General features: G+C 38.7%; 1 protein-coding gene and 1 pseudogene across 1 annotated transcript in view; one reads left to right on the top strand and one right to left on the bottom strand.

The window, feature by feature from the left end:
• The first annotated feature begins 11,436 nt into the window (after window positions 1-11,436).
• Window positions 11,437-35,225, top strand: LOC135216443 (sulfide:quinone oxidoreductase, mitochondrial-like; annotated as a pseudogene).
• A 6,456-nt stretch (window positions 35,226-41,681) lies between these two features.
• LOC135216442 (dnaJ homolog subfamily C member 16-like) overlaps window positions 41,682-71,449 on the bottom strand; it is a 301,782-nt gene continuing 272,014 nt past the window's right edge. The window contains 1 exon segment of the mRNA XM_064251813.1: window positions 41,682-53,550. Within this exon segment, the coding sequence (XP_064107883.1) occupies window positions 53,410-53,550 (141 nt within the window). The 3' untranslated portion in view covers window positions 41,682-53,409.

Below are 71,449 nucleotides of genomic sequence, written 5' to 3'. Positions count from 1 at the left end.
AAGATTGATTCCCACAACAGGCGTCATTTTTTTATTCATTTTATAAATTATGTGTATATATATAGTACATACGTCTATAACAGATTCTCATACTGAAACAAAAGAACCCTATTAAAAAGAAAGAGAGAGCATACATCAGGGATTCAGTGGCGGTCACCCTTCCAGGAACTGGAACCCTAAGAAGCTTAACTTCGCTGGTCGGAAAACAGCAGTTCTTCTTCTCTTCTTGAAAACATCCAATGGACACAAAGATGGCTTTTGGTCGCTGCTGTAAGTCGTCCTCTGATTTTCATTTAAATATGTTTACTCTATGTTTCTGTGTGTGTGCGTGTATATATATATATATATATATATATATATATATGTGTGTGTGTGTGTGTGTGTGTGTGTGTGTATATATATACACACACACACACACACACACACACACACATATATATATATATATATATATATATATATATATATATATATATATATATATATATATATATATATATATGAGATTAAGTTTGGATAAAATATTTGATTACAGAGGTTAATCATAATTGTAAGTATTTTTAATAACAATTATTATTTCTTTTAGAATTACAAGTAATATTATCAGCATAATAATATAATTATAAATGTACAGCACTCATTCCCACCCAAAACAATAACTTCACGGAACACCAGCAGAGGCCAGAATGGCTGGACGAGACAATTCACCCGGTGAATCAAGCCATGACTTTCATCTCTTTTGTCTTCGATCTCTTGGTTATGCAACACTTTTACATTCGGGATATTTACGGAACTGCGACGTCAGGGAACATGACAGCGCGCAAATGGTGCCTCAACCATGATTTTCGGCTGCCAGTGCTGGGACGAATCATTCTATTTACCCGACGATGATGACGCCGAGGAGTAAAAAAAGTTACGCAGATGCCGGGGTAGTCGTCCATCAGTCAAATAGATGGCGCTGGTTAACGACCGTTTCCTGATATCGGTTTTAAACCATATTTCTTTATCCTTGTAACTTCTCTTCAGTCTCCAGCTATTCAGCTTCATGACGATTGACGTGAACCCAGGGCCAGGGGAGTGAGAAAGGAAGTGAGGGAAATATCTTTGGCCGTTTAGCACGGTAAAAAAAATGCGGGCGATGCTATGTTGGCCATTTTTCTAAAGGAATAAAGCAAGATATGCACCGTCCTTCGAAGTTATAGGTTTAGATCCAGGTTTTTTTTTTCTTCTTCTTTTAATTGTTACTGATGTGGTGGATCAAGTAGTTTGAATGAATGTGCTTGTACCTATTTCTAACGAAATATTGAATATCAATAATTCAGGGTCTTGTGCAGATTGAGGTAATGGAGACAAGATTCCAGCCATTGAGTTTCAATTAGCCGCAGTTCCTGTGAATACCAATCTGTGGATAATTATAATTTTGTTGGCAGCATTTTGCAGAGTACTGCTTTTCCGTTTCGAGATTCAGGTGGCCTTATGGCAGCACAGACTACTGAATACTTTAGCCCAGTGGTTCCCAAGCTTGACCATACCAAGGAACCCGATATGACGAGTCTCGGTAATTCTATACAATAGCTCCGCCAGAAAATCATAAAATTTAAGTACTTTCACTTTAAAAAGGGAAGTCCAAGATTTCGTTTAATGTATAAATCTAAGCGGCGCTAGGTCTAGAAGTGGTTTAAAAATCAAAATTAAATTTGACCCACCTGAAAAAAACTTAAGTCCCTCGACTTCATAACTCTCAAATTCCTCTTCAGACTGAGCTCTCGTTTCCGTTTGCTGTTCGTTTGTACGTTAAAAGCATAGATTGTGTCATTATTACATCATCGACTGTATTCTACGTAGCAAGACGTCACCCAAACGTCATAGTTTTTAACCAATGATGATTATCCACATTTTACTTGGGACTAGCATTTTAACAAAACTAGAATCACGTAACTTGAATACCCAATCAGGTGACAGTTTTACTAGGAAACTAACACTTTTCGAAACTTTTCTCACACAATTTCCACCGCTAATTTTTCAGTCTTTAGAGAGCCACGGAAGCGTGCGAACCTTCGACATCTGGTGCGGTTTCTCATTTACCATCTCCTTTGACATCAATTTATGTGGATTGTCTCCCAAGTTCTTGTCTCAATTGTTATTTAAATCCGCACACTGGAGCTCATACTAATACTATTGAGAATCTGTTGCCTAAATACGGTCGTCGAAAGGATCAGTTTGTTGGATACCTGGCTCTTGGCCTATTTTAAAGTGTTGGATCATAGGTTCCATGCATTCTTAAAGATGGCAGCTCACCTTTACCCTCCAACCTAAGTAAGTACACAAAGGGTTTAAGGTTGTGTTATATTTAATATGGCCGTGTAAGGGGGGATCGCAGGGGGCTCCCCCCCCCCCCCCCCCGCTAGGCAAGGATACGGCTACTAGGTTAGGTTAGGTGGTTTGTTTAGGTTAGCTGGTGGCCTTGTTTATTGCTAATTCTACATGTGCCATTATTCGTATGTTAAAACGGATTATTGAATTCATTCCCCACCCAAAAACCCCGGTTTCCCACTGGGGGTCCCCCAAGATTGGAAAGGTTAACAAATAGAGTAAAAATACTGTTCCTCCTCAAAAAAAGTTCAGCTTCAGATAAAGCACTAAATAATTCGTCAGAAAAAAAAAAATCAAATTATTAGTGGCTGAGCTATTGTATAGAATTACCGTAAAATTGGTGAAAACTGCAACAATTTGGCTCTGGAATTGAAACTACCTTTAAATTTGTGTCGCAGATCCCCTGGGGCCTTCTGGGTCCCCAAGTATCCACGGACCCTACTATGAGATTTAGGGCCTCTGTAACACGGTTTTTTGGACTTTGCTCCTTGTCAAAGCATCGGATATAGCTGAAAGTTGACATATGTATATTTTACAACAACACACAAATTTTGTCAGCATTATCAATAACCTAAACCCAATAGTTTAAATTTTTATAGAGTAAAAATTATCTAGCCAACGCCATGGCCAATGATTACGAACCAAGAGTCGAAAAACATTCATTACGTAAGCAAAGTAAACACCTTTTGACGAAATGTTGCTCCGCCCATCCACTAGACAGAACTCATTCTCCTTGTTCCATCGGCTCTGAAACCATAAGACTTTATGAATGGCGGAACGATACATAGATGTGGATGGGGTATCTGTGCTAACGTAGTAATACTACTGTAGCAGTAATGCCGCAACAGTATTGCGTAATATACATGAATTAAACGTTTAGGCCAACTGCTGGGATCCTTGAGGATCATTTAGCACTTCTTACAACTACTCGAGAAATGAGTTTTTATAGCCAGAAGTTAAATTTTCTAATCCAACAATGCCCATGATAGCCTTCAGTGTTATCCTGAATTATAACGAGGCCAAAGTGGGTGGAGCCTCATGAAGTTATCATTCTGACGATAATTACTGGTGAAGGTTTAAAGCCAAAATACGGTACCAGCTATTTTTTTTTTTTTTTAAGTAAATAGGTAGATAGCCAATAAATAAAAATTGCTTGACATTGGATATAGCAGTTATCAAATCAAGCTTGTCTATTGTGTTTTTGAAAATTACCAACTATTCCCTACATCTTGTCAATCTGATTGTGACCTATAAAGTAGACTGTAATTTCTTAGGAAACTTATTTTGGGAGTTTGACAAATAATCGAAGTGTTTTTGTATTTATTAACACATTTTGTTGGTTTGTTCATTATGACAATTATCAGTGAAGAGGTTTCAGAGTTCATAAAGGTGTACTGCTTTGCTTGTAGTTAAATTTGTTTGTCATTGTTGCCAGAGGTATAGCCTTCGTTACGTATAGCCAATCATCCATCGAGAAAGAGGGAAGAAATGCTGTCATAAGTTACGTAACGAGTGCGTTCGAAACCTTTTCTCTGAGTAAGTTGGCCCGTCTTCAAAAAGCCACTTTTACATTATAAGTACCAAATTTATTCAACCTACGTAATGCAGAATGCAGTCAAAATTTATGTGTACATATAATGTGTATTCTGAATAAGCGTTATATTTATGAAATGCATAGATAAAAAGTTATTGCGAAAAAACCGTGTTACAGAGGCCCTGAATCTCATAGTAGTTTGGGAACCACTGCTTTAGCCCATTATTATACGCTTCCCCCATAAAGGGATTAGTGCCGTCAGTGCACCTCAAGGGGTGCACTGTAGGCACTACAAGTTTTTTCTTCTTCTTCATCGTCCCTTCGGCCCCTAGCTGCACCCCCCTTATCATTCTTTTACTTTACCCCCATTCATATCTGAATGCCATCTTGCTATCCACCCTCTCCTAACAATTATTTCATGGTGCAACTGCGAGGTTTTCCTCCGTTACACTTTTCACACCTACCTACATTCGATTTCCTTTCCTGAGCTGAATGACCTCGTAGATCCCCGTGCTTGGCCTTTGGCCTAAACTTTATATTCTATTCCATTCCAGTATAAGCTTCAGCCAGGGAGGTTAAGCGCAAAAGATCCGTAATAATTACCAGAAGCAGAGTAATATTGTGAAAGGATAAGAAATCGAGAACCCAGTCTTTCAAAATCACCTAACAGGAAACATTCATAGGCGTAACTGCAGGGGGGGGGGGGGGCACGTGCCCTCCCCCGCTGTTTTGAGTTTATGAAACTTGTAGTAAAAGCCCAAGCTCAATATCTTTCCATATGACTTTAAAAAAGAATGAGTATTACAATATTTTGTGCATGCCCAGTGCCTCCCCATGTTCAGCTGTGGCCCCAGGTGCCCCCCCCCCCCCCCCCCCCCCCCACACACACATTTATTGACTCCTAATTACGCCTATGGTCTGAGGACAATAATACTAAAACATCTTTCTCGCGTGGTTTAATTTCCTTCCAGTAGATGGCAGTGACAGTTACACCCGTAGTCTTTTTTTTTTCATTGCTATAGTAGCGCATCTTTCCCGGCATGTTCAGCTTGCCATACAGCCCATATCCCGATGCGATGATCATTCCTCGCCTACCAGCCGTGGAGGAAAGAGGTGTTGAGGTGTCTGCCTAAAGTACTGTAGATTACCTCACATTATTTCACGGTCACCTTCAGTCTCGTGTTTAGACAGTCTATCGTCACGTCTCCTTTACGTAAGTCAGGGAGGGTGAGAGGTGTAGTGTTTTATTTTCTTGTTTTGCCTGATGATTTGTAGTTTTATCTTCCATAACTGAGTGAAATTAGAGTTAAGGTAACATGGAGATGCTGTAGTCGGCAGTTTGACTCGTACTGACGTACGTTATTTCATAAGTTATTTCATTTTGAAGGGCTATTAATAAGCCAATGATATTCTTTAATTTTGTATTTTACAACAGTGAAAATGACAAATGCTCAAACTCATGGCAGGTTTACGTCACATGTTCTGGTTACGTGACATTTGGTGACGTAAGTGAACTTGTATTTCTTAGGTAACTGGGTTACATTACTCGGAACAATTCTTGGGGAAGCAAAGTCAGCATATTTTGTAAAATTGCGATGACTTTTTGCTGTATAATTCTCATGAAAGCAATGACTGGCATTTTAGTAAAATTTATTAGTGCATTTTGTGACACTTTTTAGTGTTTTATGGTTTTTTTTTATATAGTATAAGTTTCTTTATTTATATGAAAATAGTTCATTCTCCTTCTAAAACTGGCGTGACATTTTCCATTTAGCATTTTTACTCCTGCTTTATTTGCCTTTTTTCATATACGGAAGCCTTTACCCCAAACATTTTCTACAGTCCAAAAATAAACTCTACATCGAGGCTATAAGAAATTAGTGGCATTATATTGTAAAGCCCATACATTCGAAATACATCTCTGTTCGCCGAATAGTTCATTCATACTAAAATTTTCTTGTGTAAGAACAGAAATCGTTTCACCGTATTTGTCAATGATGTGCTTTTTCTAATCTCCATAGATTGTGTGAGCCTTGACTAGCTGTTATTTACAATGTTACACTGAATCTTGGTCATGACAGCGTTGAATCATTCCATCTCATTAGTGTTATATTTTAAGCAAGAGGAAGGTCTTGCAAGCTACTTGGGTTCCCATTGAAAGCTTATTTGGCCTGGTTTTGTACAAAATTTAATTTATCCCCGGTTTTGGTAATAATATAATTAAGGTGCCCTCAAGAATTTGAAATATAAAAATCATAAACTAATGTTGATATGCATAGTCTCCTTGAAGGATGAAATATTTCTCTGTAATACATACTTTAGTGAAAAAAAATTATTACTATCACCATCCTTTAGCAACCATTTGATGAACCGTGTTTTCCCAAAATTGTTCAGTAGTATTTGCGTAGACACAGAGTAGAATACTCAATGAGCCAAGTGCATTTGTATGGCTGTTCCAATGTTTTAACTTAACCCGTTTTCCTTCCGTTTTCCTTTCGTTTTCTGTTAATCAAGAACAAGTTCCGAGTCTTTTCAGCAATTTGTTACGGAATTTAAAAGGACTCAGACTAGTTATACGTACTGGGAAAGTATGGAGTCCAGGAAGAAAGAATGGCAATATCGGGTTTTCACAGAAGCAGGAAGTCACGTAGGTAGCTATATGTAACGGCTACTTATCTCGGAGTGTTGATAAAAATTATTACTGAGTGACCTTCCCGTATGTACAGCTACAGTACTTTGTCAAGGGGTTAGTAATAGTAATGTACTTAAAGTAAGGAGTTGCAGATTGCAACACAAGACTTTCTGGTGTTGATTTTGTAGGGAATCGTCCTGAAGAAATTGTTCATGGTTATTTTGTTTTCTCGAATAGTAAACATTCATTTTAGTGTGTGTGTGTGTGTGTGTGTGTGTGTGTCTGTGTGTGTGTCCATAGCTCAAGGGACCTCCTTATGTTTAAATACAAGTTGTATGGAGAAATAAACGAGAGGATATGACCGCTTGTGTCAGTTAACATATTTTCCAGGGAAGATGGTTACGATATGTCAGTGGGATGAAAGTACGTACATACGAACAAACTCTTTAAAAGGGGGAAGAAGGTGAATGAAGCTTCAGGACCGTTGACTCTTGAAAGGACGCTCAGTTTTTTTATTCGGTGAGAGAAAGTACTACTATTCATGATTCTTGATTTCGCGAAACCCCTACAGACTTCTAAATTAAGAATTTGCATGTTTCCCTTGAAATAAAATGGTTTAAGTTTATACTTTTAAGTTCATATTTGCTCTTTTATGAAGACATTTATCATAAAACCGAGCTGGATTATATTTCCAACAATTTACTATCATAGACTAACATCAGTGTTATAAAGGGAGTTTTATATTAGTATATTTTTTATTGTAGCATTCTTCTTAAATATCTTTGGAGTTACTACATCATCAGTCCAAGAAAGCTTTTGTGTTATGTGTTTCCAAAGTCATTTCTTGCCCCACTCAGTGCATCGCTAATACAATTATCAAGATATTTTAATTTCCCGTTTTTATTCCTCATAAATATTTCATGTGAGATACATACACTTAACATTAATGTGAACCCTTTATTGCTTTAATCCAAATAAAGCTTAACATACGATTATATAATTTGTGTGTATTTGTATAAATTCAAAAAGAAAACATAAAAAATGAAAGGCTAAATTCGTTTCACATCTTCACAACAAACTTGATCGATGGTACCAGTCTATTAAAGAATACGTGTACATTTTCGTTTCCCCGATAAATACTTATTGCGTTTTGAGGGTCATTATCTTTATGCTATTTACAGTCTTTTGTTTATGATTTAGCGGTCATGCCCAACGGGCTTGTACTGTCAAACAAACAAGCAAAGGTGGATGCATACCCGGTTAAAATCCTTGGGAGTCACTGCCTACGAAAGACCCAATTGAAGTATAAATCATCGGCACAACGTTTATTCAGTTCTAATTATGAATTCCTAGTGAATGGCGTATCCAAATGTCTTCTGTTTAGAGTATTAGATACAAAATCCAACAAATTATCGGTGGGCTCTCTTGAGAAGACTGATACTCTGTAGAAACTGACAAGACTGGAATTACTCTTTATTAAACTGTACGTTATTTATATACTATTGAGTCTTTATTCAGTATGTTAGAATGTGAAATTGACACCCACCAGTAAACTGAGAGTATCGAGAAGGTAAATTAAAGTTTCATGAAGCTGAACTAACAGAACTAGCTATTGGTATAGCAGCAAAATAAGATATATCTTAGTGTTTTTTTTATGCCCCAACATATACGGGAAAACTTATGAAGTGACAAGCAAGTTTTTAATGAGTTCATTTCCCTTAAGGTATGATTTTATTTACTTTATTATTATCGTTGTGTCAATGAGAATTTTGTATTGGACTCCGTATGTATTATCACACAAAGGAAAGAGATACATATATTACTATGTAACCTAACAGCTTACATATTGAACAAGTACTGTGACCCCCTTATCAGTTACTATCTTAGCATCTCCAGTTAAGTTGTGAAATTGATTATTGAAGTTTACGTAAACAAGAGCGCCGACAATGTAACCAGTGAAGTGGGTGTTGTTGTTCATCATGAAGAAACAGGACGAGATTTCGGTTGTTAGAGGTGGACAGAAGGGGTTGTTTTATTTACGTAATCTAGCGTCGCAGAGACTATGGCAATTGAAGCAGGTTCTCTCTCTCTCTCTCTCTCTCTCTCTCTCTCTCTCTCTCTCTCTCTCTCTCTCTCTCTCTCTCTCTCTCTTTGGCGAGGACAAAACAGTACTCAGCCGTTATGGGCATAATCTACTGACATGCTTTCCTCTTCTTGCTCATCATCTGAATTAACGAAAACTAACCAGTAGAATAAGCGATAACAAAACGATTTAGACTAAAATCAGTTGACGGTTTTCTTGTTGATAAAGATTCATTTCATTCCCGGAGTCACCGTGTATATTCATTTTTGTTTGACCATCATGGCCAACCTGATAAAGTGATTTGAGCACCATTGTAGTAAATATGTATACCCTGGATTTCGTGGTGTGTGTGTGTGTGTGTGTGTGTGTATGTTTTGTTTTTTATTAATATCCACCTTGTCGCGCTTTCTTCATGAGGATTGTTGAATGGCAAACGAAATCGTGACTTATTTTGACACTTAAATAAAACGCCATACGACCTTTTGTAGCAACCAAATAAGCGTGCTCCAATACTAATTGTGATCGAATATCTTGGCTGGTAAGACTAGTGTATGAAATTACTCTGCTCCCGATTACTGGTACTAAAGTTTTTCACAAGCATCTTACACCTCAGCCAAGTCCAACAAATAGTTGTCAGCTTGTCAAAATAAAAGCGTCAATTCATAAAGTTCATTTATAGTGAAGGAAAAACGCGCGTAAACAAAGCTACACAGTGGTTATTTAAGGGTTTAATATTAGCATAGCGAGCGAGGTCGTGGTTTCTGCCTAGTCATTCGTCTGCACTTCAAGATTCGCTTGTTCACTGAACAAATATCTGTTGCTGAAGCAGTGAGTGAGATCTAAGGCTAAGATTGTTTTGCTTTAGACAGATGCAGTTTGTAATGAAAAAATCATTTTTAATCCATGTGAAATGGAGGCATGTCATTTAGTTGCAAACTTTCAAAAGTTCTAATATGGATGTAGACAGAGACAGCACATACGTATGACTCATTTTGCTTCTATCATTTCAAGACAAAATTTTTCAGTCCCGTATGGGGGTGTTAGTGTTGTCAGTGTACCTCACACGGTGTACTGCAGGCATTACGTGTAAGGTCTTTGCAGCGTCCCTTCTGCCCCTAGCTGCAGCATCTTTCATTCTTTTTACTGTACATATATCCTTTCATGTTCTCTCTCGTCCATCTTACTTTCCACCGTCTCCTAACCATTATTTCAACATTATTTCCAGTACTGAATAACCTCAAAGGTCCCAGCGCTTTCCCTTTTGCCTAAACTTGATAATCTAATTCCAAACTTTGTTTCCTCTGCGCGTCATAGGAAAAGTAAGCTTTGATACACAACGCACGAGCTTTTATACTCATTAAAATCCGTTCTTTCACTTGGAAAACACCCCTTGTGTAGCGTTGAGAAAGTATTCCATTCAATACGAAATTGAAGCCCATTGCGCAAAACTCTTTTCTGATATCTTGAAGGCCGTTGGCAGAGGGTAGTGACATGGCCATGGTAGTGATCGCTGAGTGCGGGGAAGGAGGGTTGCTCAGTGACGTCAGTGTCAACAAGAGGTTCCTTGTTTACCTGAGCTATCTCTCACTCTCTCTCTCTCTCTCTCTCTCTCTCTCTCTCTCTCTCTCTCTCTCTGGCAGTCCTACCTATCACAGTTTAGCTTAAGTTAATCTTTGCATGATGTTTTTCAAAATTTTTTAATCATTTATAGAAGAGGGAAGAATTTGATATTCTTCAAGGCCCACATAAAGGTACACTTATCTAAGCAAAAAAAAGTTTTTTTCACAAATTACTCAGAATGCCTTGTTTGACTTACCTTTGGTTCAGGGTAATGCCTTGTAAGTTATGACTTTATTAGAATATTGCTTAAACCTCATTAGTAGTAGAGCCATTAGTGCACCTCACATGGTCCACTGTAGGTATTAATATAGGGTGTCTGCTGCGACCTTTCGGCCACTACCATTATCCACTTTTTAGCCTTTTCCTCGGTTCTTCCTTTCTTCAATCTTGCTATTTAACATCTGTAACTGCTACTTCTTAGAGCAGCTTTGCTTTTTCTCCCAAGTTCCATTTTTAAATCCATGCCCTTCAGTCCCTTTATTTTCTGGGGGGTGGGGTCTGTATTCACAAATCAGCTTAAATCTAATGAATATTACATATCATATTTTGCCATATCTGATGAAAGTACGAATGAGCAAGTTTTTTTAAGCTGGTCGATGTTTGTGGGGTGGGGAGAGGGATTTGGGGATCAGACTCATATTGGTTTTATTCACTATGATCTATTAGGTCAGTTAGCATATTGCAGGTGGTGATATATTTCATTTCAAGTTGCAGTCAGCTTACTTTTGAGCAACTGGTTATGTTGAAAAAGTTGTCATTAACTCAAAGGATGCCTGAATGTAAAAAAGAATTATGATTCTCGGCAAGTAACCAAACCTCCAATTACGCATTGCCCTCTATATAATTGCATAACATTCTTGTTATTTTCACCAGAGAGCCTTCATAGGAAGATAGACCCATCAGTGTACCTTATGTGGTGCACTGTAGGCATTACTTAAGGTCTTCGCAGCGTCCTTTCATCCCCTAGCTACAACCTCTTTCATTCCTTTTACTCTACCTCCATTCATATTAACTTTCTAGGTTTTCCTCTGTTGCGCCTTTCTAACTTACTGCTGTCTGTTTCCTTTTAAGTGCTGAATGACCTCATAGGCCCCAGCGCTTGGCCTTCGTCAGAAATTCTATTCTGTTCACCAGAGAACCAGGTGAGGATATAGTAACTTTGCTTTCCACTCTTATTACTTTCACCAGAGAACAAGATGATGATGATGTCTGGAGGAGGAGTTCGCCTTTTAACTGCTCATGGCCTGACTCTGAGACGATCGTTACGGAAGGCTTCCTTGTCCACGACGCGTCCCAAGCATAAGAGGTTAGAGAAATGTCACCTGTGGCACTCTTGATTTTTCCTGTTATTATAAGTTTTTGATAGCTTTCTACAGTTTTTCAAATTGAATGGTAGAAAGCTATTTTTGTCAATGAATCTCCCCATTTCATAGGTTAGCTCCGCAGCAGTGCATTTGAAATTGAAGTTTTGACTGTGAAGACATAAAAACACCTAGTTACTTAATTCCTTTCTTTGCTGATATTCAGTTAAATAATGAGTAAATTATGTTTTACTGTCACACAAAAATTTAAAAATGGTCTTTATCTCTGCATGTCTTGTCTCACGAAAATCTCTAAAAATAGTTATTTATTTCAAAGAAGTAAGAGATAACCCCTTTTCATTATCCTTCCTGTCAGTTTTCACGACAAGTGAGGTATAGTACTACGTTGTTTCATGACAGTTTCTCAGTTTCTATTAATAGTCAGTTAGATGAAATGAAGACCAAAATTTTTTCCCATAAATTAATAAAATGGGTTCATTTGGTAACTAGGCTTTTTTTTTAAAGTTACAAATTGGTAGTGGTGGGTGGCGGAGCAGGAGGATGCGCAACAGCTGCAAAGTTTTCTTCGAAACTCGGCAAAGGAAAAGTTGCAGTTATTGAGCCAGCGAACGTAAGTAATAACTATGAATCTGAGGTTAATCCTTAAGGTGCGTTCACACGGTCGAACAATGTCCGACGGACAAACATTGTTACTAATTAACAATTGTCTACCGGTCTTTGCCTTGTGAGCAGAGTAAAAACAATGGTATACAACCTCATCTGGTACCACTGTTTGTTCCCAGATCTACTTCCATCGTTTCAACGCTTATGACGTCATCCTGCTTCGCCTATGATATGGTAACAATGTTTGTCCGTCGGACATTGTTCGACCGTGTGAACGCACCTTTAACCATTCCATCGAGCAGAAATCCAATAAACTTTTCATATTCTTCATGTTTGGCGAACGACATAGAATCTTTGTTGTTCCTTCTCACGGAACTGAAAGATGATTGCATGTTATCAATAGTTAATGGTCTTTATAAATCAACTTTTTTAGAAGGTTCCTGTATTTATTTCTTGAATTTGTTGTTTATTCTGACCTTTTCCATCAAATTAAATAGAAATATCACACACTATACAAATACGTATACCTTTAGTAATATGCTACTGTCAAGATGTTAAAGAACAAAAGTTAGTTAACCAATACAATTTCTGAAACCCAAGAAATTGGTGAATTGTCAAAATTTATTCATCAGAGGAGTAAAATGTAGGCCAGCACATGAAAATCCGCTCCTGTCGAATGTATTTTACGAAGTTAGTAACAGCAGCCTTCTGTTCCACAGATGCATTATTATCAACCAATGTGGACGCTTGTCGGGGGAGGTATGAAGACACTGGAGGACTCTGGCAAGCCAATGAGTGAGGTAAAAGTCCTCTACTTTATCTTGTTTTCAGGGCAGTTGTCCGTAGCGTCAATATATGCTCAAAGGCTGGGACTCTTAACCTTTTGATGACTCCAGACCCCCAATGAATTGTCCAATATAGTTCCATACCCCCTTTGCTTAAGTCCAAAGTCCTATTTGTTGACTATATAACTTAACATACTTAGTTTAATATATATTTTAGGTATGAATAGCTAGGAACAGAACATACGAGAAAATCAAACGCATTTATAGTTTTATATAGTTATTTACCAAATGTACCCAGGTATACATTGACACTTTAAAATCAAATATAGTATACAAATATCCAGAGATCAAGCCCCGGGGCATGGCTACCCCCTGGTCTAGACCCTGGTCTTCATTTTACACCAATATTCGACGTTTAAGGCACTCGCTCGCCCAATTAGCAGAGATTGGACTCTGGTGTTCTTAGTCTCCTGTAAAAACTTTTTGTTTATCTGGCTTTTTCATAAAGCACTGGAAGGACATTTTCCTTTTGCAGTGCGAAGAAATACCTTGACATTATTTTTGCTGGAATATAGGAGGAATGCCAATATGACTCTACCCTATAGCCCATTCCTAACTCTTGCCATTCAAAAATGCCCCCTCAGACTTAGAAAATGCTTGGTCGTACATTATTTGAATAAATTAAGTAGCCTTAATAATGTTATCTGTTGTTAACCAGTTTATATATATATAATAATAATATATTATATATATATATATTATATATAATTATTATATATCTATATATATAACATATAGATATATATAATATATTATATATATATATATTATATATATATATATATATCATTACATATATTATATAATATATATATAACATATATATATATACCTATATATACATATATATACTATATATATACATTATATATACATACATATATATATATATATTATATCTATATATTATATATAATATAATATATTAATATACTGTGACTTGAATATAGGATGCAGTTAACTCTTATTCCTAAGTAGTCGATCATGTTTCAGGGCAGAAATCAATAAGTCTTTAGATAGGATAAAGAAGGAATCTCCTCATTATACAGCATTCTGTACGGAGTAATCCATGGGATGTCGTTTACAGAAGCTCTTCGTATAACATGGCTCTTTTGACTGTGATTTCTTAGTGGGTCTGAGTTATATCATAACCTCCTCATTCATTTTTGGAAGTGCCCCAGTCTCTCCGTGTGGCAGGGATGTTCCTTCAGAGCATATCCTTTTCCTGCTTTCTCGTCTCCACCCCCTCCCCTCCCTTCCCCCTCCCCCCTCCCCCTTCCCCTACCCCTACCCCGTCAACACACCCAGCTGCTTTTAGACAAGAATTATTTGGCTGAAATTTTATTGTTTTTTCTTTGGGGTATAAACTATCATCGTTGAAATTACTCTGATATTGTTTAAGAGTACATAACCAAGCATTTAAAGCTCCTTTTAAGCAACCATTTCTGCATCACCACGTTTCTGTAAAGCCCAACATACTCCCTCAGTACATAATTACTTTGTCCATCCATATGAACTCGGTATGATACTGTAATGTCAAGTTATCTTGCATCTAGACTTCTTTCTCCTGTGGAACTTTAACTTCATCTAAACAGTTTATTAGAGGCCGAAAAAAATAAAATAAAGTAAATTTTGCCCAGGAAAAACAGTCACAGGAAAAAGGACACACAAATTTATGGTGGCTGGTAATAGAGCCACAGGGAGAAGTTCTCAATATTTCTTGGTCATTATCTTTATGATATTGACAGTCTTTTGTTTATGTTTTTATGGTCATTCCCATACCCGGTTAAAATTTTACCCTTATGGGTCACTGTGTAGGAAAGATAAATACGACGTTTTTTCTATGACTTTTTTAACCTGGATTCATTTTAACTTAGTATATGGTGTGATATCTATTTTTATATTATTATTTATCTGCTAGCATATTTTGACCCGTTAAGGTCTACAGATCGTATTTGGAGGTCGTCTTTGACCCTGTGCAGCATTTACAATTATGAATTCTAGCTTTCTTTGTTTAATCAAAGATACTGAACTGATAACAAAATTTAAAGACACCAGCAAAAAAAAAGAGAAAAGAAATGCAGGGGTTTCATGTGAATTCTGTGATGGAAGTTTTTTTAGTTACAAATATTTTGTATGTGCCCCTTTTTTACCTTTGTAATACTGCTATCTGTTCTCTATGTTAATGCTAAGCCAGGTTGTCCATTTTGTCAGTCGACAACAGGCTCCTGTACCTATTTGTTTTAAAAGACTTGTCATTCAAGATGAAATGTAAGGTTGATAGAAGGGCCAAGAAGGACATTTCAGTGTCAGAAGCTTACCTCTTCAAGATTCAGCACACACTGATTGCCCAGTAAATAAAGCGCGGATTAGCAAAACCTGGATTGAGGAACTGTCTTAGGCGGCTTCTAGAACCAAATATTCCAGTTACATAAAACTGAGCATCATTTGTCTATGTTTTTATTCAAATAATTACATAACTAAAAAATAAAGTTAGTTTTTTTTCTAACTAAATGTGTTGGATCACCAGTGGCAACTATTTCATTGTGTTGAATGATTGGAAACTAAATTTGAACCTTTTCCACTTTAACCAGCAAAAGGGTCCTTTGTTAAAAGTTAAGAACCTTAACTAAAATGTGTTGCTAGGATCCTTTTAGATTTGACCATTAACAAAACAAATGATCAGTGTGTTGGTACACTTAACCAAAAAGGTAACAAAATGTGAAATTGCAGTGAGTAATTCATTTAGTTTCATTCCTGATTATCAGATTCATTTGTAAACTTGAATGTGTAATACTGCATGTCGTAGAAACAAAAGTTGCTAACTTATCATACACACATCACAGATATGCTGAATACTAACCAATGACTTGTCGGTAAACTAACCAGTGCTTCGTACAATTATACAGCTTTTACCTAAGATTCGTTTGTCACCAGTAGTCGTTGACTTACTTTCAACTTGTTTGCAATGTGTTTGTGATAAGTTTCTGACAATTTTTGCTGTATGTAGTGTGGCTGCACCCTTATAGACATAGAGGAGAGGATTATTAAATGTAAGGCTTCATATATATACCAGCAATTTACAACTCTATGGTGAGAAGTATTTGAATTTATTTCAGGTTTTACCAAAGAAAGCAGACTGGATCAAACAAAAGGTCGTGGCTTTTGATCCTCACAACAACAAAGTAATGACAGATGATGGCCAGGAGATAAATTATGAATACTGTATCTAGTTGTTGCTCTTGGAATACAGTTGAATTATAACCAGGTGTGTATTGTATTTTTGTTTTAATCTGTATAGCTTTATCCATTAATTTACATAATAAATTTCCACCTTCTCTTTGTTATACTGTATATCTTAATTTCAAATTTTGTCACTAGTGTACACTTCATACATTTTGTCAAAACATTAGATAAATCTGTGCTTTCACACTAAAAATACACTTAACAAAATTCCTATACACATCGTTTCTCACTGATATAATTACTACCTATTCTTTTACAGGTAAAAGGTTTACCAGAAGCATTCGATACCCCAGGAGTATGTTCTAATTACTCACCCCTGTATGTCAGTAAAACGTTGAAGAGTCTTCAAAATTTCCAAGAGGGAAATGCGTTGTTCACTTTCCCTAATACACCTATCAAATGCCCAGGGGCACCTCAAAAGATCATGTACATCTCAGAAGAATATTTGAGGAAGGTAAGAGAATTGGTTGACAAGGAACTAAGAAGTAATTAAACTTGTCTAACAGCGATGATCTTTGAAAAATACTTAACGAGCTTTCGTTTCTTTTATATGATAAATGAAGGGTGCTTAATTCATTAATACTTTCACAGAGCATAAGTTAAACTTTACGTGGCCATTTTGTGAATTTCATTCCGAGCCAAGGAGAGGCTTACATTTTGCTTGATTTCAATGAGCTTTTCAAACTGTTCTTTCGTTGTCATCGGAGGAAATGCGAAGGTTTTACAACTCACTCAAGCATTACCTTATTAAAAGTCAAGGTAATCTTTTTATGTTTAAGGTATTTGAATTTTTTTCATGAACCATGTGAATGAAGTTATTACCATATATCTTAATTAAAATATCTTTGACTGAATTTAATGTGGAATTGTCCTTCATTGGAGCACGGGAAACGAGACAAGGCCAACATTGTTTATTACACATCTCTTCCTGTTTTATTTGGCGTTAAAAAATATGCAGATGCTCTTTGGGAGGTAAGAATCGCGTTTTCATTCAAAGTTGGCTGTAATTTCAACTGGTAGTAACTGGTAAAAGGAGCTACACTAATAGTGTCACAAAAAGCTGATCCATTGTATTGTACATTTGGCTGTTAGAAGCATTTCCTATTTTCTTATCTGATGATATTTGTGTATTTGATATTACTGTTCAACATGCATACACAAAGCAGTTTTTTTTTTATTACTTGAATGTTGTGCATTATGATACAATAATTTTATGGTTATGCTGATTTTACTAGCATTGTTTAGGTTCAGCCAGTCTTGTGTTGGTGTGGGCTCTTGCTCTAGGGCTGCGGGCAGCCTGTAAAATTGTACCTGCCCTGAGACGACTGATATGAACAATAAATTTGTCTTCTTCAAGATATCTTGAGGTATAGTAGTCGAAGCTGACTGATTATGAAAGGGTTTGCAAGATGAAGTGAAGGTCAGTGAATGACCTCTCTGCATCTGGGATTGTCTTGACCATTAAGATACATCAGTAGATCCATGAGTGGATCTAAAAAAAAGTTCCAAGGCTTCTTTTCGCTGTATGATATTGACTTTATGAGCAATGGCATAGTAATTTCTGTGTTGAGGGTACATGTTTTTGCCTCACCGGAAAGAATTTGAGGTTTCAAGTTTCTTAGGAAGTCCAGTATCAGGATGATGAACATTGAAGAGCAAAGGACTTGTAAAACTCTTAAAACAGGCAAATTAATTACTACTGAATGGAATTCTCCTCCATTTTGCATCAAAGTCAGAATCTACAAGCAAAGTGGTGGAGCCATTGATCTTAGACAAAGTCATCTGCACATTTAAAATTGGGTGAGTGAAGCTTGGAGCAAAGTGTTATTCATAGCTCTTAATAATGTCTTTTGGGGATGGTGGTAAAAATAAGCACACTTGCAAGCCAAAGCTTCTAATAGGCCAAAGTATCCTTTTGCTTATGATGTGTTGTCATGAGTTTTATGCACAAGTAAACTAGATGAACGAGAGCAGCTTGAGACTAAAACATATAAGAAGATATCTGACAGACACCATGAAAGCATCATTTTAATCCTCTGGTCTCACAGCAGACCAATTCTTGGTGCCAAAACAATTCTGGCTGTCTTGTTTTAGTTACAGAAGGAACCATAACCTTTAAGGAACTTGATGAGGAGCTGTTTTGGTCTCGGAAAACTCTATGTATTGCTTCATTTGACTGCAGGAGGGATGTTGGGGCTTTGGATTTGACTGGCTTACATTATTTACGACAGGTGTTAAATGGTGGGAGCATGTAGTAACTACTATATTAGTATTCCGACACTTTTAAGCTTATCCATAGAATATTGGCTTTGCCAACTCCACTAACTGCCTGCTGTCACCGAGTCTCTTGCTGGGCATTACACAGGCAACATGTCAATTCCCAAAATGGTGTTAACCTACGGGTTGGCTTAAACCAACAGGTGGTGATTTCTGTAAGTATCCTTTGGCCTTGAGAAAAAAAGATGGCTGACGAGATGCTATGGCCTTCCTTGTAGGGATGAGTTTCTGAGCCCTGCACTTGCCTATCTCTGGCCTTGGTTTCTGGGTCGTGAAAAGACTGTCCATGGCATGGAGCCCTGGCCCTCTAAATAGAGGGGTAAACCTGCCCAAGCAGGGTAGTGTTCCGCTACTCATATCAGGAGCCCATGCACCTTCAGGAAGCACAGCCATCCATATGGAGGAGTTATGGGAGTTCCATTTGACAACGTCACAGAGAGAGAGAGAGAGAGAGAGAGAGAGAGAAGGGGGGGGGGGTAATTAGTGGTTGCATGGTTAACAATTGAATTGGCTGTTGGTGAGTTCTGGGTTGTCTGCTGGTGCAGCTGGAGTTAGTTGTTGTAGTTCTGTGTTTCAGTCAGTCTTGAGTCAGAATCGGTGATGATCGGTAGTGTCGGCAGCGGTCTGTGAAGTGTTTAAAGCATTTAAAGTCAGTTGAATTTTGTGTTTTGTTGATTTGTTGTTAAGTTAATGTTGTTTTCTTGGAGTTGTGCCTGTGCTGTTGGATTTGTTGTGCTTGTGAGTTTCTGTTGAGTTATATGTGATTTGTTAAAGTTGAAGGTGTTTGTTTTTGTTGGGGAGCTGTTGTGGTTTCTTGGTGTGGTTGTGAGTTGTTGAGGGTTGTTGTATGTGAGCTGTTGTGATTCCTTGGTGTTGTTAGTGTGTGTGTGTGTTGCCTTTTTGTGTTGTTTTTTTGTGTTGGTGATTGTCCAGTGGTCTTTTGTTGTGGATGTATTCCTCGTTTGTTGTTGAGATGTGGTTGTGTTCCTTGTTGGTTTGCTGTGTTGTTGAGTTGTGTTCCTTGGGTGATGTGTTGTTGTTGTGCTGTTGAGTTGTGGTTGTGTTCCTTGTTTGTTGTTGTGTTGTTGAGTTGTGGGGATGTGGTCCTGGGTGGTTGGGTTTGGGGCTGTGGTTCTTGGTTGTTGTTGTTGGTGTCTCAGCGGCCTTGACCGTTGGACAGCACAGCAGAGCCCGTAGTATCTGTAGTTGGGTGAGCACGTGTTTTTTTTTTTTTTTTTTGTTGTTTTTTTTTTTTTTTTTTTTGTTCTTTTGTAGGTGGGTCAACTGTCCTGTGTGTATTCTGCAGTGTAAAGAGGAAAGTGTGACTGAAGGCGAGTTTGGTAGCTGGATTGATTAGGTTTATGTGGGGGGGATTTGCCCGCTTGTTTTTAAGCTTGCAACCCCGCCAAATCCTGTGGGAGTGTTATGAGAGACAAGGAAGCCCTTGGGTAGTGATGGGTAAACAACATCTCCTAACTTACTTTTTGCCTGCTGGCAATGGGGAAATTGCTAATATCACAACCAAAAGATGAGGTTATCCATGATGGCTATACCCACTAGATGTTGGGGTTTGTCAACTCTGGCTGTGGTCACTAAATATATCCCCTGAACAGGATCTTAACCTGATTCTAAGTTTGATGTGATGAGTTTCTTGCATAGGTAAGCCACAATCCCAGTGAGCCCTAGAGGGGTCACTGGGTTTAGGCATGTGTGAAAACAATCTGGACTGATTTTTGTTAGGAACAGTTGGCAGAATTTCCTTTTTTTTCTATTGTTATTAACTATAACAATGGTATCAATTGCCCTATCCTATACACGTTGTTCTTTCCTGAAGTTTAGGTTCCTTACAATATGAGTATGTAGTTCTGGAATTCAAATCCTAGCTAAAATCTATACATGCACTATTTAAACTCTTAGAGATGAGATGTTGTGATCATTCATGAAAAGTACCAAATGGTTGAAAAGATGGAGGGCACCAACACTTCAAAGAACCTGAAAGATGTGAAATTAATGGGTACATATATTTACGTACTTGCTTATACAGATTGTAAAAGAAAGGAACATCTCTGTGAACCTTCGGCACCATCTCGTTGAAGTTAAACCAGACTCAAGAGAGGCGGTATTCCAGAATTTAGAAAAACCAGAGGAGTTGTCAACGGTCAGAGTAAGTCAGTTTTCTAATTATAGTTTATAGTGAACGAAAACGTGACTGAATCATCTTGAATGTCTTCTGAAAGACACTTAAGACTGTGAACAGAAAACATAACTTGCAATAGATAAAACATAGCCATCTTCTAAGAATACTTTTAAAGTAAACAGTCTCTTTCAGTATGAAATGCTTCATGTCACACCACCCATGAGTTCTCCAGATGTTTTGAGGAACAGTCCGGCCCTTGTGGACAGTGCAGGATTCCTTAAGGTTAACAAAGAAACCCTTCAGCATGAGTCATTTCCAAATATTTTTGGCATAGGTGACTGTACTAATGTACCAACTGCAAGGACAGCTGCTGCAGTAGGTGAGTAATTTCCCCAATTACTCACTGTACATCAAGTATAGACCTTTCTGTATATTACTGGCTTACGTATTGTGTAAGTTCATTTGTGTCAGTAGTGGAAAGTTATTAATCACTGAGGTGCACTGTAGACATTACTTAAGGTTCTTAGCAGCTCTCCCTTCAGCCCTTAGCTGCAACTTCTTTCATTCCTTTTACTATACCTCCATTCATATCTTACCTCCACACTATACTACTAACGTTTGTTTCATAATGCTACTGCGAAGTTTTCCTCCTGTTTCACCTTCAGAACCTTCTTTACTCTCACTTTATCTTTCAGCTCTGAATGACCTCGTAGGTTCCAGCGCTTAGCCTTCAACCTAAATTTCGTATTCCAATAACACTATTTTTCAAAGCAAGGAAACAGGTTCAGAATAGTATTCAGTATGTCAATCAAGGTTATTATTAGCCTTAATATAAGTCATTCTTTAGACATTATTACCCAGAGTATGTAGTGGTATACATCATACGAAAAAAATACAGCAATAAGTGTAATGTTTTAATTTCCGGAGGCATTGTTAGTCAAACTGTGCAGGAACACCTTGATGGCACTAATGGTGGAATTAGTTCAGGCAGTCCCCCGGTTATCGGCGGGGGTTCCGTTCTCGGCAGGGTGTGCCAATAAGCGAAAAGTGCAATTAACCAAAACTCTGTGATTTATGGCACCATAATGGTGCTTATGGCACCGATAAGTGATTATTGGCACCATGAGCACCCTTATGGCGCACCAAAAGCACCCTTATGGCACACCATAAGAACCCTTATGGCGCCATAAGGCACCAGAACGCGTCCCGTTATGGCGCCATAAGGCACCAGAACGCGTCCCGTTATGGCGCCATAATGGCACCAGAACACGTCCCGTTAGGGCGCCATAAGGCACCAAACGCGTCCCGTTATGGCGCCATAAGGCACCAGAACGCGTCCCGTTATGGCGCCATAAATTGCCAATCTTATGAGGCTAGGCAAGCGCTATAAAACTGGATCACCAATAACCAGGGACTGCCTGTAGCAGTACAGTATTAGTGAAAATATCTTTCTTAATCCTCTGGCAGCCATGGGATGCATAGGGCCTCGATGAATTCACGCCATATAACTTTCCTGTGCCATCTCTCTGCGCTTAACCCAATTCTCAGATCCAGCCTCCCTCCGGATTGTCATCATCCTCGTTTCTCTTGGTCTATCACGTCCTCTCCTGCCCAGTAGCTTCCATACAGATACATCCTGGACTGACTCATCTTCTCTTCTTAAAATATGTCCTATCCACTTCTATCTTGATAATCTAACTATATCGTTCACATTGGGCACCCCTGCCACCTCGCAAATTTCCCCATTTGTTATATGCTGCTGCCATTTGATTCCCAAAACCCTTCTCAATGCTTTATTCTCAAAGGCAAGAAATTTTGCATCGGTTGTTACAGTGCTGTACCATTACTGGTGCCCATAAGTTAATATCGATCTTATAGGTGAAATGTATATTTTGATTTTACTGTGAACTGATATTGTTTTTAGCATGCCCATTGCTTGTTCTGCCCTCCCTATTCTCTCCCTGAATTCTGTAACTAGTGATCCGTTGCTGGAAATAATGGTTCCCAAATATTTGAAAGTGTCAGAGTTGGGTAATATTACTACTCCGATAAAGCAGTTCATCTGATCACCACTCTGGATCTGCATGGATCGGTCTTTCTCTGGTTGATCACCAATCCAACTGTTCTCCCCTACAACACAGCCTATCAGTCATTTCCTGCATTTCAGCAATTAAAACTATATCAAGATCACATAATCTCTGGTCCCCTTTCCATTGAATGCCATTACAGGTAGTACCTCGTATTTCGAACTTAATCCGTTCCAGAAGGCTGTTCGAAGTACGATTTGTTCGAAATACGAAACAAATATCCCCATAAGAAATAAAGGGAATCAGGATAATTCGTTCCAGCCAACCCAAAAAGTCCCCCTTTTCACATTTTTTCTATTATTAATGTGTTCAAAAGTTGAATCAAGAGTGTAAAGTAATGAAACAGTACGTTATATGAAGTAAAATGTTCTGAATTTTACTTTTTCTGAGTACGATTTACGATTTATGAATTGTTTGGTAAAAATGACACTGGCCGGCCTGGGGGGATGGAGGGAGGAGAGACGGGAACCCTTTTGAGGAAACCGAATTGATTGCAGTATGCAAAGGTCGATAACAAAATACATTTTATTCATATTAGGTTCATAGATAATTAAAGGAATTGATAGTGTGTGTGTGTCCGATTCTGTCTGTGAGAGAGAGAGAAAGAGAGTAATCAGCGTGTTTACACTTGGTTCTTAAGTGCACGAAATAGATTAATTATTCCACAATACATCAACTTACTGTTGGCAAACGGCACAATTTTAAAAAACAAACATGAGGATTTTACAAAAATAAGTAATAAGTCAAGAATGCAAGAAAAGGAAAGAGAAATAAAATAACTTTTCACAAGGAAGCCGTTTAAACAAACAATCGAAGGCATGCAGAAGCTGAAAGCGGCGCCAGTTTGTTTATTACAGAGCTGAGTTACTTTTACAGTAGTAAAAATATCGTAAAAAGCAATTATCTCTAGATTGGTATTTTACCGTAACAAAAATAAATGTGATTTGGGCAGATCGAGTGTAAGTGAAAGAAATGGAGGACTGGTCATACCAAATCAGCTAACAAGTCAATGGAAGCAGAACCGTTCTTTTCTCTCTCTCTCTCTCTCTCTCTCTCTCTCTCTCTCTCTCTCTCTCTCTCTCTCTCTCTCTCTCCGCACCGAACACTGGCTCGAGCAAGAAATGTTAAATTTATTGTGAAATATCATTTTTTATGTGAATTGTTACTGCTTTTACGTACATAATACCACGACGCACGATAACCTAAAATCATTCATTCATTATTCCTAAAAACCTAAACGCTACCTCCCTCTACATCAAGTTAGCCGTGTATCACCGCAATGACAAATGATTTTGTTAATCATTTGTGCTAAGTTTTAACTTGAAAAGCTTTGTTCTTTCATTTATTATTTTGTTAATATTGTTCAACTCAGGTCCAAAGAGTATAGGTGGTCTTGTCAGCGCTGACCCAAAATAAGCTTCTGCAGGTGAGCGTGACGTCAACTCAACCTCTCCTTAGGCTACCACGAGGAAGGTCCTTTATTAATCCAATGGACAACAGCGAATACTATACGTGTTTACGGATGCTCTACATCTAGTTAAGCTTTTTAGAAATAATCCTCTTGACCATGGATTCATATTGCCGGATGGTACAGTTGCCTCAAAGAGCTCCTTTACCCCGTCCCCTTCTGTTTCATGATAATGGTCTGGTAACACAGCAATGAAGCCTGTTTGTCTTGTAACGACGGATGTGAATGGTCGAGCTATTGGATGCCAATGTTCATATTTTCTAATCGCTACTGTAGACAATATTTTAATGATATACGAATAATAGTTCACATTACCAGTGAACCGAGCTATTTGGTAAAAATTATATATTCAGTCCTTATTAACCATAATCGTCAACCTTTGTTCCATTCAGGTGTGGCTGTGCAGGCGCTTGCAGGGATCCTACTTTTGTTCATGGTAGATCATTATTAGGTGTCAATTTCAGAACGTTATTTGAATGGAAAAACGCTTTGGATTTACACAATCCATCTATTTATAAAGTAATGAAATTATAAACCGCAAATACCAAAACCTATAAATATAATTATATAAAGGCAATTATGATAGCCATTGACGGGTTACGATATGGAAGGCTTTGGGGAAATATTATAGACCACCAGATGTATAAAGGATTTAATGTATCCAGTGTGTCACTCAATACTTGTTCCAGTGTCACTCAATATACTTGTTTTTTTTATTAGAGCCACTTCTCACCAGAGTAGCCTAGATGGAAATTTCTCTGGCCGGTATTTAACTCGAGTCATCCGAGTAACAACACACCTTAAGTACCCTGATGGTCCTTATATACCAACCCAAGAGTGGATAAAAAGGAATAGTTTGTAGTCGATAAGAGTTTTCATTTCAGCCTTTCGTCTCGTGGGATTCGTGACTGGATTTCTTGTCGCTTCAGTCTCGAATTTGTTGACTATTTATGATCCCAGGGATTTGTTAGTTCAATAAATTCAAGATACATTTTGCTATTTCTGCGTCCTTGTCCGTTAATTTTCTTTTTTTATTTTAAAAACTTTTGATTGAAACTGAATTTGATCAGTCTTTTGTTCGTGAAAATGAGCACAAAACTAATCTTGAAGGGAACACGTAGTTCATTTGGCTACATCCACTATAATTGTTATTCATTCTTTTTCATGTTTAAGAAGCATTGTTCCTGATTCCAGTAATTGCAGCTTTGTATTATCGTGACCCTTCCCTGATTAGAGCATGTGTCGATTTTTGCTTTCCTTATCGTTAGGATCAAATTAAATGAGAGTTCGTTTAACCAACGGCTCCCCCACCCCCCATTACTGATTCTCTAGCAAACCCCCCCCCCCCGCCCCCCCGGGTCATTTACCTATCCTACAGTCCCACCCTCCCTCCATCCTCAGGTAGCCCTGCAACCTCCCAGGTCACTCCTCACGAGATGTGGTGTGGAAAAATCAGTAATCGTAAAATTTCAACGGTCACATGACCATTCTTTCCTCTCTTTTACAAAGCTCTGGAACTACAGTCTAATAAGTTCTGTTTACTTTTGCTTAAAGGTCAACCCTTGATATTCTAAAATCTTGTTTCTTGTTCTTGATTTTTCGGGGAGGGGTTTTTGGTTTGGTCATAGCACCTAACTCTTTCATTCTCCTCACGATTAGAAAGCAGCAGTACTTAGGTCTAACAGAATTTAGTGTTGCCCTTGACGTGGTAGCCAAAAGGCTTCTACAAATGATTAACCTGTTATTTAAATTTCTGAGTAAATTTGATTTGACTGGCATTTCACCAAGCTTAATTTTCCTTTCGGGGCAATGAAATCGGTTACAACCTATTATATATGTTTATAAGATGCAGATAAAGCTTTCTGACAGCTCGGTATATAATTATGAGATGAAAGTGTTTTTGAAAGTAAAGCAACAGGATGCACAAACATTTTGTTCCTTCTTTTGGTGCTTCTCCTGTCAGTCATGAACATCTTAAGCAGGTCAACACCAACCAAACCTACATATGAGAAGTGAAAGACTTTTTGCATACACACACTGCACTGAAGGTAGTAGGGTAGAGACCATGAGGCTGGATTCTTCTGACCTTAGCCTAGGCCTATGTCTGACATTGGAATACCATGACTGACACTGACATAGTCTCTTTGTCTTCACCCCTCGAAAATTTAGGCTGAGGCCACAATTTATAAATTTATATAATGTATGACATTGGTTTCGATACTAAAAGGCCAGATTCTTCTGACCTTGGCCTAGGCCTACATCTTGAGCAGGACATTCATCGAATGACTCATTAACTTAGTCTAGGGTTCTATGTCAATGATTTAATCTGAAGCCGCAATATATTTGATGTGTTTTAATAGAGACTAAACACTGTTCTGCATTGAAGTCTCCAGAAATATGAACAACCACTTAACCCTTATTAGACAGGTAAATATATCAATATGCAGCTAATCAAGCTGGGTAAACTTTGAGGTGGGCCAGTTTACAAAACAATGCATCAAAGGAAAGAGGAAGATATGCAGGAATATGGATAACTACTTAATAGGGAGTAGCATTGAAGTCTCCATGAATATAGATAACTACTTAATGGAGGCAGCATTGAAGTCTCCATGAATATAGAAAACTAATTACTGGAGAGAAGCATCGAAGTCTCGAGGAATATAGATCACTACTTACTGGAGAGAACAATTGAAGTCTCCAGGGATATGGATAACTACTTACTGGAGGTAGCATTGAAGTCTCTAGAAATGCAGGTAACTATTTACTGGAGGCAGCATTGAAGTCTCCATGAATATAGATAACTACTTACTGGAGGCAGCATTGAAGCCTCCATGAATACAGATAACTACTTACTATAGAGAAGCATTGAAGTCTCCAGGAGTATGGATAACTACTTATTGGAGAGAAGTATCGAAGTCTCCAGGAATATAGATAACTACTTACTGGAGAGAAGCATTGAAATCTCCAAGAGTATGGATAACTACTTACTGGAGAGCAGCATTGAAATCTCCATGAATATAGATAACTACTTGCTGGAGAGAAGCATTGAAGTCTCCAGGAATATGGATAACTAATTACAGGAGAGAAGCATTGAGGTCTCCATTAATGTAGATAACTACTTACAGGAAAGAAGCATTGAAGTCCCCAGGAATAGGATAACTACTTACTGGAAGCAGCACTGAAGTCTCCACCAATATGGATAACTCCTTAATAGTGGCAGCATTGGAGTCTCCACCAATATGGATAACTCCTTAATAGAGGCAGCATTGGAGTCTCCAGGGATGAGGATAACTATTGACTGGAGAGAAGCATTGAAGTCTCCAGGAATATAGATCACTACTTACTGGAGGCAGCATTGAAGTCTCTAGGAACACAGATAACTACTTACTAGAGGTAGCATTGAAGTCTCCACGAATATGGATAACTATTTACTGGAGGCAACATTGAAGTCTCCAAGGATATGGATAACTTATTACTGGAGGAAGCATTGAAGTCTCCAGGAACACAGATAACTACTTACTGGAGACCGCATTGAAGTCTCCAGGACACTGATAACTACTTACTGGAGGCAGCATTGGAGTCTCCATGGATGTAGATAAGTAATTACTGGAGGCAGCATTGAAGTCTCCAGGGATATAGATAACTACTTGCTAGAGGCAGCATTGAAATCTCCAGGACACTGATAACTACTTACTGGAGGCAGCATTGGAGTCTCTGTGTAACAGATAACTACTTACTGGAGGCAGCATTGAAATCTCCAGGACATAGATAACTACTTACTGGAGGCAGGCAGCACCTTGGAGTCTCCAGGAAACACAGGCATAATTAATACTTACTGATTAAGGCAGCATTGAAGTCTCCAGGACACAGATAAAACTACTTACTGGCAGCATTGCAGTTAACCCTCCAGACCACAGTAACATAACTTACTAAGGGGAGAGGCAGGCATTGAGGTCTCCAGGAACAGGATAAACTTACCTATTTGGAGGCAGCATTTGGAGTCTCCATGACACAGATAACTACTTATACTTGGAGAGCAGCATTAATGAAGTCTCCAGAGGGACACAGATAACTACTTACTAGGAGGCAGCATTTGAAGTCTCCAGGAACACAGAATAAAACTACTTATTCTGGAGGGAACAGCATTGAAGTCTCCAGGCAAGCACAGGGGAATTACACAATAACTACTTACTGGAGGCAGGCATTGGAAGTTCTCCTGGGTCACAGATAACTACTTAACTGGAGGCAGGCATTGAAAAGTCTCCGGGATTACAGAAATAACTTACTTACTGGAAGGCAGCATTGGAGTCTCCGGACAAGATAACTTACTTACTGGAGGCAGCATTGAAGTCTCCAGGTCACAGATAACTACTTACTGGATGGCCAGCACTTGAAAGGTTTCTCCGGGTCCAGATAACTACTTACTGAGGCGGCAGTCATTGGAGGTGAAGTCTCCAACAGGAGACTCCAATGGTGCCTCCAGTAAGTTGTTATCTACATTCGTGTAGACTTTAATTTTTCTCTCTAGTAAGGTGTTATCCATATACCTTGAGAATGGGCCACAGTTAAGGCCTGAAAGTACTTAAGTTTTAGTAAAATACTATATTAATGCTCACAAGTAAACAATTTATACTCAGTAATCTTGTGGGTTTCTTTTTTCAATGTAAGGAATTTTACGAGAATGGAAATTTGACAAAAAAAATAAAAAAAGGACAATCTAGCTTCAATCAATCTGTATTGCTTGAGTCCTGTAACAAAGGATAATACGAAATTATGGTTGTGAAAAACACTGAACATGGCAATTGTGTATTACTACATAGTTTTTAGATAGGTGCTATAAATTCATTTATGAAACCAGCCGATTTTCATAAAGAAAACTCAATTATATAATTACAAAAAGCTTGGGTGTGTTACTTTTTAGCAATGATTATGACCCCAAGGGCCAGCTCAAATGAGGGGAGAAATTTAGCCATTTAAGTTACAAGTAAAGAAATAAAATCAAAACTTGACGAATACTGAAAGCAAAAGCAATTCAATCCAGCTCTTATTTCTGTGTATCTACCCATTTATGGTGCATCTGGTTGCAAGGTCAAGTTGCTAATCGTATGCATATAAATATTCAGTATTAAAAGTGAAATATCTTACAACGCACTTAATTACATTACACAGGGTAATTCCATTGCCAGGTGGGTCTTTAACAACCGATGAATTCTCGGACTACCACTATAGTTGTCATGAACTCATATGAACCTCGCTATTCTGCGAATGATCATCGTGGAGTTTACTTTCATAAAAATGAAAATACAATTGATGATTTCTTCTTGATGTTTTGTTAGGTCACTTGTGAAGGGAAATTTTAAATATTGAAAGAGATATTTGAAACAGTTAGTTTGACTTCAATAACGTTTTTCACGCCCTCATTAATATCGCTGTGTCGCCGTCCAAAGAGATAGCAATATTGGTGAGGGTGTGAAATTGACACTAAATTAAATAATGATCTACCATGGACAAAAGTATGATCCCAGCAAATGCCTGCAGCAGCCACACCGGAATTGAACAAAGGTTGAAGATTATGGCTAGTAAGCACTGCATAATTATGATGTTCACCATTGCTATTTTTATTATTCTGTTATTGTACGATTTTTCTATATATTTAACAACTTAATTCACTAGTAATGTAAACTATTATTCTTATATCATTAATATCATTAACACATTGTCTACAGTAGTGATTAGAAAATATGAGCATTGTCATCCAATATCTCGACCATTCACATCCGTCGTTACAAGACAGACAGGCTTCATTGCTGTGTTACCAGACCATTTTCATGAAACATAAGGGGATGGGGTAAAGGAACACTTTAAGGCAACTGTGTGTAGTACATACGCTCACAATGATTAGAGAGCTAATAAAGAGGAATGAAGTAATCTTCGGACAGCTTATAAACTTTCTGAAAAACATACCACTGTTATTATAGGTATGCAACGAATGAAAGTTAAACTTCCGTGCAACTGCTGTCCAAAAGTACTTATAAATCTTTTGATCACTTCGACAACCAAGGATATTTGAAGAGAAGGGCTGGAAAATTACAAGCCATTTCATTCGGCTTGTTGATAGATAGTTTGATCCGTTTTATTCTCGACTGCCAACAGGTAGGAAATCAAGAAATACGTGACTAAACCTGTAAATGCAAGACAAAATCTTTCAAGACACGAATAGACCCGCTAGAGAAATGAAAATGAAGAAAAGTACAATGCTCTATCCTTTGTCTAACATGCTTAAAATGGCAAGATAAAAACTTGGCATGACGTATACTCTAAATTACAGACTAAATCAGGCTGGGTTGGGGCACTTTTTTGGTTGCAAAAGTTAAATGGGAGCGTACGATCAGCACCCATCACCACTTGCATTTAAACATCGTCTCAGAGCCCTCCTTTTAGGAAAAGACAGCATACTTGTAAGCTCAAGAAGCAACGTTTAAAACTGCAACAGTGAAAATGTAACATCCGCCTCATTTTCCCACGTCCCTGACAAGCAAGACGCATCATTCGAAGACGAAGGAAATTCCCTTCAGAAAGAACCCAGTATATCGGCAATTTTATTTTGCTTACCAGTATTTGAATAAGGATGATCAAAGTGATGACTTCAAAGACCAGGAAGTTGAAGAACAAACGGGAAGACGCCATATGTTGGCGGGTTCATTGCTCGCAAGTTTCCACAACTGGAACATTTAGGAGCAAAACAAACAAATGAAGATGACACAAAGATTGGTGCCATAAGCTTTAGTGAAGGGAAACTAATGAAACCTAGTGTCTCTTGATCATTTGAAGTGTATGGATAAGATGTTTGATTCTCACCATGGGAGGAAAATGTTTTAGCAGCCTTAAAAGGAGCGATAATTAAATTAGCGGATATAATTAGCAGTCACATCCACATAACTTCAGAAGTCGAAATATTTTGTTCCATGCCATACAGTTTTTAGAATTCGAAATTTGAACAGACACATTAGTAGTTTCAGGAAAGCGGTGCATAGATTAAAAAAGTTAGCGACATGTGATTTTATGGAGATCTTTTAAATATGTAATTTAGACATATATTTATATTATTGTTTAGAATGTTCTTTAGAACTCTCTCATGATTGTTTAATATATTAAAATATAGTTTTTATTCTATTATTTTTCTTCGGAAACAGATAATAGTATTTAATAACGGATAAAAAGAAGAAAGTAAAGGTAGGTTTCCTATAATTTCAATGTTATTTGGCGAAATTTTTTAATGATCTCATATGGTTATTCTTCTTAACATAGTAGAATGAAGAACCTACATCTGACTATTAATTTAATTATCGAATATCTTAGTGTGTGAGAGAAAGTAAAGGCAGGATTGCTTTAGATTAAAGGGCCTGACTGCGGTTATTGTGACGTCACGCACCTAGCCATTTAATCCTGTACCCCAGTTTAAGCTGAGCAAGACAAGACCTTATATGTATTCTCTAGGTCTAGAGTCTAGACCTTGTTCAATTAATACGCCTCACTCGGCACACCGAGCACTGGCTCAATTAAAACTTTTTCTTTTTTCTGTATTGCATTTGATTGTTTTCATATTTTATCATTACGTTCAATTTATTGTGAACATTTTATTTTTTATGTGAATTGGTACTGCTTTTAGTACATATTATAGTAAAGATTTTACTGCCTCTTCTTCTCTCCTCAACAATACCACGACGCACTATAACTTAAAATCATTCATTTGTTATTCCTAAAAAATATAAACGCTACTTTCCTCTTCCTCAAGTTAGCTTTGTTCTTTCATTTACTATTTTGTTAATATTGTTCAACTAGACCGTCTCACTAGGCGCACTGGACACTGGCTCAATTATGACTTTTTTTTTAATGCATTTGATTGTTTTCATACTTTATCATTACGTTAAATTCATTGAGAAATTCCCTGTTTATGTGAATTGTTATTGCTTTTACATACGTACATACAGTAATATTTTAACACTCTTCTTCACTCCTCAACATATCAACGCTCCCTCGTTCAGTCTCAAGTCAGCTGGGCGTGACTGTGACGTCAGTGCGGTTACGTACTATTTTATACATCTTTTATGCTAAATGTTATATTGAAAGCTAAATTTTATATTAAATGCATTATACATTGTTTTTTGTCAATATTGTTATCATTAAACTATATATTATAAATGAAAAAATAAATTAATACAGTTTTGTAAGACCCAGTAGGCCGTCGAATACAAGTATAAACTAGATAATGTCAGTCAATACGAAGTACGAGCATTTGGTCGACAAACGATACAAAATTTTCTCAAAAATTTTGCTCGAAAAACGGAAAGCTCGACACATGAAACGTTCGACAAACGAGGTACCACAGTATTTACCTTGGTCATAATCATCATCTTCCTCTTCTTCTTCTTCTTCTTCTTCCCAGCTTTTAACTCATTTTTATATGGGGTCGCTGTTGTGAATGGGTCGTCTCCATCGATTTCTGTCCGGTGTGTTGTTCTTTTTGATGCCTTTCCATAACATATCTTCCCCTACATAATCATGCCATCATCTTTTTCTTGGTCTTCCCTTCTTCCTTCTACCCCGCACCTCCATTTCCATCTTTCTAACATAATTTTCATCTCTTCGTAACAGGTGTCCATACAATCGAAGCCTTCCCTCCTGGTATTTTCTTTGATATTTCAACTACCTTTGGCGAGTCTTTTATGTACTCATTTCTAATCCTATCTTCCCTTTTTACTCCAGACACAATCAATCACCATAATAAACAGTAGAGGGGACAGTATTCCACCCAACCATTACCCTACAAAAGTTCCACTATGCAAATCCATTATGATATTTACAATCTTTTCTGGTATCCCATAGTGCCTCAGAATCTTTTTTTAATGTACTACGTGAAATACTATCAAATGCTTTCTCAAAATCCACAAAGCATAAAACAAGAGGTGATTTTAGTTCGTTACACTGTTCAGCTATTTATCGTAGAATAAAAATCTGATTGCTACATCCTCTATCTTTTCTGAAACCTGCTTGCTCTTTTTGAAGTATTTTATATATTACAGATTTTATTCTGTTCAATATTACTTTCGAAAAAACTTTCATACCTACTGGTGACAATGTGATCCCTCGCCAATTCCCAGTCTCTCAAATCTCCCTTCTTGGGTACTCTAACAATAATCCCTTTCTCTTTCCATTCAACAGGCGTGACTTCATCTTGCCACATGTGATTGAATATTACATTGAACACAATGGGTGTTTGATTCTCATCAACCTTCAACATTTCAGGTGCAATACCATCTATTCCTGGTGACTAAATTTTTCAGTTGTTTGATTGCCAAAACCACCTCTGCCAATCTAATGTCACTTACATCTATAAGAAGATCATGTTCGGCCTTAAGGATATCTTCCTCATTTGGTGGGGTTGGCATATTTAGTGTTTCTTCAAATTGTTCTTTCCATCTAGCTCTAATTTCAGATTCCTTAGTTAGAAGATTTTCCATTTTGTATTTCTGACAGGTAACTTGCCTCTCTTCCTCTTCTTTCCAGTCTAGAGTCTAGAGGTTATAAATATTTTGGAGAATTTTATGGTAACCACTCGGTTTTCACGGATGTTTGTATTCTTCTATATATATTCTTAAGAGTTTATTGCTGTCATTCTCACTAAAGCAGTAACAGAAGCTATTAATAACTAAAGCGTAAATAATTACCTATACGTATATCCAGTCTTGTTTTAAATTACAGTGATCTCAAATATCAAAATATTTCCAAATGCCTAGCACTTGTTGCACTAACATACAGGTGGTTTCACATCTGTATTTCTCTTTTTCAAAGAAAATTAACTGATATCACAGACCAAAATGTCACTACTTGCTTGGAGGAGTGTATACTCGACACACAAGCATGATTCTTGATGCCAAGGTATCATTCTTACTCCAAAATATTTAAGACCCAACAGCTACATTGGCACCCTCTTGTTCATGATTTTTAATTTAAAATAGTAAACACTTCCTTCAAATGTAAATTGGAATCTTCCCCCAGAATTCACAAAGTTTTATTTCATTACTGAGGGCATTTTTTAAGAGTCAACCGGACAAAAATTATAATTGAAAACCTAGGAAAAACTTACTGAAACAAATGAGTAAAAAAGTGAAGCTTTCCATTAAGCTATTACAGCTATAATTTCAGTGATTATACTGTGATATTTTTAGGCAAAAATAACCAGGCAAAAAAGAAAGCGTTGTTTAACAAAAAGTATAGCTAAAACTGTTCACCGGGATAATCAAAGGCTGGAGGAAAAGTTATAATAGTTCATTTTTTAAATCGAGATACGCATATACATTTTAGTACCTACCTCTATGAACGATTTTGTTTAACTTGCACAACTGCACAAACTTCGCTATTGTACATATTTTATTTTTCATAAAATGACTTGCTACAAAAGTCATTACTTTTGATGAATACCTTTTTGTTTTGGCTAATTGTAATCCCTGTCAATGCATTATTTGGGAATTTTCCTTATTCACTATCGGTATCTGTTTTACTTTCTAGCTGCCCAGGTTGGAATTTTGCGTAAAAACCTAGGAATGGTAATGGACGGCAAAGATCCCCGACAGACATATGACGGTTACACGTCCTGTCCTTTGGTTACCGGTAAGTTTTGTTGTTCATGTGTACGGTTCTGTATAGAGAGAGAGCGCTCTCGTTGATGTTGCTGTGGAGTATTTTGGAATCTTGTGTGTTGAAAGTAGAGAAATATGTTTCTTGGTTTTGAATTATGTATTCCATGAAATTGCATGTCATCATTTCGTTTAATATAGTGAACATTCTAATCGGCTTACCATACTAGAAAGAATAGAGTACAATAGTTAATAAAGTAGGAGCCAAATGCCATTGCCCTGTATCTTAATTTCAGGGATGCTCCATTCGAGAGTTATACTCGTAATCATGTCAAATTTTCCAAAGTTCTGCCAGCTCTAGAACTTAGTACTATAAAGTTAGATTGGCCAGGATATTAGTTATTTGGCTCTAGATATCAGACTTCTTTTTGTTGAGAGAAAGTGCTTGACAGAGAGTTCACCTACATAATTATATCCAACCACTTCTCCTTAAAGGCTGACATTGTTAATTTCAGGACAAAGACAAATGTTTTAATTTTAGTTATTTTCCCCTGCAATGGCTTACGGAGTAATTGAAGAACTTCTATTGGGCAAGAAAATAACCATACATTGTTAATTGTTGTACAGCTATCAAATCATTAGAATTAATGTATCCTTGTTGATAATTTAAAAAAATTGAATTAGTTTACCTTTTGTCGGATGAATTAGATAGACAATAATACTATCCAATGTCAAATTAGGACTGTACAAAGTAGACATTAGACATCATTTCCAGTCTTAAATTGTTTATTTTTATCAATGTTTTTTTATGGAAGATTAGAGTACTTACGTAATCCCATACTGTTATTTTTTCCTAACAGGGTACTCAACCTGCATACTGGCTGAATTTGATTTTAATTTAAATCCTGTGGAGACTTTCCCAGTTAATCAGGCAAAGGAGCGAAGAGTTATGTTCCACATGAAGAAGGATATGATGCCTCCCATGTACTGGATGGCAATGATGAAGTAAGTCTAGCATTTTCAGTGTTTTTATTAAAGTTTCCAAGTTTTATAAGATATGCAACTTGAAAGACATATTGTTCGGATTAAGGTTATAATTTGAGCAAGATATGCAACTTGAAAGACATATTGTTCGGATTAAGGTTATAATTTGAGCAAGATAAATGTCACCAGAAAAACAGGTTCATGGGATGATGGTAGTTGCCAAAGTCGTTTTATGTTGCGCTTCGTTTGAGTCTTCCTGCAAGACTGGTGGTAAACTTCCAGCTTCCATATTAAATGAGTTTATCATAATCTTCCTGACACATGCATCACTTGGCTTAGAGCTTCTATCAGCTCCTACCCCAGTGCAATATGTTCTTCATTTTCTGGGCTGTAGGTATGGAAACTTCAGAATTTTAATTGATAACTTGTAGGCTTATGCATCTTTTCAAACTTTTGAGAAATGTTTATTGTTATATGCTGAACACGTTAAGAACCTCTAAAATATGAAAAACCAAGACGTTTGCAATTTTCTCAGCTTGAATAAGAGTAGTTTCCCATACCTCACTTACACAAATTCTGAGGGTAAATTCTGAAGACAAAAAAATGATATAGCAAGCGATATGGAATTGGGAAGGTCAATAAAAATTGACGAGAAGAAAGTGTCTGAAACTTAAGTTAATCAGTTGCTAGGTAGCGACTGGGATCCAAAATTGGGGTAACAGCTGTCTTTGCTAAGTATCATTCAAGTAAACAACAATATTGAAATTTAGCTAAACCATTCGAGGTAGTACTATTGTTTTACTTTGAATCATTAATTAATGTCATTTTGCTTTTCCTTGCAGTGGCTACTGGGAAGGACCTAAATACATACGGAAGGCAATGCACCTTGGATTATCAAAGTAACATTACAATTTATTAAAAGCGATATTTCAGTGAGTACATATTAGCCAGGAATAATATTTTTGTTTTTAATCATTACCATTTTGGTGTATGTATTGAAATGGAATGATACTGCTGTATTTAGTCATAGTTTGTCTAGCACAGCACAGTACTATATAATCAGTTATGCTGTCTTCCATAACTACATAATTCTTACAGCAAAGAAAGTCTTTGGTTTCAGTAAGAAGGAATAGCAGAGCTGAAGGTGTGGTTTTTGTAAGACTGCACAGTAACTTCATTCAGCTTAAATTTCAGAATGGTTTTGGTAATTCTGAATAGATAAATATTTGAATAATACGTATTGAGTAAAAATAAATCATAATTAATAACAGGTTGGTAGTATTAGTAGTAGTAATAACACTAGTAGCATTAACAATAGCAGTATCAGTATTAATTATTTTTGTTTGTAAATACTTTATTTGAGACTATGTACAGCTTAAAAGTTCACTAATCCTTGTATTTTTACTTCATGTCATAAATAATCATGTTGCCTGTAATTTCATTTGCACATAAAATGGGACTTGTTAGAAATACTGTAAACAGTACGATACTAGAGGCTCTCTGCAGCATATTTTCAACCCCAATTTGCATCATTTTCTGCCATTTTTTTATTCCATTGTTTTCAATTTCATGTTTCCAACTTTTCAGTTTTCACCTTTCATTTATGAACAAATCTTCCAGATAAAAAAGTTGAATTCTCATTATTTATTATGAATTCTGTTTTAAAATCAGATTTCACAATATTTTGTGATTCTCAGCAACTAGCTACAGAAGCGCTTGGAAATTGCTATTCAAAATATTCCTCTGCCTAACTGATTAATTACTTTTTTATTAAAATGCATGAAGAAGGTATAAATATGGAAATGTGCTGTAACCCTGTTCATATAATCATGAAGACAGAAAAAGTAGTCGCTATGGCAAGATCAAATTTAAAAGTTCTCATAAATGATTGGAACATTGCTTTATTTCATTAATTCAAATAAATTCCAGAATTTGTGGAATTGTGAAACATCACTATAACAAATTAAAGCTTGTAACTCTCAGAGTAGGGTTGTCAATGTAAAAAAAAAAAATGACTGGTAGAAATAGTAGTAGTATCCAATCTGAGACTTGGGCACATAGTCTGATATACGTACTTGGTTACTTGTTGGCCACCTGTCATGACATAGTTTCTGATCACAACAAATGCAACACAATATTATATTAACAATAAAACATTTTTTGCCAAGATGAAATCTTAATTACCAATTTTTTTTTAAAGGTACCCTTTATGCCAGCTCTTTAAGGGACAAGATCTTTAGTTCTAGGTCTGGGAAAACTTTAATATACTTCACTAATTTTAATTTAACAGTTAGTGTATACTTCTTGCAGTATACAACACTAAATTGTATTCTTAATTTGAAGAGTAATTATATGGTATATGAGTACTATAGAAAGATTATGGTAATGTACGTAGTGCGAAGTACCTTGTAGTTTTAGTAAAAGTATTAAGCCTTTGCATAAGCATGTACTAGAGTTTGTATATAATATATATGTAATTTTATTGAAAACTCTGGACATTAACAATAATAAAGTACTGTATGCACTTTTTAGTCTCAAAAGTAGCATTGATTAGCACAGAAAGTACAGTACATAGTTGCTTTGTTAAATATCTTCCTATTTTTGCTATAGTAAGTATATTCTTGCTCCTGTTATGTATATATGTTAGTTGTAGCAATGAGGTAGGTATCAAATGCGTAGGAGTACCTACACACTATATAACATCGGCTTCAGTTTTAAAAGATCCTTCTGTTGATCCAGGCTTGCTGCTTGCTTAGACTGGTGGAAAACTTTGATGGCTAAGAATCTGGCAATGTCCATTTTAAAACTGAGGAATTATCTTTTGTGGTTGAATTTGTCCCCAGGCCAGTACTTCACGTTGTTTTAATTGGATTGGCTTCAAATACTCAAACTTTATTCAAAGCCAGAACCTCACTCTTGTGCTTGCTCTTTTGAATTTTTCTACACCATAAAAGGTACCACTGTGAGCACCTTTAGTGCCTGTGATAGTTTGGCAAGTTGTATAGAAAAAAATTAAGTCAGTCTTATTTTATGTTTTTTGTTATCTGCATGATTTTCTAATTACTTTACAAATAAACTTTTTACTATAATATGAGTTAGTAAATATAGAGTTGAAAATGCTAAAAATTCAACGAGCATAAAATGCAAGAAAGAACACAGTATACTGTAAATAGGTCAAACAAATGCAAATCTTCTCTAACTGCAACTGGGAGAACTCGATGACCTATGAGGAAGGTTAAGAGTTGAGATTTTATTGCTACAAAGGGAGTTACTTTCCTCTACAAACTCAAGCAGCTGTGCTTATGGGGTTGTCTCTCTCTCTCTCTTTCTACCATTTCTTCTCAAACCTTGGTTTTTTTTTTTCCCATTAAAAATCTGTCCAATGATATTTGTTTTACCTGCTTTTTTAAAATCTCCATAAAGGGGGGAGAGAGCATTGTCATTCAGCATGTTTATAACAATTTACTACAGCTTTGTCAGGGTGATATTTTTCAAGGAAACTTTGCACATTTCCCCAATTTGAGCATATTTCTTTTATTGATGATCTATAGCAATTACCCCTTCCTTCCTTCCTAAGAAGGAGTTTCCTCAGCTGTTCCATTAGCTCATCCACTAACTCTTCCACATCATCAGCACTAGCCTCCAAGCCTATGGACTTTCCCAAAGACATTATCCTTTGCAACAGATTCATCCGTCTCAAAGACTTATGCCGTGGATGGTGAACAGATTCTTCCAGAACTCTGAGGTTCAGCTCTGTATTGGAGGTCACTTCAAAATGCCTATAGAAGAGTACTTTGGTAGTTTCTTGGCTTGAAATCCCATGTTGGTTCATAAGCTGGTCATGTTAGGGGGAAAGAACCTCACCTGTATAAGTTAAACTCACACAGCAACTCAGCCTTCCAACTTTCACCAATTTTGATTCTGAAAAGGGAATCGAAATGGATTAGTTATGAACCTTTAGAATTGTTTATATTTCTTTTGCTTTGTAAACTCACAGCTATAGTGACCTAAGGTTTTTTTTTTTTTTTTCTGGAATTTCGTTGTTGGAGAGGGGCTGAAAAGTCAGTCTGCATACTTAGGTAATCAAGCTTTGAGGTATTTTAAGTTTTACTACTTGTGCATATTTCCCCATGCCTACCATGCAGCTACACATAGAGATAGAGGATGAGCAAGAACCAATTTTTTTCTCCCCAGGTATTTCATGACCATAGGGCCAGCCACATCATTCACACATTCACTCAGGAATTGCCTGACTACCAAAGCTGTACCGTTAGCCAACCACGTCACATTTATTACATTTTTCATTGCATTATTTTTTGTAAAGATTCTTGGGTTTTCCAAGTGGTGTAGACAAGCAAAGGCATCAGTTTTCAATGCTAACTTGTATTCACACAGAGCATAAGAATTAGTATTTCCATCATTAGCTTGTGCCATCAGTGCACTTCATTCGGTATAATGTAGGCATTACTTAAGGTTCTTTCAGCATTCCTTCGGCCCCCTAACTGCAACTACTTGCATTCCTTTTACTTTTAATTTCCATTTCAGCACTGAATGGCCTTAGTTGTCCCAGTGCTAGGCATAGCCAAAAATCTATGTAAATCAAATCAAATTGTGCCATGACAGCGACTTCTCTTCTTGGTTAATATCAGTTCTGTTTGGCATTTTCTTCCAAAACAGGCATGCAATGCTTGATCTTTAAGATGATGAATTATTTGGCCCCATGATTAGGATTCTGGTCACTGATAGAATACAAAGGAGGATGAAGTTAAGACAGCACACCTTACCCTAGCACTCAGATAGCACTTATGGTTGAGCAGTATGAACCTCTAATGTCTTGTAGCTCTGTGTTGGGTCTGATCTTGATGGACTACAACCCTAAATGTCCTAGTAATATTAAGTATACTTGTATGTAAACCTTAGGTAGTCAAGTGGAAACTTATCTATCCCTCAGCCTAGCTACATGGTAAGCATGAAGAAATACTCACAATAAAACATCAACTACCCCAAAGCTTCATTCAGCACCTCTCCAACAACCACATTCACAAAAAACAACTTGCATAACAATGAAGCGGTATGATATACAGAGCTAAAGAAAAATAAAAAATTCTAAAATTCCAACTTTCACCCACTTTGATTCTGAAAAGAGAATCAAAATGGAAGTGATGAAACTTTCAAATTGTTCATACTTCTTTTGTTTTGTAAACTCACAGCTACAGTGAGTGTCCTAAGGGACTTTTTGTATGAATTTTGTTGTTGGAGAGGGGCTGAAGAAAAGTCAGTCTGCATACTCAGGTCATCATGCTTTGAGGTGTTTGGAGTTTAACTAATGTGCATATTTCCTCGTTCCTACCATGCAGCTACGCGTAGAGATAGACAAGTTTCCACTTGACCAGCTAAGGTTTACACCCAAGTATTCTTAAAGTTACTAAGCCCTTGAGGGTCATCATTCCATCTAGATTAGACCCAGCATTGAGCTACAGGTTAGACTTTCATAATGCTAAACCATAAGTGCTACTTGAATGCCATGGTAAGGTTTGCCATCCAGTGTAGTCCTCCTAGTATTCTAGCTATGACCATGTAATCAAAGCCACAGGATTCATACTCTAAAGATCAATCAATCTTAACTCATAATGAGAGTAAAATGGAGCAATTATCATTATTATGTAGTTTAGCCAGATCCATGAATCAAAGAACTAGAAGCCTAGCCAACTTAGATTAGACCAACTACTGTGTATAAAGGCCAAGTTATGTGAGTGAGTTGTATGCAGTTGCTCTCACAGCCCCCGACAGCAAAATGTCAGTAAAATTTTAAAAGGAAATAATTGATGCATAGGACTTTTCAATTATTAAGTTTATTGTATTATGATGAGAAAGTTATAAAACTGACTAGAATGAAAGCAAACAATCATGGACAAAAATTGCCTGCATTACAAATGACATCAAGGGAAATTGGCAGAAATTAGCCTTTCCAGTTTCTTAATCTAACAACTATACATCAAAAGAAGCAAAAACTAAAAAACAAAACTGTTGTATACATCTAGTGAGATAACCACATTATAAACTATTAGTTAAAGCATACTGAATAAATCCCAGATTGATAACAATAACCAAAGGCAGGTCGTATACCTAGAAATTACCAACAAAATTTACATTAAAATGCCTGTCAAAATTTTTAATGGTACGAATGTACCTTACCTTTTTAAATCTACTTTTAAGAAAAAAAAATATTTAAAGCAATTTGTATTTTCCCTTTGGGTATAAAGCAGAGCCTCATATACAGAATAACTTTCAGCACAAGCTGGAACAACCATTAAATCTTGGTAAACATGGTAGTAAAAGGAAGAAAGGGGCGAGGGGAGGAGTTACCTACGCTCTGCACAAACTTGCCATTCCATTGTTTCCTTTGTCCACAAGGACAAAACTCGGATAGAGTTGGTTACTACCTAAATAATTAAAATGTTGCTTCAAAACTGTTGTTGTTCCTATAGGGATACAACCATCATTGTTTGCAAATGTGGAAACTTGCCCTTTAGGAAGGTGTAGTCCAGAGGAAGAGCTGAATTCCACCATGAAACACCAAGCTCCTAGTTGCCTTTGCAAGCAAGGGATGAAATTATTTCAACAACCTCTTAACATTATGGTAGAAAGAAATAAAACGGATTTGGAGTAGGATTAGCATTTTGGAAACCCATAACTACTGAAGGAGTTGGCAAGTCACCATGCAACTTTTTCCTCCTATTCATAAACAAATTCAGAGAAAACTAACCATATCATCCTTGTCAAGAGATAAAGCAGCACATTCTAAGCTACCTACAACAGGTGTTTGCTGTCTAATTACCCTAACCTCATTTTATTCCAGATTGTACTTTGGCCAGGATGCACTTAGGAGAGAAAAAGGAAAGAAAGATATGTCTCCTTCCTCAAAGGAAAGAAAGATATAACCAAACCTTCCTCAATTACTCTTCATACAGGAATATATGCAGCTTACATAATCGGATGTGATGCAAAGTACCCTGTCAGGACTGTGTAACCTTATTTGTTGAGCAACCACTCTCATTACCTCAAAAAATTGAGTTTTTCCAAAAGGCAAGAGGCAGTCTCACACCCCTAACTCTGTGTGCTCTTGAACAGGAAGGAAAAGCAAGCCCCTCTAGGGATGAATCAATCATACCCCCACTTGATAACCTCTCAACCCACCTATCCTACACTCCACACTCGAACAAGTCCTTTTGAACTCCAAAGGCACAGACCAGGTCTCCACCAAAAATCATAAAGGGAAAGACTCTAGGAACTCTCAAAACTCTTGTCCAGAATCAAAGGGTTGGGAGTTTTTGTTACAAAATTTAGGACAAAACAGAAAATGAGAGGGATCCCCACCCTTCCTTGTGTTGTACAAGATGAGACAAGCCATGGAGTTCCCAAACACACACTGTTGAGGCTAAAGCTAAGTGGGAGAAAGTCTTCAGAGTAAAGTTTCTGTCCAAAGAATGAGACAGTAGCTCGGAGAGATGCCCCTAAAGCTACAGATACCATCAATGAAACAACCTACTCCAAGGGCTGAAGTTCCTAGTAAGGGCAAGACTTAAGTTTCTCATAAGCATGGATAACTCTACCAATGCCCCTTACCACAGAAAGTAAGAGTTGCTTGTTTTAGTGAACAAAGATGAAATCTGCAAGCCACTGAACAGGTATCTGTGTTTGGGGAGAGCAATTCCTTCTATGACACCAACTCCAGAGGATAGTAAGCACACTTTCCCTACCATGCACTCACTATAAAACAACATAGGTATCCAGAGATTTCTCTCACTGGCCTGCAAGAAAACCCTCTTGCAGAGGCAACGCTGAATAACATTCACCTATGAAGGTGGAGAGATCGAACTGCCTAGCGATACCTGTGACTATGTAGGTGACACAGGAGGGTGGACTATGGGGGAAACTGCATCAGCACCTTAATCAGGAATGTCAGCAGATGTGAGTAACACTCGGCATGAGGCTGTTGAGTAACTGTCTGAAGATCCAAGTAGACGAACACTCAGTTGATCACCACCCAGTAAAGAGTGAACAGTGTATACAAACAGACTGTCTCAAGGATGTTGGAACATTTTCATCATCACTATGCACAAGGAAGAGGCAGCTATAAGCCCTGGATACAAGGAATCAGTGACACTAAGGCACCTTCCTCAATCATGATTTCCATATCTAACAATAGGTTAAAGATGTCCAAGAAGCCACAGAATAATTAGGAACAGGATGAGCATCATGGGAGAAAAGCACAAAGGTACCTGAATGGAAGCTTGTATATGTCCCAAAGTGATACGGTTCAAGACTACTTACTCACTGTTGCTACCACTTGGTTCAATAAGGAAGACAAGCAGTATTCCTATTCATGGCAGAGGAGGATGAAGATTGCCATGCTCAACAACTAACTCCCTTATTCTTCCCTTTCCCACCCCTCTTGGACTGCTGCTCCTGTTCCAAGCTTCTAAAGCTGGCTAGAGCTGCTGCTACACACCAAATATGACAGATGTGCTGCTGTTGCTTAGACTTAGATGGAGCAGTAGGCTGAGGAGCCATAACAGATTCAACTGCTTGGCAGACTTCTTTGGAAGAGGCCCCCTACTCTGCCTTGGAGAAGGTGGAGGGCGAGAATGACCCTCCAACTTCAAGGCCACCTGCTGAACGAGAATAACTCTCTAACTTCTTACCCTCTTAGTGGGTGACTTATCCAATCCTAGGAGGTGAAAAGCCAGAGGAAAAGTAGCCGAAGGGAAGATTTTAAAAGCATTTGGCATAATTTCATTTTTTTAAAACTTAATTAAACGCTCTTAGGCCTGTTCTTCCTCTTGCCATACTTCTCCCACTGACATGAAGTCCAAGGAAGACTCTCAACATAGGGAATTGTTTCTTCCTTTCTCCAAGATCTCCTGATACAGACTACATAGCCACCCATGACCTTTGCAATGGCACTGGTTCTGTATTCTCTATAGCTGAGAAAACCAGACCCAAAATAAACAAGCAAATGGTATTCATTGCACAAAGCAAGGTTCAAGGTAAAAGTAACAATTTCAGGGTACTCTACCAATTGTAAATCACACAGGGAAGCAACAGCAAATGCATCCTTCTGTTATGGCGACTAAAGAAATAAAAGAGAGGAGAGCAAAGTTAACCACTGCTCCCTTCCTCCCTATTGTTTAGCTCAAGTGCTTTTAAACTACAGTAAAACTTGTCATAAACACATGTTGACAAATTATCGCATACATGTTGACAAATTATCACATACATGTCACCAACATGTCGAAAAGGCGACGAAGGAAAGGGGAGAAAGAAACTGCGGCAAATGTTGAATAATAGTACGATGCACTCGTTGAAACTTTCAACGAGTCGTTGACTTGTGTTCAGCCTGTTGTGTGCGAGAGTAGTTGCCAATGTGCGTTTTTTACTATATTTCGAAAAGTTAAATTCTGTGGAAGTATTTGGAATGGTGTTTCAACCTTCCTATTTAGGTGAGGACAGAAATCATCTCTCTCTCTCTCTCTCTCTCTCTCTCTGATCCGACAGCTGTTCCAGCTCGTGCTGAAGGGTACTCTATGTATGAAGGGTGATGGTTGCTCACCCTTAATAACACAAATTTTGAGGCTATGGCTTACCTTTAACTATATATCACAACCTAACACTGCTCATATATTTCAAAAACTGCAATATCCCCAGCTCCTTACCACATAAGTTTACATTTAGTTTCTCTTATTCTAGAAGATCTCCTAAACAGTTTCATTTTGGCCATGGTTATTATAAAAATATTTTGTTACATTTATCTTCTATTACAGCAAGTACCTGGTATTAATGCCAATGACAAAATTTACCAAGAAAATAAAAATCTACTACATGTACAACAATGGAAGTTTTATCACCAAATCATCACCAATACAGTTTTAAAACAAAGTTTCAAGACTAAACTACAGTAACAAATGAAATAAATAGAATTTAAGCGTAAAAACTTACATACATATTTTCCGTTTTCCAAATTATTCAAAATACTCCCCAAGAATTAACTATCCTTTAAAATGCCTCTACTGTATTGAATATTTCATCCAAAGTAGATGTTACTATGAAAGAGGTACCATGCATTGATTACTAAATCAGTGGGATGCCCATAGGTTTTTGGCTACACAGGTGAAGAGTTATCTGCAAAGTTAGAAAGTAAACACGACAATTTTATAGTATTTCTATTTGGAAGGAAACTAAAATACACACAGTTAACCTTCCTTCAAAATAATACCATTACGAAAATACAACTACAAACCTACCCTTATATTGTACTTGCATTGGGAACTACAATCCAGTTGATTGACAGATTCCACATTTTCCAACCATGGCAATAATATGTCTACATTAACAGGTAACTGGTATGCCAAACACTAGGTTATTACAACAACAACTAGAAGGATAAGGAAAATAGATGTTGGCAGCTATGACATAAAACATCACCAATGACAAACTCGCCAACACTTTAAGCATTGCATGCCAGAATTCTTAACAGAGGAAACTGAACATCACAGTAATAGACAGTGAAGGGACTGTTATTTAACAAACAATGACTAGAATCCAACCAAGAGGACTGTTAGGATCCACAACCAAGCATAAAGATTATAAGGAAAGACAATGGAAAATGAGAAATTTTTAATTTGCATTTTCCATTGCTAACAAACTTTTACCAGCTGGGAAACCAGTTAAAAACAATAAAAAAAAATTTTATGTGCAAGGGTTCTGTGGCATCTGGTATCCGATATGTAGCAGAGGTGGAGGCTGGTCAGACACCACGCTTGAACCTCACGAATCACTTTTGCACAATACGAATTCTTTTATCTATCAGCATGATTGACATGTACAGTAGGAATGTAGTCACAAGTAATCAAGTCTTAAAATAAGGCCTACTTATGAGAAAACCACTTGAAGGAAGGCCTATGTCTAAATACATGACACTTGCCTCTGTCTCCAAGTTTGTCTCAAAGGCTAAGATGCCTTCAACCTGTACTCTTCCCCTGTGTAGTAACTGGACCTTGGCAACAGCCTTGAAAAAGAGGTTCTAAAACTTTTTCAGTATTGTTCTGCACCTACTTACTGAAATCCAAATCATTGGACATTAGAAGCAAGCAGCAAATATACAGCAGCTGTCCTCTGCCTGCAGAGGACAGCCCTAGAGTGATAGAAACCACATGGTAAGACATTAAAAGTATTAAATTATTATATGCTAAAATCTCAATCATATTACTAGAATTATTCTCCATTATCATCACTATCAATGATATATGTAGTTGAGTTTTTACACATTCTTATGAGCAAAATTATATATAAATTGCATAACAAGCCTCCACAGAAATGGTGTCCACAAGTGAAAAGACAAAAAGCAGATCAAAGAGAAAAATAGTTAAGTAAAAACAAAGTTAAAATACATTATAAAACATTTGGAAAAAGATTGCAAAAATCTAAAACAGGAATTAATTCAACAGTTTAATTCAAACTTTTATGGGAGATCATCCATAAAACTACCAGAAATAGTTCCATGCTGAACAGTGATGAGCAATGTGGCTTTACATCATCTCTACACAACAGTGTAACACATACAGTGTAACACATCTCAAAAGAATATGAATACTGATGCTCTATTAAAAAAAAAGGTGGCATGCATATAATTCTAGGAACAGACACTAAACGAAAGGCATCACAAGCTAGCTTTCTCAGACTAAACCAACAATGTAACAACAGAATTGGTGCATGAAGGCATAACTGGCATACAAAAGGTGCAAATGTTCAGAACCAGGGAGTACAGTATTACCAATGCATGGTAAATCATAAAAAGGCAGCTTATTACAAGATTCCTACTTGACAATTTTGAATGAGCCTTGCAACCAACTGGACACTTACTTAAAACCATTCCAAATTCCCACTTTCCAGTTCATATTCAGCAAAAACTCAAGGTGAAATAATTTTTCCATAACCTCCCAACAACAATGGTGTATGGTGAAATAATTTTTCCATAACCTCCCAACAACAATGGTGTATGTCATCAATCACAAGGGAAACAGAAAAAACCATGACTGCATCAGAATTAGGTTCAGAGCCAAAATAAAGGGAAGAGAAACCAAATCACACCAGTAAACTTGCACTCCAGTGTCAAATGACACTGTATACTCTGAATATATTTTTCATGCATGTTTACAATAGATCACAAAGCCTATGATTGTGGACCTTGGGTCACTATGCCGAGTTTTAACTTGGGCTGAAATCATGATGATCAGTAATAAGGAAATACTCAAAAACTCATCATGGATCCCTTTGAGAGACAGGGCATCAGTCTAAAACATACTGAATTTCTGTTATGTAGTACTGCAGAGTTTATTAACAAAAAACAAAATAAAATACACCTACATAGTACTAAATATAATGGGAAGGCTGGCTATGGAATGGAAGTACAATAAACAAAGAGTTAGTCTAATTATTACTGTATAAATATACATAAAATGTAGGTCCCTTAACACCAAACAATGGAATATGAAGGATATTTAAAATGACCTTCCAATTAATTATTTATACATAAATTTTCTGTAGATGGTATTTCATAAATAAATCATCAGCTGACAGACTTCCTGAGATGTGGAGTTAGTGTTTCCTCATAGTAATCTCTGCATGATACCCTTTTGGCAGTTATATTAATTTCAAACAGCTTTCTCACAACCCATAACAATTGTCCAATGTGCAGTAAAAAATTGCATCTTGGAAGTACAAAAACAAAAAAAAAAAACAACTTGTACACATTCCTAAACTTTTTTGAGAAATTTACTTCATGACCAAGTTCAAGGATTAATTTCAAGTACCAACTATAAGTACATTTTCATGTTTTACAAATATGACATTTGAATTAACTGCTATATTTAAAGTGACCACAAATAAAGCTTACAGCTACCAGTTATGCTTGATTACATGGCAATTGAACATCAAAACATAGATAAATGAACAAAATAACGACAGTCCTCGGCTGAAGACAACCCTGTCATTTAGAGAGAGAGAGAGAATGAATTGCAGAACAAATAAGTAAACCAATCATTCAGTGGAAATTTTGGTCATTTGGCATAAAGTATCAATGATGACCCCATTCCATGCAGCTTGACAAATTCAATGACAGCTAAAACAAACACGCTGTCTTTGCTAAGATTAGATTACTTGTTCACCTAGTTACTAAAATATCTAGTTCTGTTGAACATTACCAGAAATCATCCGAAAGAAAAGCTATTTATATACCATTCTTACAACAGTACATCATGAAACCTCACTAATCCAGGATTCTCATGGAAATATCTTCATTAATTTCTCGACAGGCTGTGACCTTTCAATATTACTTTTAATATTTTGAGGTCGTTAGAGTATACTGTGATTATTAATACAAAAACAATACCAACACCTAGAGACAATTCTGATCATACTTGTTCTTCAACTTCCTTACAGCTAAAGGTAGACCTGAACTTTCTGTATATACAACATAAAGTGTGGAAAAAATGTTTGAAACTACCATACAACCTAATGAAAAACCTGGATAATAGTTCATATTTAGCAAATGAAGAAATACACATCTACCGTGACCCTGAAATAATTTTTTACTGAAAAAACATTGAACACACTGGTGTTTTTATGGTGTTTCATCAGAATAGAAAAACATCTATATAATACTTTAAAATAAAAATTTCATTTATAATGGCTACTTTACGACATTAGCAGCTTTAGAATAGCTATATCAACACATACAGTAATAAAACAAATGTCTAAAATCTTAACTTTATACTTGGAAAAGCACACATTTTCAGATTTAAACAATGAAACATTGTACAGTACTATAATCCATTAAAACAAAAATCGGTGCAATCCTTTCCTTATTTCCTAAAAAAAAAACCTTGTCATATGGAAGAAACTCACTGGTAGAAATGGGAAAAAAATACTTGAAGTACTAATAATCAACTATTAAACATTCAATAATTTTATACTACGACAATGTTGAGACTGTATGAAGGCCAGCTATCCAAAAATCAAATGTGTTTTGCTGATGCAAACCCCTGTCTTATTAGAATTTAAAGTTTTCATTTCTAGGAAGACATTGGTTTATACTTCATACACCTACATTTTCATTGCAATTCTTTTCCTAATTACAAAGGAACAACAAACTTCAACCACATGCTGAATGTTATGCATTTTTACATATAAGAAGCATTGTCAATTCAAATTTATCAAAATGAATGATACAAAGCAAAATTTCTTATCTGTAAAATTTCAGGACATGAAAAATTGATCTGCAATAACACCAGCAATGTCATAATGTCAAGGCAGTGGTGTGGCAGTGAGGTAAGTGGCAACATGAACACTACTTTGGGTACAACTGTGCTGGAATGTATAAGGATGGGATAACATGTCAAAAATAAATTTAAATGATTCTCATATTCAAAGGGTACTATGGTAACAGCTTGACCTCAGTGTGACTGATTCTTGCCTTCTGTGATTTCTAAACTAAAAATGAAATGTAAGTGCTGAGATCAGTAAACTCCCATGACAAAATATGCAAGATCCTGCTTTCTATAAAGAAAAGCAAGTGTGAAGTTTTGACAATGCCAAGTTCATTCGGGTTAATTCAGTAATCGGAGCCAATCGGAAAAATAAAAAGTACTATGGCGGTAAGAATGTGGCTTAAGGTACACACAATTGCAACAAAATAAAAGTACCTTAATGATACAAGTTGGAAGTGTATTAAGACTAGCTAAAATGACCAAGCATCTGAACTTTCTGCATAAAGAAAATTGCGATACTAGACATCCATTATTGTTGTTAAAACATTCACAAAGTGTACGTTTCACTAGTATAAATAATACCCACTCGTCTATTTGTGATAGTAATTCCTAATATCAAACTGTTCTAAAATATACATACACAAGTAGACCCTTGCAAATCTGGACCTCTTCTGTTTTAATATTGGTAAAATTCTGACAGATTCAGGCAGGCATAATGTGTAGATCAGAATGACTTAAAAAGGAAAAGCACCAAAATATATAAGTTATAACCGTTTAAATATTAATAAAATCTTGTCTGCAATGACTTTGACAATATCTACAGGAACAAAATATCTACAAGCTTGTCCTATTTTAAGGTTTTTAAAGAGCAGGTCTAGGTGTTTCAATAGCACCTCGGCATTGCTATCTACAAGGATTTTGGAGGAAGTATCAGTACTTCACTGGGGTAGATTTAGCCTTTTCATAAACACCTCAATACCATTGCCTTCAGTTTAACTTTAAAAAGACTGATTTATTGTATTTTAGCAGCCCCTCAAAACAAGCAGGCATGAATTGAAATTTCTTCAGTGCTAGATGCAAGCTGATGTCTAGTTTCCTTCAGCAGAAGCATAGTTTATAGCAAAATTGTTCAAGGCTTTTTTTTTTTTTTGAGGTAATTGCTTCAAAACACAAATGTTACCAGAGCAATTCACAATAATGTATGCATAACCTTGCCCTCCTGACAATGCTCTAGCTTAGGGGTTGGTAACTTTTTGGAAAGAGCAGGTCAGACTGCCATACAGTGTCTTGGAGGAGGGCCATGATATCAAATGCACTATAAGGATCGCTTAAAGTCTTAAACTAGGCAACCACTGTTAGATAACTAGTGTTCAGGTGATAAGTTGGTGGGCCGAACTGAAATCCCTTGTGGGCCAGATGTGGCCCAGGGATTACCAACCCCTGCTCTAGCTTATCAATGACTAACGTCCCCTGCAGTTTCCAAAGTTTCTCCATACTCTCAAAAGGAAAAGTTAATCTTTTTACCACAATTCATATAAGTCTTAAACCACTAAAACTACATCATCCCTTACTGATATCAAATACATCTCACTTCAGCACAATATGGTACATTCCCAAAACTAAAGCACTCAAAATTACAATCTTTTTAATGTTGTTATAACCTACATGGCAACATAAAATAAATAAAACCTCTTGGTCATTTGATATATTCTAGAACTACTAACAGCTTACTACTTATGTTACACATTATGCTTGTACTACTTCACTGAGCCCAAAATGCTAAGATGTGCAAGGGTTTAACAAGCAGTAACTATATTTCTTCAATACAACTTATATCATTAAAGTAGCTTGGAATTTTTTTTACCATCATTTTACCTAAATGATAACAGGTCCAGGTTAGCCATTTTAGTTGCAGCTAGTTGTGTAAATAACAAGAACTCAAGAAAGTGGTAACTTCTGCCAGAGAAATAAGAAATAAGAAATATGAGCAATTCAGGCTAAATATCTACAATCTTCAAAATCATATGAAGTTCTAGCAAGCCTCAAGTTTTGACACCTTGTTTATGTTCTTGTTGAAATAAAAATAAATTAAGAATTTTCTGATTATTTCTATTACTGAGTACCCTAATCGGACAAATAATTATTGAAGAATTTTACCATACCACTGATTATAATCTTCAATATAATGGTTTTCACTATGGTCTGTTGACAGAAAAAGTAAATTGCTACTCTTATGATATGACTATGAATTACTGTAGTATGTACTTTAATATGTATTTAAAGAGTACTGGGCAACTACACAGAACTTCAAAGGTTACTGCAATGGGTAAGCATAAAATAGGAATCCTGTTATTCTTTTAAAATTTATTTAAAAACAAATATCAATTAACATGTTTTTCTGGTATAAAGAGGAGCATCATGCTTCCATAATTGGCAAGTCCATTTTATTAATGAGAAACTTTTATACCCAAAGAAGTTACTCACCTGGTTTAGATTATCATTAACTGAGGACATAAAGCAAAACCTGAATCTCATGGAGACTGACTAATAGTAGACAGAATTGCTTGAGTCGAGCACATTCAATAATCCACCAGACTCAGCATGAAGATACCAGTTATGAGAAGAAATGGCAGCCTTACTTTTAGTTTACATGTAAGGAGATTAATACTTCTACGCAAAAAAACTAAATCAGAAGTCTTTGTTTTGTTAAATAAGAGCTAGATCCAATATCTATATAGTCTACTATGTATATCATATATACACAATCAAATGCAGATCCTTATGGGGATGAAACAAGAACCAAATCTACTACTGCCTACTCAAGATCAAATATAATGTCTACTGAGTATTTATACATATACTACTATATAGTCTCATACTTCTCTACGTAACATGTAAGTGTATACCTATTATGTACATTACATATAATGTCTGCATATACAAAGTCTTATAAATTGAATTCACATATGAATAAATTAGTCCTGCCCCTTGTAGTTTCCCTTCCCAAGATTTCAATTTTAATGTACAAGACATATCGGTAACAATGAAACACATGCTGCCTTGCACATAACATAGTCTACCTACAACAATGTAGTCAAGGGTAACATGCTATTTAACAATACTATCAACATACAGTCACCTGCTTGTATGATATATCATGATTCCCTTTGTTCAGGACACTAGAGGAGATAAGATATGACATCATTCCATAGCCAGAATGTACGTCTGAGATCTCTACTTCCCAGGCCAGTCAGGCCAGTAATTGATGTGGTATCGGAAAGTTGATCCTTCAAAGAGCCTGTCCATCCACATGGATAATCCTTCTAAGAGTTGTTCTTCAAAAAGTATGTTACTATAGTAGTTGAGCAGGGGTTTCTGGAAAGAAGAAAAGCGTTTGAAATAAAAATGTTAACATTAATAAACTATGGAGAGAGCACATATATATTTATATATATGAATTAACATAATTGACACTCATTAAAGTAGTTTTCTTCCTACCTTAGTGCATTAAACATGACAGGTTTTTGCAAAAGCTACTGCTGCCTCTGGAAAATTTTGGTTTTTGCAAAGGCTACTGCTGCCTCTGGAAAGTTTTGGTTTTTGCAAAGGCTACTGCTGCCTCTGGAAAGTTTTGGTTTTTGCAAAGGCTACTGCTGCCTCTGGAAAATTTCAAGTCTGAGACTGCTGGATAACGCATAGGGGTGAAGATGAACTGCATCCAGGTAGCAATAAAAATCTGTATATGTACAAAATGCTCCAGGAGTTTCTTCCAAACCAGAAGACTCCAAAAGTTGTATATCAACTTGAACAACATATCCACAAACCACACAAATGACTACAACTATTCTGATTAGGAAACTTTACACAAACAATTGTCCTGCTCAGGTCGTTCACTCTCCCATTACCAACCAAAATTTGAGATACCACCAGAGTTACAACCTGATCATATGCACCCATGTTGCCACAGGTGCCAAGGTTCAGATGAAGATTTGCATAACAGTTGCCAGCACAAATCACAAACTTTCACTGCTATATCTTACCTTGTAAGTCGAAGACCAAGCACTAGGACCCATGAGGTCATTCAGCAATTGATAGTAGAAAGGTTTCAAAGTCTGCTATTGGCTGCTTACTCGCTGCCTCAAGACAGTTGCCGGAGTTGATGTCATGGGGAGCTGCATTCCACCTTGAGCTCGTGGGAGGGAGGAAGGCACTATTCATTTTTCCTAAATGAATAGTGCTTCCAGCAAGCACAGACATCTCAGGTCAGGGGCACTTCAAAGGTTTGTAGTATTGTTAACAATTCTATCCCATTATTTTCAACATAAGTTGTTTAAAAGAAGGAGTACTTCCCAACTATACCAACTACAGGCTCCATGACCCTTCAGCCCGTTTAGAAGAAGGCACTAGGAGTTTCACTCCTCAATGACAACCTGCTGCAAAGACTGCACAGCTACATAACCTACAAAAGAAAGTCGCCAAACTTTGGCGAGAATGGAAGGAAATCCGCCGGTATAAATGCACCCCTGGTAGCAGCTCTAGAGAACAAGAACCTGAAGCAGCCCTGCATGATGCCCCCTCAGAGAGCAGTCGCGATGTGAACGAACCCGATGATGAACCCCCAGCGACAATCCCATCAATGACGAAGACGACAACTGATATTGACCGGCCCGCACTCCTCCCATGGGAAGTAGCTGATTACAATATCTCCTGCTTGACCCACATCCAAGAGAAGGACCTCAAATGCCACATGAATGGGGTCATGTGAAAATCTATTTCCTTGAACAGAACCAAGACACTCCTTCACTTAAGGCTGAATTGCCATTTTATAGCAACAAAAAGCCCCCGCAACAAGCTCCTTGAAATTGAGCTCCTGCTGGATTCTATCCAGCAGTTGGAGAGCAGGCATTCTGTCAGCACTTTGGATGCCCTCCTCCTTGCAGAGGCCCTCACAGAGCAGGGTACCTACACCAGGGGCATTATCACCCGTGAAATAAGAGTAGCTGCTAAGGAGTTGAACGACCAACAGGGCATCACCATTCAGCATGCTGATAAAGCTGCCACCCTTGTACTTATCAACACCAATGAATATCATCAGAAGATGTGTCATCTTGGCGGATTCCACCAAATTCAAACAGCTATCACGGAATCCCACCAATATCAAGAGGGATGCAAACATCATCAGCACTGTGAATGGCGCTACAGATGCCATCCACCTTCCAACTATCCAAGGAGACTTTGGGCTTGGTTAACTTTACGGCAATGTAAAGAACCATATAGAAGGTAACCCCCTCTGCCCGATTATTAGCCAAACGCTTGCACCTGCTTACACCTTAGCAAAAAGACTGAATCATATCCTGACTCCGTACGTCCCCAGCAGCTACAGCCTCAAGTTGTCAGTGGAGTTTTTAGAAGAAATTTGAGACTCCCCTGGCTCTGGCAATATCACTTCCTTGGATGTTGAGTCTTTTTTATTTACGAACGTGCCGGTCGAAAAAACCACTGACTTGATCCCTGGTCGCATCTGCCGGAAATGCCAAATTTGTAACTAATTTGTATTTTTCATAACTAACAAACCTGAGGTCTTAACATTAGGATTTACTAGCGCCAAGCTGGAAACCGGTAGAATTAAAATTACACTTGTGAGATCCAGGGACTATTGGCATCTATACCAGGTCACGGGGCATGTATACCCAGAATGCCCTCGGCGTCCTGTGACCCACCAGTTATATTTCTAACTCAGTTTAGACTGCTAGAGGGGTGGTTCGAGGTGGGCCTTTACCTGTTAAGACCTCAGGTTTGTTAGTTATGAAAAATACAAATTAGTTACAAATTTGGTATTTGTTCATATACGGAACAAACCTTCGGTCTTAACATTAGGATAGACTTACTTATTGGAGGGAGGTAAGTCTCTACAACTGACTGGGAGTTTGCCACCTTATCCATTTCCGAATACATTAGGGGAATTCTAAGAGAATGGAAAATGAACCTAGAACCAAAGATATAAGCGAATCTATTGGTTTCCCTCACTGGGTGCTGATACCATTCTATGGATTACCCATTATGGGAGAACAGAGTGATTATATCTTGTATAATTGTTATTGTATAGATAAGTGTGTTATTATATATTGTATAATTGTTATGGTATTTTATGCATTGTTGAAATATGGTGGGTGCTCCTATATATGACAACATGTGGTAGATTCTAGAAGGTGTCTGTTGATGTATTTAAGTTGTGTTGTGACGTCATAGGCTGTGACGTCATAGACAAGATGGCGGCGGCGTCGGCAGGATGTAAACAATAACACGGGGCAGTAGAAAGCACGTGTTGGTGGTGTGTGGTTGGTAGGGGAGAGCTCTCTTGTCTGGTAGGAGTTTTTTTTTGTTTTTTTGGGTCGTAATCTTTGTGGTGCTGGTGTTTTAAGGTGATTTCTGGAGTGTCTGGAGTTGGAGAAAGCGTACAGGTGGGTAGATTATTCATTTTTATAGAGAAAGAAAGGAGTTAGGCTAGGCCAAAATTCAAACTGGTAGCAGAGCGTGGTTGATCAAAGATGCCTGGATCCGACAGTGAACAAAGGGAGACTACTAGATGGAGAAGGGAATGTCCTAGCGTTTTACGCGGGATACAAGAAGAATACAAAGAATGGAAAGGTCAAGCCGAAGATTGCTATTGTTGTATGGAGAAAGATACAAAATACCCGGCGATAGAAATGAGAATGAGCTTAAAAGGGAAAGCCCGAGAGCTAGTGGAAGCATTAGATAAAGATAAACTTACTGGTACAGAGGGTCCAAAGTTAATCCTAGAGAAACTAGATAAAGCCTATCCTAAGAGACTCGTTACTGAATGGAGTTGACGGTAGAATAAAAAGATACCTTCTAATAAGAAGAGAATCTAGTGAAAATATGGCGGACTATTTAATTAGATACGAGAAGGCAGCATCTGAGTGTGAAAGAGCAATGGGGAAAGGCGCGCTTGAAGGCGAAGTCAAGGGGTAATCATGTAATAGAGCAAGCAAATCTCACGGAAAATCAAAACAAATGGTATTATCGGCTGTGGGGCAAGAAAAGCTAGAGTACGGAACAGTGTCGCAAACAATGAAAAGACTATTTGAGGATTAGGGACTAAAGAGGAACGGGAATGGTGGGGTTCGTCAGAAGGCAATGCCAGTTCTGGAGAGGGAGGGAAAACCAAAGATATCGGGGAAGATAGAACGAGGAAGGGGTGGTAGAAATAAATCTATAAACAAAGAAGGGAAGGTAACAGTATGTGCAATATGCAGCTCAGAATGGCATTGGGCTAGGGATTGTCCTCAGAATTTCATAATAGGAAGAAAACTGAAACAAGACTAGAAGAAAATAAGGTAAAAACAGAAAATGGGACAGAAGAAGAAGAGGTTTATGTAGGAGAAGTTAATAAAATAGTGGAAGCATCATGGGAGGTGGTTGATGCAATTTTGGACACAGGGTGTAAATCAACAGTTTGCGGGGAATTGTGACTAGCACGTATTGTCATGGATTTGAGTCAGGAAGAGTTGAGGAGAATGAGGGACACTAGGACAGAGTCTAATAAAGTGTTTAATTTTTGGTGAGACATCTTATAAGTCCAGAGGAACTGTTTAATGAATAATGGAGGTTTCTCTCCCAACCAATTAGTATTTGGAAAAAACCCTTCACTGCCTAACCTAATAGGAGAAGAAAGTTCTAGTCCTGCAAGCAGAGAAAAAGGGATGGAAGAGGGTATGGTAAGGGCACACATTGATGCAAATGCACAAGGCCAGAGAAGCATTTATAAAAATGAGTCCTGTAATAAAATAAGAATAGCGCTAAACAAAAACATCAGAGAACATAAATTTGAAGAAGCAGTGGTAGGAGATGAGGTATTCTATAAGAGGGAAAATGAAAATGAATGGAGAGGACCTGCTCAGGTAGTGGGAGTATCGGGGAAAACAATAATAGTCAAACATGGGGATTCTTTAAGAGAAGTAGCTAGGATACATGTGACAAGGATTCAACGACGATCACCAGATACAGAAGAGATATCGGCTAGAATAGATCCCAAATCCCATGGGGTGAAAGGTAGGTCAGATGGCCCAAATGAAGGGAAAGTAGATTGGCTGGAAGGAGAGGAGATAATGGTGAGAGAAGGAATGCAGACAGAAGAGACTATAGAAAGAGAGGTGATAGAGGAAACAGTGGAAGATAACGGGCAAAGTGGGTCAATAGAAAGCGAGTTAATGGAAGAGATACCAAAATTCAAAAAGGGAAATAGAGTTAGGCTATAAACAATGATACAGGACAAGTAGAAGAATGGATATTTTAGGTCTTGCAGGAAAAAGATCAAGCCAAGCATGGGCTGATTCGTACAATATACGAGACTCACAGTCAGGTGAACAAAGGGTGGGTTAACTTGAGGGATTATAGTCAGGTAGAAAATTGAAGATGAAGAGGAGGTGTTCGCTGGGATTTGAAAATAGAAGCATAATGGAAGCTAAAGAAAAAGAACTTCTAAGTTGGAGAGATAACCAGGTATATGAGGAGGTAAATGATGTTGGACAAAAAGCTATATCTACAAGATGGATAGTAACTGAAAAGATAAAAGGGGGGGAAAGGATATGTAAAGCAAGATTGGTAGCTAGAGGGTTTGAAGAAGAAATGGCTGAGTGGGAAAAGGATGCTCCCACATGCAATGCTGAAATTTTAAAATTCTGTCTAACCATAATAAAGGTGAAAAATTGGAATTGTTATACATTGGATGTCAAAACTGCATATTTACAAGGTGACGAGATACAAAGAGAAGTGTACTTGAAGCCACCAAGGGAAGATGGTTGGAGGGATTATGGAAGTTGAAGAAAACAGTCTATGGGCTCAAGGATGCAGACAAAAGCATGGTATTGTAAAGTGGTGAAAGTAGTGAAGGAGCTTCAAGGTGAGAGAAGTAGACTAGAACCTAATATTCTTTTGGAAAAAGAACAATAAATTGGAAGGCATTTTGTGTACACACGTAGATGATTTTTGCTACGGAGGAACTGAAGGATTCTTAAAGGAAACGATTGGGAGATTGAAAGGGAAATTGCAAGTAGGAGAACAAGAGAGTAAAAGGTTCAAGTATATAGGAGTAGTAATAGAGCAGAAGGAGAATAGATTTTACCTTAATCAGTGGCAGTATATAAATTCCATAAGAGAACCAGAGGCTAGAAGATATACGGGTAATAGAGTGCTAGAACAAAAGAGTTAACAGAGTACAGATCAGTGGTAGGACAGCTGAATTGGGTATCACTACACACGATGCCAGAAATATCATATGATATTAGCGAATTAAGTAAAGCATTTAAAGAAGGAACAACTCAGGATATGAAGAAACTTATTAAAATTGTGAGAAAAACTAAGAGCATGATGGGCGAAGTTACAATAAGTGAGATGGAAGAAGAAAGGGTTTTATTTGGGAAGCCTATGCAGACGCTTCATTTGGAAACATAGAAGATGGCCATACTCAACTGGGTTATATTATTTCTTTGACAGATGGAAGAGGAGAAGTCCCATATGGGTGGAAGTCTAGGAAATCCAGGAGAGTGGCAAAATCCACCATTGAGGCTGAAGCCCTGAGTGTTGGGGAAGCTGTAGAAGGATTGATATATTTCAAGCATTTGTGGGAAGAGGTAGTAGGAGGGCTTAAATTTAGAAGCCGTGGTTAACACTGATAGTAAAACACTAATGACCGCCATCAAATCGAGCACTGGTGTAAGTAGCAAGAGATTAAAAATAGATATTGCTGCAATAAGGGAAACCATTGAATCCGGGAAATAAAGGAGGTGAGATGGATAAAAGGAAAGGAGCAAGTGGCTGATGTATTAACTAAAGCAGGAGTTTTTCAGGGGAATGTATTAGAAATTATGTAGAGGGTAAAGAGTTGGAGGACGAAGGAAATTAAGAGGGGAATACTAGGTTAGGAAACAGTCGGAGGGGAGGGAGAAAGAGATAAGTGTGATTATATATTGTATAATTGTTATGGGTATAGATAAGTGTGATTATATATTGTATAATTGTTATGGGTATTTTATGCATTGTTGAAATATGGTGGGTGTCCTATATATAGACAACATGTGGTAGATTCTAGAAGGTGTCTGTTGATGTATTTAAGTTGTGTTGTGACGTCATAGGCTGTGACGTCATAGACAAAGATGGCGGCGGCGTCGGCAGGATGTAAACAATAACGGCGGCAGTAGAAAGCACGTGTTGGTGGTGTGTGGTTGGTAGGGGAGAGCTCTCTGTCTGGTAGGAGTTGTTTTTTGGTCGTAATCTTTGTGGTGCTGGTGTTTTAAGGTGATTTCTGGAGTGTACTGGAGTTGGAGAAAGCGTACAGGTGGGTAGATTATTCATTTTTATAGAGAAAGAAAGGAGTTAGGCTAGGCCAAAATTCAAACAGAGAACTTCCCTTCTCACACACTACTCTTGTCTCTTGTAACTGGATCCACCCTCACCCCTTTCTTCCCTATTATCTAGAGGGGTGTGTTGCTACTGAAAAGTATACCATAACCTAAGATAGCTTCACAGTATGGCTGACCACCTCACCTGCATCTAGTCCGTTCCAGCATATGACGGTACCCTCCTTCATATTGCCCATAGTTAAAGGAGTAGGAAGAAAGCAGTAAAGAAAAAAGACCAGTCATCCCATTAATTCTACTTTCATACCTTCATCTTAGACTAGACACACTGACCCAGAAAAAGTGTCCAAGGATCTATGAGCAACATCTTTTAAATAAAATGAGGTGAAAGTTGTTTGGCGTTTCCACACACCAGCTTTCAGAATTCTCTCCACATACATGTTCTTTTTAAATGCCAAAGAAGCACTCAAGCCCCTGATGTCATGAGCTCTAGCTCCCTCCTGGCTAATTTGACCCCCTGTCTTCTGTCATGTAGGCATTTCTGATCGTCTCCCTTAGCCAAAACGATATTGTATTCCCCGTCACTTCCTTCTTGTTCCGTCCTGTACTTACGAACAACCTCAGGCACCCCGGCCTGAGGTGCCTTGTCCTTCTTAAGTACTCTCTTAGTACCCTGACGGGGCACAGAAGCATCTCATCTTTGTCATTGTCTACAAAGTCTGCCAAGGAAGGTATGGCAAAGGAGTCGAATCTGTCGTCCATTATTGCCGGGTTTTGAGTCTTGGCCACGAATTCTGGAACAAACTCAAATACCATTGACCTCCAACCTCTCGAGTGCTTTATGAGATATGACAGGCCATGTAGCTCCCCCATCCTTTTGGTAGAAGCTAGGGCCAATAAGAAGACTGTCTTCAGGGTCAGGCTCCTATCTGTGGACTGCCTTAGTGGTTTGTAGGGGGTTTTGTCAGTACCATGTTCAGATCCCAATCTGGGGCTTTTAGTTCCTTTGGTGGACATGACTGTTCAAAGCTCCTCATCAGCATGGCCAACTCCCATGAAGACGAAATGTCCACCCCTTTCATTCGTATGACTAAGGCTAGAGCAGCCCTGTACCCCTTACTGCAGATAAAGACATATGCCTTTCTGTTCTGAGATACACCAGAAAGTCTGCTAACTGCTGAATAGTGGTACCGAGTGGAGACAAGTTCCCTCTACGACACCAATCACAGTATGCCGACCACTTTCCTTGGTATACTGCCACAGATGATTTTCTATTTCCTGCCATCTGAGTTGCTGCTTTCTGCGAAAACCCTCTCACTCGGAGGAGATACTTGACAGTCTCCACCCGTGAAGCGATAGGGACTTCACCGACTGGTGGTATCTCTCCATGTGCGGCTGACATAGTAGGTTGCTCCATGGGGGTAACTCTCTCGGCATGTCTATTAGGAGTTCCAGTAGGTCTGGAAACCACTCTGCCTTTGGCCATAACGGAGCTACCAGGGTCATTTTGAGGTTCCAAGACCACATTACCCTGTTCAGAACCTGACGGATTAGACAAAATGGAGGAAATGCGTACACGTCCAGATTGTCCCAAGGGTGTTGTAGCGCACCTTCTGCTACTGCCTCTGCGTCTGGGACTACCGAACAATACACTTCCAACTTTTTGTTGTACCTGGTTGCAAATAGGTCTATGATCGGGCCTTTCCCACAGCATGAGCATCCTTTCCACTACCTGTTGGTGCATGGACCACTCCATTCCCAGTATCTGATCCCTACGGCTCAACTTGTCGACCACTATGTTCCTTTTTCCCGGAATATATCTGGCCTTGATGTCTACCAGGTTCTCTACAGCCCACTGATGGAGTTGAACTGTCATCACATGTAACTGCCGAGAAACTAGGCCTCCTTGTTTGTTTATATAAGCTACTACTGTGGTGTTGTCTGACATCAATACCACTGAGTGTCCCTTCACTCTCTCTCTGCATTCCTGTAGAGCTAGAAATGCTGCTTTTAACTCCAGCACGTTTATATGGAGTTCTCTGTCCTCGCAACTCCATTTTGCTGACACAATCAACTCCTCCATATGGGCTCCCCAGCCTTCTAGTGACGCATCTGAAAACAGCAAGAGGTCCGGGAAGGGTTGTTGAAGGGGGACACCAACTGTCAGATTGTCGTCGTTCACCCACCACAGCAAGTCTTTCTTCACTTCTGCTGACAAGGGAATTTGCTCGTACGGGTGATCTACTATTGGTGACCAAAACTCCTTCATCCTCCATTGTAGGGACCAAAGGTGTAGCCTTCCTTGTGGTACTAGCTTCTCCAGGGAAGTTAGGATTCCCAGTACTAACTGCCACTGCCTTGCTGGTTGTGTTTGTTTTCCCAGAAAGGCATTCACCACTTGTTTGCATTTCTCTATTCTTTGGTCTGTCAGGAATACTTTGGCTTCTATTGTGTCTATAACCATTCCCAGATACTCCAAACGTTGACTTGGATCCAACTGCGACTTCTCCTGATTTATCACAATACCTAGGCTGTGACAAAACTGCAAGAGGGTCGCCCTGTCCCTGAGTAATTTCTCTCTGGACTTCGCTATCACCAGCCAATCGTCCAGATATCTTATTAGCCTGATCCCCTGAGCATGCGCCCACATCGACACGAGAGTGAACACTCTTGTAAAAACTTGAGGAGATGTTGTCAATCCGAAGCACAGGACTTTGAATTCGAAAGCTTTCCCTGCAAGACTGAAGTGGAGAAATTTCCTTGAAGACTGATGGACTGGTATCTGAAAGTATGCGTCCTTCAGATCGATTGTCAGCATAAAGTCCCCGATCCTGACTGCTTGTAGATCCGTTTTTGGAGTTTCCATTTTGAAACTGGTTTTTCTTATAAACAGATTCAATGTTGACAGGTCTATTACTGTCCTCCACTCCGCGTTGGCTTTGGGTACCAGGAAAATCCTGCTGTAGAAGCCTTTTGACGGACTGTATACTTGTTCCACAGCTCCTTTTTCCCTCTACTTCTTCACTTCGTCTTGCAGAATAATGGCCTTCTGAGATTCTTGAGCATAAGCGAAGTGGGGTAATGGCTGTTTCGTCAGGGGCGGGGTTACCTCGAACAGAATCAAATACCCAACCCTGAGAACATCCACCACCCACTGCTCTGCTCCCAGTTCCTGCCACACCTTCCAGTGATTTGCCAGGCAACCCCCCACTGGTGTGGCCAAGTGATGAGAGGCGCCCATCCTATCTTCTTGAGCCTCTCCCTCTTCCCCTACTCCCCCTTCCTCTGTTGTTTCAATTGTGAAAGGGCCGATGAACTAACCTCTTTGGGGAAAAGGGTCTTGTTGCTCTATTAGGGATGTTATGTCTCACTGTCTTCTTTCGAGGTATTTGCTGTTGCCTTACCTCCATAGAGGTAGCTTGACTGTTAGACATTTTCCTAACTGCCTGCTGTACCAATCTATCGTTAGTGTCCATCCTTCTTGTATCTATAGCCTCTTCCAGTATGACCTCTGGCAACAGCAGTTGCAACTCCAAGATATCCCCATTCCTCATCGCTAACAGGGAATCCAAATCAACAGTGCGGCTTAGTCTAGCCAACGCTGCATCTCTCCTCATTAGCAGGATATTTGCCCAAACATTGGCACTAAGTTTGTCAAGTACGCAATCGCCTTGGAACCTGATTGTAGTGATCTAATGAACAATGATTCATCCACTACCTTTCTTGTCACTTCTGAGGATGCAATCTTTGCCACTGCTGTTGACCAAAGATCTAACCAAGAAGCAGTCTGAAAGACAGAAGCAGCTGTTGCTTCTAACGTAGCAGCCTCTTGGTACTTCATCAAAGGGCACTCCATTTTAACCTGATCCAACGTTAATCCAGGCCTTAACCTTACCACATTAGGGTTCACTTGTCTAGACAGCAAAGGGACCTTCGGTGTCGTATAATATTTCCTTTGTTTCATCATTGGAGGAGGAATAAACTTAAATGATCTATTAGATCTTAAGGAATTATCCCTTCCTGCAATCCGTGCGTTTACGTGTTGTAAAACAGAATCTGCATGACTCGAACAAGGCAATTCATACGACACCTTGGTATCCCTTTTCAATCCAAATACCATGTCAATTCCTGGAGGAAGCATACTGGCAGGTGTTTCTGTCTTCTCCGAAAGGTTATGTAATTGACGAATCAAATCAATCACCTCCACATACGAGGCCAGAAACTCTTGGTTTTCTCCTTCCTCCGGCTCTAACATAATGTTCTCCGCCACAGGGATGTTATCTCACCTCTATCCTCTGACAAAGGGCCAGGAATTTCACAGCTGCGGTCTCTTTGATCTCTTTGATCTCTGCTCACGGATCTAGAGCGAGAATCTCGTCTAGACCTATGAAGGCTCCCTTCAAACTGAGATAACTTCGTCTCTATTAGGATTGGTATCGTTTCCGAGCGTCGGAGAATTTGGCCTCCATCTTTCATCCAGACGGACAATGCCTTCCACCAACGTATCAGACGAGGTTGCCAACTCTCTATTCTTCGTACTTTTAATAGGAGCCTTATCATCCTTTGTGCGTATTTTGAACAGCCTTATGGGCGAAACTGGAACCTGCATTCTATTCTTTGCTGCACCTTTCGCCTCCAATGTTGATTTTACCAGCGGTATAGTAGTCTTTGTAATCCGAACTGGCAACTCCGCGTCGGCCGCTAGTCCATCGGCCGTCGCCTCTCTCGCTTGTTCGGACTCTTGCAAACGGCTTCGTCCGCTAGCTTTGTGCTTACCAGCCCCTGACTTCCCGACTTTCCTGCTGACTGGGATACGACAGTCCTGGTCTGAAGATGAAGAAGAATTCAATCTTCTTCTCTTAGCCCGAGGATCAGTCACGAAATCCTGAATCCTCCAACGCTTGACTGGCGCTCGCCGTGACGTCATCGAACTTAGCGATGACGCCGAACTAGAGGAAGAAGACGAAGAAGAAGACAAATCACGTCTTTTCTTTTTGTCTTTCTTAGCCATTCTCTTCTCTATATCCTGTAATTTCTTCATTACAGTTTGTACTGCCAAGTCAGAAAGCGTATCCGAGTCTGGGTGCAGCGAAATAGGCCGAGAAGCAGTCTGTGACATCATCGCGCCTGCCATATCGGTGTGTGACGTATGTTGTGATGTCACCTCCTTCCTTTTGTACTGGCCTTTCTCATAGGACTTTTTCCACTGTTCCACCGACCAACCCCAACAAACAGAACATGGATTAGTAACCGTACATACGTTTTCCCTGCACCTACTACACGTTGGATGAGGATCCGTTGACACCGAAGTTAGGAATCTAGAACATGGAAAGCCACTGACTCCGGGGCATTTCCTTTGTCTCCACTTCGAAACGGCAGAAGATCCCGATGGTGAGGCGAAAATTTCCATCATACCACTGATACGCTCTTACCGATCACACTCACACTGAGCATACTCGGAAAAAGAAAAAGTAATAAGAAAATTGAAAAATGAAATGGATAAAAAAAGGGCAAACTGAAAACCGGCTTTAAATCAGATAGACAGTAAACACGTCTTATCTTAAAGGCGGTAGGAATATAACTCGTGGGTCACAGGACGCCAAGGGCATTCTGGGTATACATGCCCCGTGACCTGGTATAAATGCCAATAGTACCTGGATCTCACAAGTGTAATTTTAATTCTACCAGTTTCCAGCTTGGCCCTAGTAAATCCTAATGTTAAGACCGAAGGTTTATTCCGTATATGAACAATTCATCAACGCCCACCCTGAACATTCTTGAGACTTCCTTGTGTGCCCTCCTGGATATCTGCACAAAGAGAGCCCCTTTCTCCACCCACAGAGGGCACATGTACAGGCAGAAAGACAGAGTTGCTATTGACTCCCCAATAGGAGTGCTGTTTGCAAACTTCTACATGGGCAGATCCAGCGGCCCCCGCAAATATGCAAGATATATCGATGACATCTTCGGGCAACCACACAGTGAAGATGAGGTTGTAGCCCTTCATCGCACGTTCCAGCACTGCAGCATGCTGAATTATAATGTGGAATTCAGTACTAACTATCGGCTTCCCTTCCTCGATGTCTTTGTCACCAAGACAGAAGACTGCCTTCGTACCTCCGTCTACACAAAAGAAACGAACCTCAGATGTGCCTCAATGGAGACATTGAGTTTCATAACAGATTTAAGAATACAACCATTAAGGCCTACATTCCCCGTGCGGTTTCCCACGGCTCCACCTGGCAGGACATACTATAAAGAATTGAACAGAGCCTCCCAGGTACTTGTTAACAACGGGTATCCTTATAGGCTCATTAACAGCGTAATGAAAACGAACCGCATCACCACCACCACCGCAAGAAACCATCAAACTATTACAAGTTCTCCATGCACTATAAGTATTGAGAGGAGGAAGAAGCTATGAAGAAAATAGTTTAAAGCACGTTAACTTGACAGAGGAGGGCATGGAGATAAGCCTTGTAATTTATTACAATAGGAGAATGTGTGACCTTATTATGAGGAATAACCCTTTCCCACCTGCATGAAACCCCTTGAAGAAAACCAACGTAGTCTACCAATACCAATGCTCCTTCCATGGATGCCCCAGAACTTACATTGGAATGACTATGACGTGACTTGTAGAGAGAATCTCTAATCATGTTCAGGAGGGTGCCATTAAGTGCCACGCCCTCACCAGCCACAACCAGACCCCTTCCCAGGATAGTATTGTCAACAATACTAAGATCCTCGAAAGCGCCCCGACCCGAGACATCTGCGCTTGCTGGAAGCCCTTTCCATTTAGGAAAAGAAGCCCTCCCTGAACACAACACAAGTCTTCTTCCTTCCCACGAGTGTAAGGTGGAACCTGACCCAAGGACCAATGGTATCAATAAATAACACCATCAATAATACCATCAACTCCAACAACTGGCATGACACAGCGAGTAAGCAGCCAATAGCAGAGTCCTGAGCATGCAGTCAATCAAGAATCAACATCCAGTTGCACCCTGCTGGCACCACTGGTATAAAACACTAGACGACTCCTAACACCATCAGTTCAACTCCAACCTTTGCCTGGAAGATGACCAGCAGAGCCCAAGTCAAAACGTTGCGAGAAAATAAGAGCAAGAAATAGAAATAGAGAGAGATAAATTTCTCGTGCAGAATAATAATTGTCCCTTGAATCCACCATTTTTGACATGTCCTCCATTGGCACATTCCTTGCCTATCTAAGCAATACTAAAAAATCAACAATAAGTTGACTTTAGAAAGTCCTGCATAAAATTAATACAGCTGAATCAGCCATTATCATTATATTATTATTATTATTATTATTATTAGTACTGAGTTGTTTACCCAGACCTCAGACCTAACTCATTTAGCTCTCACATGGCTGACCCAGAGGTTCTGTTGAGATTTTATTAATAAAAAAAATTACACCTTCAAAACTTTATTATTGAATGAAAATGATGGAGAACCTGACTAATTTGTTTCAAAAGCTTGGCATTCACTGTTGATTATACATTTTTAACTGTTAGCATTACTCTACAGTATGTACATACAGGATCGGACAATGTAGGATATACCGGTACTCCTCGTTTAATGACGGGGTTCCGTTCCAGCGACCATGTCGTTAAACAAATTAGTCGTTAAATGCATTATTCTCTTTATTTCGACTGATAGCATTAATTTTCAGTCATATATTATACGTACACAGAACTAGTTTCCGACATAGCCTACTAGTACTTGGCAAAGTTCTGACAACACTTTTTATCATTTTATTACTCATATATTTTAACGTCATCATTTTATAACTTCATAGTGTATAATTTTCTTTAGAATAGTGTCCTTTATTTACAACATTTAGCCTACATTCCCAAGTTAGCCTACTAGTAAGTCAATACAGTACTTAACTTTTCTCAGAATCTGCACATTCTAAATTTGGAAACACAGTTGTATAAAAGCAATGATCAAACTGTATTGTATAAAAGTAATTATTGAACTGTATCACATATGTCTTTCAAGCATACTAAGAGTAAGAATTCGTGCATGCCAAATGTCTCTTTGTTTTGATTAAAATAATGTCGAAAATTGTATTTTTCCTAACTATACAAACCTGAGGTCCTTTAACAATAGGAAGGTACTTGGCGGCAGCTGAACCGGTTGTAAGCTTCGAACAAGGGGGTTTGGTAGTTAACTACTACTCCAGCAGTTGGCGGTTAGCTCTACTGCGAGGAGAGGAGTCACTTTGCTTTAAGCCCAGGAAACGCAGAGTGAGGGGTGGCATGATGTGGGACTATGTGTAAAGGACCTCAGGTTTGTATAGTTAGGAAAAATACAATTTTTGACAAATTGTTATTTGTTCTGACACGTATACAAACCCTCGGTCCTTTAACAATAGGAAGAGTCACTTATTGGTGGGTGGGATCCTAGCCTCTGCCCAGCTGATCGGGGTGTGCACCGCAGGATCAGTGGTCAGACTTCACGACCAAATTCATAAGAGGGGAGGCAAGCGTACCTCGTATAAATAGCAAATACATACCAAATACACACGAACTAGTTCCTACTTCAAGAGCCAAAATGAAGTCATGGGTTTGTCTCTTGTTGGCTTCCACTCCCCCCCTTGCTGGGGAGTGGTGGATAAACACTCCTATCCCTACTGAAAGGGATAGGATGGAGCTCAGTCGTGTAGCTTACCTGCATCTGCTTCCTGTTCAGCGTAGTGACAACCACGGCCCTCTGCCCACAGGTAGAGGAGGAAGAACAAAGGAGTAGGAGAAGCCAGTCACACTCTCTTTCACTCGTCCATTCATGCAGTCACACAAGGATGCAATGCTGTTCTGTCCGCTCGAGTGCTGGGTAGGCTACACAACTTGTTGAGCAGCCACCACGGGTCCCAAGGAAAAGGTGTCCAAGGACCTGTGGGTAATATCCCGAAGGTAGAAGGAAGTAAAGGTGGTCTGGTTGGCCCAAACCCCTGCCTTCAGAACCTGCGCCATGGAGAAGTTCTTGCGGAACGCAAGGGTTGGACCAATACCTCTTACTTCGTGAGCTCTTGGACGAAGGGTACGGGTGTCGTCACTACCATCCGCGTTGTACGCCCTCCTGATCACCTCATGCAGCCAGAAAGAAAGTGTGTTCTTGGAAACCTCTTTCTTGGTAACCCCAGTGCTAACAAAGAGACGTCGACACTCAGGCCTGAGGTGTCGAGTTCTCTTCAGATAGCGCCGTAGCGCCCTCACAGGATAAAGCAGCATCTCATCCGCATCATTATCAGTGAAGTCCTTCAGGGAGGGGATCGTGAAAGACTCGAACCAGTCGTCAAGGACCGAAGGATTCTGAGTCTTCGCTACAAAGTTCAGGACGAAATAGAGCGTCACAGGCCCCACCGTCCCACCGGGGTGGGACGGACGGACCCTTAGAAGTCTCAGAGCGAGCCTTCTTAGGGGAAGAGGAGGCTACCTTCTTCTTCTTTGGCTGTGGGGCCTTAGAAGACAAAGGGGAAGCGGCAGCAGATGACGACGATGACGACACCTTCCTCCTCCTCTTCTTCGTCAGCTTCCTCAGGACCACCGTCAGGTCTTCCATCCAGGACGGAGCCGGGGCAGTTGCCGAAGCAACAGGGCCCGACTGCACTTGTCCGGAAGGACCTGGGGTGGGGGCAGTAACACCAGGGGCAGGAACAACAGCGGCAGGAACTGGTACTGGAACTGGAGTGGCAGCAATCTCAGGAACAGGAGGCTGGGCAGGAACCAGCGGCATCCTCTGTACTAGAGGCAGGTCCAGGGGAGAGCTCTTGGGACACCGGAAGTCAGGGGCTGGAGCAAGAGCAGCAAAACCAGGCGGCAGCGTCATAGTATACCTGCTCACCTCCGGCAGCGGCGCCTGAACAGCAGCAGTCGGGGTGACCATGGCAACGTGCTGGGTGTAAACCAGGTGCAGTGGTGGAGCAGCATAGCCAGGCATGGATACCGTCGTGGTTGTCGTGGTGGTTGGGCCATGAGTTACTGGCCTGGCCCCTCTCGCCAGATGACTCAGCAGCCCCTGAACTCTCGGTGTCCCCTGGCGCCCCAGCAAGTACCAGGCCTGGCCGAGATCGTCCCCTGTGGCAAGCAAGTCTCAGGAAGGAAGCAGAGTCAGGTTAGTAAGTTGGGGGGGGGCGCAGTTCGCACCCCCGAGCGAACGGACGACCCCCAAATACAACTGAACATTGGGGTACCTAGCCCCATCCTCCAAGCTCGACTGATCGAGAGAGGAGAAGGAGCAAGATACCACCCCCCCGAAGGGGAAGGAGCCATACGCGGGAGCTGAGATGGAGGGAGAAAGGAAGAAGTTTCCGTGACCAAGGGAGTAACTGGAGAACCCTCCGATGACTCCTTGGCCGGCTTATGCGGTTTCTTCCTCCCTCCATAACGCTCCCACTGCTCCTCCGACCATACAATACAAATATCACATGGCTCGGTGCGAGAGCATTCTCGCCCTCGGCACAGTGTGCAAAATTCATGAGGGTCTACCTCTACAGAGGACCGAAAGGCCCCACACTTACAGCCCTCCACACCAGGGCACAATCTGCGGCTGATGGGGGGGCGAAGGGGTCTCTCCGGCTCTCGGGAATCCATAATAATTCACTATCACTTGCGTATGAATATACAAAAGACAGACACACTACTTACGTAAGCTTTGCACATGCACACTTAGAGAAAAAGAGAAAAGCCTTCACGGTGTTAAGAAAACCAAGCATACGACTTGAAAGCGGGGAAAGAGGCAAGCAGCATGTCTATCCACCAGCGCGGCCAAAAGCAAAGTGACTCCTCTCCTCGCAGTTGAGCTGACTGCCAACTGCCGGACAAGTAGTTAACTACCGAACCCCCTTGTTCGAAGCTTACAGCTGGTTC

Source organism: Macrobrachium nipponense, chromosome 6, assembly GCF_015104395.2.
Source record: "Macrobrachium nipponense isolate FS-2020 chromosome 6, ASM1510439v2, whole genome shotgun sequence".
NCBI lineage: Eukaryota > Metazoa > Arthropoda > Malacostraca > Decapoda > Palaemonidae > Macrobrachium > Macrobrachium nipponense.
Note: the sequence above shows the minus strand (reverse complement) of the source record. Positions and strands in the feature narration are given on the sequence as shown.